General features: G+C 48.4%; 1 protein-coding gene across 1 annotated transcript; it reads right to left on the bottom strand.

Moving 5' to 3' along the window:
* Positions 1-14208: 14208 nt before the first annotated feature.
* Positions 14209-47639, bottom strand: DDRGK1 (DDRGK domain containing 1). Its single transcript, XM_040065324.1, has 9 exons — positions 47496-47639; positions 40759-40923; positions 31976-32082; positions 30321-30422; positions 23144-23266; positions 21102-21140; positions 18001-18057; positions 17281-17329; positions 14209-15745 (listed from the first exon to the last, which is right to left on the bottom strand). The coding sequence occupies exons 1-9, from the start codon at positions 47581-47583 to the stop codon at positions 15573-15575; spliced, it is 903 nt and encodes a 300-aa protein (XP_039921258.1). The 5' UTR covers positions 47584-47639; the 3' UTR covers positions 14209-15572.
* Between the last annotated feature and the right edge of the window lie 23298 nt (positions 47640-70937).

The following is a 70937-nucleotide window of genomic DNA, read 5'->3' as shown; positions in this document are numbered from 1 at the left end:
CGAGACACCAGAACGTGGAATCCCAGAGCGGTTTGGGCTGGAAGAAACCTCAAAGACCACCTCATCCCAACGCCCTCCATGGGCAGGGACACTGGAGGGAGGTTTCTCCCAGGCTGGAAATTGGAGAGAAGCATTGGGGTGGCCCAAGCAGCCCCACAGTGCCAGCAGGGTTCACGGAAGGCAGCCAGAACAACAGGCTCAACGTGTGCTGAGCCTGTCTCACACAGACCTGCTCCTGAGCCTGCCCTCCATGCTTCCTGCCTTTTAATTTTTTTTTTTTCTTCCCCCTGTGCTTCTATTTAAAAGATGAATTCCCAGCTGGAAAGTTTGTGCAAGCCCCGGTTGCGTCACGGCGCGGAGCAGCCAGGAAAACCCCGAGTTTTCCAGGTCACCCCCTCTGCAGGGACACCCAGGAGCAGAAGGACGGACAGAGGAGGGGGGAATTGTGTGGAAACCCAGGAAACACCTCTGGCTTCCTCCTGCAGAGTCCCTGCCCCGGGCTGTGAGCGCTGCGTCGCATGCACAGAGGGGTTAATTACAGTGAGAGGTGATAAATAGGAGATGAGATTTGTGGGTTTTTTTTTCTTGCCCTCTGGCCCACAAATCTTCCTTCCTAAAAGGGAAATGCAGGATCCCAGGACTTTCAGGAGGTCTGGCATCAAGGGATCAGGCTCCTCCTTTTATAGGAGGTGGAGAGCAGAGATCTGCTCAGCGGGGAGGCTGTGAGGACACGAGGGGAGGAAACGGAGTTTCTCTGCTCTGGAGGCAGGCTGAGAGAGCTTGGAGTGTTCATCCTGGAGTGGAGGAGGCTCCAGGGAAACCTTTCAGCACCTTCCGGTACCTGAAAGGGCTGTAAGAGAGCCAGAGAGAGACTTTGGATACGGGTCTGGAGTGATAGGACACAGGGAATGGTTTCCCACTGCCAGAGGGCAGGGATGGATGGGATATTGGGATTGGAATTCCAGATTGGAAGGAATTCCAGGCTGTGAGGTTGGAGAGCCCTGGCACAGGGTGCCCAGAGAAGATGTGGCTGCCCCTGGATCCCTGGAAGTGTCCAAGGCCAGGTTGGACGGGGTTTGGAGCAGCCTGGGATAGTGGGAAGGGGGTGGAATGAGATGGTCTTTGAGGACCCTTCCAACCCAAACCAATCTGTGACTCCATGATTCTAAAATCAATCGCAATGTTTTAGATGTAAGAGGTTGCCCGAATTCCTCCTTTGGGTTGTCCTGGGCAGGTGCCTCCACGTGTCACTGTAAGCCTCCGTCACATCCTGCTCCGTGCCTCAGTTTCCCCGCTCTGGAGCTGGGCAGAGTCACACACCGCGTGCGCCGCAAAATCTGCAAAAGCAGCTGGGGTGGAAACTGATGGAGTTTGCTCCAAAGGCAAACAAATCCTCGGGAGGAGATGTTTGCTTTCCACGCAGAGTTTCAGCCCGGCGTTAGAGCAGAGCCCAAAGCGCCTCTTTTGGACCAGGCCACGGGGAAAGATTCCCACTTCTCCAGCTGAACAGGAACGTCGGTGTCCTGCAGCTTCCTAAGAAATCCCGTCACTGCTGCGCTGCACTGCACCACGAGGATGTTTTCTTCTGTAAGGAAAAGGGCTCCACCTTCACCTTAGGACTTCTCAGGGAAAAACACTAAAAAATCTTCTTGGCTCTCCTGGCAGCAATCGGCTCAGTGCCAAGACAAAAACACTGATGGGTCCCTTTAGCTGTTCCTCAGAAGTCCAAATATTCCCCCTTGTGCTGCTTGCCAAAATCCCACCTAAGTCGTTCAACATTTAAGGGAGAGCTCGAGGCTTCTCAGCGCATTTTTGGGGTGTTGTAGCAGCTGTGTGGGACCTGTCCCTACACTGTGAGCAGCTTTGTTCTTTGGGATTTTTATTATTTTCTTCTTTAATTGAAACTTTTTTTCTTTTTCAAGGCACGCTCGACCACGCCATCTCACTAATAATTTCAAGACGTTTTCTGTGAGGTGCTGGACACGCTCAGAGGTATTGAACTCTCTCAGAGCTGGATAGATCTGGCTCTTCCAGAAATTCAATATTCCTGATATCCCTGTGAGGAGGGGACGCCTCAGGCCGCCCCTCTGCTTCCACCCAGCCGTGCCCAGGAGGTCAGGGAGAGCCTTGTCCCACCAGGAACCCCTGGAATTGTCCCTTCGCCATGGGACAAACACAGCAACGACACAACAACCCCCTGAGCGTGCCTGCAGAACGCCCAGGCCGATTCTGCTCTCCAGGGTCACTTTTCCTCCAGTGGCAGCTCCTGGTTGGTCCTTTCCAGCTCCCCAGATTCCACCCTTTGCTCTGCCTCGCCGCTGTTTCCTCCCCATGGAGAGGATGAGTTGTACCCACGCTGCTGTCACACCCACCCTCAGTTTTTCCCTTGAAGAGCTGTAAATGCCACCCTCATCCAACGCCACAAAACTCCTGACTGAGCCACTCCTTCCCATCCACTCCCAGGGCGCGCCACTTCCAGAAAAAATGGGATGATACTGTCAAAAAACGCCACTTTTGGGGAAGCATCAGCTCCATCCCATTGGAAAAGGGTGGATCTCTGTCCCACGGCTCCTTGGACATCCAGATTTGTCTCAATTTCCAAGCCAGCAGCTGCTTTGGAGTGTCCTGTGAGATGTGGTCTCATCCTTCACCCCCTTTTGCTGTTGCAGATCCCGTTTTCACCTTCTCCCAAATTCTGGATGCTCCCACCACTGAGGCCGAGTGGGAATGAGGCAAATTCCTCCTGCCTTTCGTCTCCTGGAGGGAGGAAGGACCAGGAGTGGGAATTGAGTCCCGTTTGGGGCAATCCCGCCCTGGTTTGAGTGGGGTACAAACGCAGCCCCCCCAAAAGGGGCTGCAGGGTGGTGGCAACTGGCTCCTGGATGGTGAGAGGAGACGGGGAGAGTCCAGGCAGGCAGGCGAATCCCATGGCTGGATTCATCCTTCCCAGAGCCTGTTGAGGAGGGATTTTGGGAATGCCAAGAGCAGTTTGGCTGCGTGCCCCAACACCTGGCCCGGGATGAAATCACCCTCCGGGCTGGGGGAGCTTTGTCACCGGCCCTAACCAGACACAGCGCCCGTGTTTGGGACAAAACATGGGAGGGGCTCCACAGAGAGGAAAGAACCCAGCGGGGCCAAATCCACCCCAAACGGGGCGGCTGATTTTGGGGAGCACGGGGTGAGGACTGTCACCTCTGCTGGGACGTCTGGCACTTCTCCTGGCCGCGCCTTTCGCATGCAGCCTCACCCACTGTAAAGGTTTCGGCTTCTTTTTTTTTTTTCTCTGCCAAGGTCAGGATGGAAAATACTGGGGAAACGCCAAGCTCAAGTTTGGATTTGGAATGTTTATTTTATCTTATCTATTTACAGTATTTACAGGCTCACGCACCGCGAGCTCTTAGGAAACAAAGGTAATATTGAGCGCTTCTGACTCTTCCTAAAGTTATTTAAGTGATAATCCCCCCCAAAATGAGATGACATTTATATTATTTATACTTTCAATCTAATAACGGCTATCTAAAGCTTACAATGCAAACTTTTTCACCTAATTGCAGTGAATTGTTCAAACCTACTAAAAAAAAAAAACGAAAAAAGAAAAAAAGGAAAAAAAAAGAAAAAAAGTAAAAAAAAAGAACTTAGACAACACCCCAAAATCCTCCATCTTAACTCATGTATGTTACTAAACCCCCAACTTCTAAGATTCCAGCAACCCATCTCCTTTTCTTCCCATCCCATCCCATCCCATCCCATCCCATCCCATCCCATCCCATCCCATCCCATCCCATTATCCCATCCTATCTCACTGCAGCCAGAAAGGATCCAAGGATTCATTTTTTTTCCCATGCCCTGGGTGTTGTTGGACCCTGATTCCTCACCACAAAGCTGAGCGATGTTTTTAGGGTCTGAAGGCAGACACTATTTTGGTTTTTCTTATTTCTAGCTCATTTCCAAGGTGTTGGAGTCCATGGAAGTGCTGGGTGCCCTGAGCACAGCCTTTCCCTGGGGTCTTGCCTAGGGATGAGGGATAGAAGCTGAGGTGCTGAGTGATGGGAGATTCCTGTCTCCCCACAGGCTCTGGCCTCGTCTTCCCAAGGATTCCCAGAACAACAACTCAGAATGAACCCTCACTGTTGTCATGAAAAAGCGTGGGAATGATGGAACGGCTTCAAGCTCCACTCAACATTCAAAAATCCAAACATTCCAGGGTTGGATGGGATATTGGGAAGAAATCCTTCCCTGTGAGGGTGGTGAGGCCCTGGCACAGGGAGCCCAGAGAAGCTGTGGCTGCCCCTGGATCCCTGGAAGTGTCCAAGGCCAGGTTGGAGCACCCTGGGATGGTGGAAGATGTCCCTGCGCATGGTAGGGGGTTGGGACAAGGTTTAAGGTCCTTTCCAGCACAAACCACTCCATGGTTCCCTGATTCCCTGGTTCTAGGATTCCATGGTTCTGTGGGATTTTGTCCAACAGCATCAACCCCACCCTGAAATTGACCCGAGTCAACACCCTCTGCAGCTTTATTAAAAACACCCCTAAATATCCTGATCTTGGGGATGGACAGAGGACGTGGATCCTGGTGGTTTTTAGGGATTTGTTTTTCCAAATGAGAGGCTTCCCGGCAATATCTGTCTGGCTCTGCTCACTCAAATCGCCACCAGCCCCCAGGACGTGCAGATGTGAACAATCCTGGGTTTGGGGGAGACGGGAATCGCCGCCTCCAGCTCGGCCAAGAGCACCTGGAGCTGGGAAACCCTCGTGGGGTATTTCCAGCCCTCCCTCACTTCCCACCGATCCCAGCAGCGTCTCCGGCTGGGAGCACATTCCCAGCCGCACGGGCTGCCCCACTGCCAGGCGTGCAGGGAAACCTCTGCTCCGAGCACCCCAGACCACAAATACCCGTGGCTGGAGGGAGCAGAGCATCAGGCAGGACACGGGGAGAGAAGGCAGACCGCCGGTTCCCGTGACAACCAGTTCAGGTGTCGCCGACGGAGGGATGCGGGCGGGGACGCTCCGGGGATGCTGCACTGCCCTGGATTTGCATCCAGCAGGGAACGGCAGCTGCGGGGCTGGAAATCTCCTCTGGCGAAGGTCAGGAGGAGCTGGGAAGGGCCTCATGCTGCGTGTTGTGCTTGGCTCGGCTCAGCCGGTGAGCTCACGTCTCCGCAGAGCCCAGGACGAGGCGGGAGAGCAGGAGGAGCTGCCTGGGCACGGGGGGTTTGTGCCGCTGGTGTCCTTCCCCCTGTTCCCCGCTGGGACCTGCTGGGCCTTTGGTGTCCTTTCCTTCTCCATGCCCGGTGTCGGCTCCAGCTCATCTTTCTTAATGGGGTCTTAATAAGGCTCCTGAACGTTGGCCAAAATGTTTTTCCAGGTGCTGGCACAGCCCAGGAAGGCGGAGAGGCAGGAAAAGTGAAGCAGAGCCATTTCAGCCTCCAGCACAGCCTCTGGATGCACCTGAGGCCTTCCGCTGTCCCCTCGGATCTGCCCCGCCACCCCCCTGTCAGGATCCGCTTCCAGAAATGTTGGAGAATCCCCCCTCTACCCAAGGGACCTCTTGGATTCTGTGGTGGGGCAGGCCATTCCCATCCTGATCCTGCCCTTTTTTATGTTAAAAAATACATTTTTATTTAAAGCTGTTGGCAGGGAAAACGCCATGGGAGCCCAGCTGCAACCACTCCACTCAGCGTAGGATTTTTCCTCGCTGAAGGTGTCTGGACATCTTAAGAACCTGCCAACTTCAATATCCAGAGGTGGAGAGGAGGGATGTGGTTCCTGACAGCCTGATTTGAGTCTTGCAGTGGAAGAAAGACTCCTTTTTATCCTTCTTTTTCCCTGGCCTGTGCTTAGAACAGGCTCCATCAAACTCAAGGTTCGATGTTCCCCGTTGAGCTCTGGTGGTTTGGGAGAGCAGCAGGAGTCCTGGCACGAGTGAAACCCTGTGGAGAGGATCCTTCTGGCCATGTTTCTGTCTGAGGTTGTTGTCTGGAGCAGACACAGGCCCTGGGCTGGGGAGGAAGGGTGGGGAAGTGCAGGTTGGTGGTGAAGCTCAGTCCCTGCGGTCTGCGAGGGACGGAGCCCCTGCTCCCCGCCACAGACCATCCCCGGGTGTGTGAAACGAGGGGTGACCCCACACCCTCACTGCAGAGCTCCATGAGGTTTTCAGGGGGGCGTTTTTGTGCTGGAATTTTCCTTTTTCTGCTCCTCCACACGGAGAGGAGCCCCACAGGCTGAGCGGATGTGCCGGGTCACTTCCAATGGCCACGGCTCCCTCGGGCCTGGCGTTGTTCCTTGGCTGGGTTTTAAGAACAGGACAAGTAGCTGGGCTGACCTGGGTCTTTGTGAAGCCCCTCAGAGATTAGAATCGAAGCTCAGGCTGCTCTGGACAGCGAGCTGGATGATTTTCCTGGCATAATCCACCTTCTAGCAGAGAATGCCGAGGTCCTTTGCAAACATCACCGGGTGCTTTGTGTGCCGTCTGCACAAGCAGTTTGCTTTGCGTTCTGGCTTTATTCCATTCCATTTCGGTTTACCCAAAATATCTCGGCGTGCTGGTGAGTGGCAGCTCTCTGGGATGAGTGTGCATGTGAATATACTTCTGCTAACTCAGTGTGAATGCTTTCTGCCAGTCAGGCAAATAATGACAGCAGGGAAAATCAGCAAGGGGAAAAAGAAGGCAAAGACATGCAGCATCTCTGGAGAACGACCAAACAGCCCAGGAGAGCTGCCCTGCGCCTTTCCCACTCTCCTTGACTGGATCCTGTGGAGCTGGGCACCACAGCTGAGGTTCCTGTCCTGCCCCTGTGCCCTCCTCCTCCTCTCCTGGCTCTCCAGACCTTGGGGACAGGGCTTGGGACGGCGCACCTCACCCACTGCTGAGCTGGCAAAAGCTGCAGCCCTTCAGAGCTGTTCGAATCTTAAAATGAAATCAGCCAGGATCCAATTATTCTAATTCCAAGTCTTCCAACGAAGATTCCAAAGAAAAACAGGTATAATCCTTCTAGGAAAGAAACCTGAAACTGGACAAGAGTAGGAGTCATCTGGCAGGTTCCTAAGGATCCCAAAGGCCTGATGATGATGATGGTGGTGATGATGATGATGTGTGTTTTTCTGTGGGGCCATATCTGCTGTGTCAGTCCATCTCTGGCACTTGAAACCGCAGCAGCTGGTCAGCAGGGCTGGAACAACAGCAGGGTTGTGCTGTGTCAGGTCCCAGCAGGGCGACACCGGCACCGTCAGCACCTCTGGCTGGAGCTGAATCCCAGAGGGAAAGGTCGAGCAGCTGGAGAGAGGCCCCGGGACAGACAGGATCTGTGTTGTTCCTGCTCTCTGCTGAGGGGGCAGGGACGAACCAGCTCCAGGGTTCGGGGAACAAATCGGGGTGCTGAGGGGAATAACACTGGGATTACAGAAGGGGTTGGATCAGAGGGGATCTTAAATCCCATCTTGTTCCACCCCTGCCATGGGCAGGGACCCCTTCCACCATCCCAGATTGCTCTGACCTGGCACTGGACACTTCCAGGGATGGAAGCATCAGCCTGAGCAGACAAATGTAATTTATTGACACAACAGAGCAGCCCTGAGGTTTGGTACAACCCCTTCCAAACATGGCCCTTGCCCTCCTTGAGCTGGGCCCTGACTCTGAGGAACGATGGCATGTTTGTGCTGGAAGTGGCTTCCCACGGCCAGAGGGCAGGGCTGGATGGGATTTTGGGAAGGAATTCCAGGCTGTGAGGGTGCTGAGCCCTGGCACAAGGTGCCCAGAGAAGCTGTGGCTGCCCCTGGATCCCTGGAAGTGTCCAAGGCCAGGTTGGATGGGGTTTGGGATGGTCAAGGCATCCTTGTCCATGGCAGGGGTGGAAGGAGATGATCTTTCAGGTCCCTTCCAACCCAAATTCCACGATTCTGTGGGAAACCCCTTCCCTGGAGCTGCATCCCACGGGTCAGCTCACGACCTGCCAGGGATTCCCCCGGCTGTGAGTGGCATTAGATGTGTCCCACAGATGGAGGGGACACGTCCCCGGCCACAACTCCGTGCTACATCGCGCCTCATTGCCAAAAATTTCTCCGTGCAAATCCCCGGGATGCTCTCGGCGCTGCCGGAGCTGAGCTCCGCTATCGAGGCAAATTAGCGAACGCTAATGAGCTCCCAGCGCTGCTCCTGCCGCCGGCCCGGCCCTGGATTACACCACAGGCTCTAAGCCGCTTACTCGGGCTGCAGGGCTGCGAGCAGGCAGCTTCCCAAACACTCCGGAGCCTCTGCTCTGGAGCGGCAGGATGGAAGCTCGCAAAGAATTCCCTGCCCCGGCTGCTCCCGGCCGATGGCCGCGACGCCCCGCTGATGCCGCAGAGCTTTTGCTGTCAACCCTGCCACTCCCAGCGCATCCAGGAGCTGCGGGATTTCTCCGCGCTGCTAAACGAAGTAAAACTCGGCAACCTTGGTTAATTTAACCCCAAGGCGCCGGTTTGACGCCTCGGTGCGGCAATGCTGGGTGCAGGCTTTGCCGAGTCCTGGGAACAGGGACGGGGGCTGTTTGTGGGATGTCACGGGGGTCCCCGACCTTGCGCTCGCCCTCCGAGCTCCGGAGGATGCTTCGCTCGCGTCGCCATGGAAATGCGGCGCGGGAGGGGGGATGCGAGATCTGCTGCTGCCATCTCCTGGAGGAGCCGGGATGGAGAAGAGGGGGTTTAGGAAGAGGAAGGAGATGTCCCGGGCAGAGCACAGCGCAAACCTGGGCGGGGATGTTGGTACAGAATGGTCCGGGCGCAGCAGAGCTCACCTGGGGCCACCGGATGCTGGCAGAAAGTCACCCTGAATCTGCGGGCTGTCCCTGAAAACATTAACAATTCCAATGGCTGTGACCCCGAACCATAAAGTCATTAAAGCTGGAAAAGCCCTCAAAGATCATCCTGTCTAATCATTTACCCAGCACTGCCAAGGCCACCACCGACCATGTCCCCAAGTGCCACATCCACACAGCTTTTAAATCCTTCAAGGGATGGCGACTCCAGCACTGCCCTGGGCAGCTGTGCCAGGGCTGGACAAACCTTTCCATGGAGAAATTTTCCCAATATCCAATTGTTGAGGGTTAAGTCTCCTGTAGAATTCCCCCCCCCCCCTCCCAAGTTGCTAGGAGACTAAATGCTGAGTACTTAACCTGGACAAAAAGAAGCTGATCACTTAGTTTGGGGGAGGGAAAAAAAGCTCCGGGAGAGAGAGCTGAGGATGGGGGTCGGGTGTCTCTGGTCTTCCGGGGAGCACAGATCAGGGGCTGCTGGCTGCTGGAGTCCACGGTTAACGAAGGAGTCTGGTCCTGGGAATTCTACCGTCTGTTGGAGTATCCAGGAATTCGGAGTTTCTTCGCTGTCCTGCTGGATTTTGGGTGAGCCCGGTCCCGCCGCTGCGGCTTCTCCGGCACTGCCACCTCTGCCTGCCGAGGACACCCCCTGCCTGCGGAGGACAATCCACCGCGCCCGGCTTCCAGCCATCAGCGCCGGAGCTTCCACCGTGTGCCCTCGGGGTTCTTGGTTCTGTTCTACTATTGTTATAATTGCTGTTGTTTTTTTGTCTGTCCTGTTATATTTACTAGTAAAGGACTGTTATTCCTTTTCCCCACAGCTCTGACGGAAAAGTTTTTTTTTTTTTTTTTTTTTCTTCCAAATTATAATAACACGGAGGGAAGGATTCAAATTCCTCATTTCCTAGAGAGGCCTGCCTCTCCATAGCAGACACCTGTCTTTTCAAAACCAAGACACCAATCTAAACCTCCCCTGGCGCAGGCTGAGGCTGTTCCCTCTCCTCCTGTCCCTGTTCCCTGGGAGCAGAGCCCAAATCCCCCCGGCTGTCCCCTCCTGTCAGGGAGTTGTGCAGAGCCACAAGGTTCCCCCTGAGCCTCCTTTTCTCCAGGCTGAGCCCCTTTCCAGCTCCCTCAGCTGCTCCTGGTGCTCCACACCCTTCCCCAATGTCCTTTCTGTCACCAGCAGCCCAGAAGTGCCCCAGCAGTGCCAGCACAGGGGACGGGCACTGCCCTGGCCCCGCTGCCACGCTCAGTACCGTGACAAACCAGGATCATGCCCAGAACTGTCCACCTTCTATTTTGGGAGCTTTGGACACATCCTGTGCCCGGCTGACCTCCCTGAGAGGAGCCTGTAGGGTTGGTGGGGTCATCCCCAGGATGGAGAGCGGCTGGGGGGTGGCTGCTCTGGGAAAGAGAGCTCCCCGAAGGGGTTAACCCCACCCTGAGCGCGCCGATGGAAGCGGCAGCGAGAAGGGAACAAAGGCGGCAGCGCAGGGCGCAGATGGGAGGGGATGGGTGTGAGGTTCCTGCGCTTCGCGTGGAGGCACCACCACGAGCGTGGGACGAGCTGGAGCTGCAGCTCAGCCTCGTTTCTCAGGGTTACGACCAAGAGCCGCAGCTTTGCTGCGCTTTCCCAATCCGTTCCCGTGCTCCCTGCCAGCAGGAGCTCACAGGGAGCCCAGCCCACAGGACGGAAAGCTCAGCTCCTGGCGGTGAAGGTGACACGGGCACGGAGGGGCAGGAGATGGGAGACACGGCCTGGGTTCCTGTGACTGACCGTTTTAGGGACAGGGTGACAGGGGCTGGAACATGGGATTGCTTGTGCTAAAGGCCAGAAACACCGAGGTATTGAATGATTTTAAATGAGGCAGCCTGACCCTGGGCTTGGTCGCCATCACCCAGTCCTCAGGAGCTGCCACGCTCCTGTGGGTCTCCTTGTCCCATCCTGGGTTTTTGGTTTGTTGTTTTGGTTTTTTTTTTTTTTTTTTTTCCTCCAATGTTCCTGCATTAGAGATGAGAGAAATCTGAATTCTTGCAAATTTCCTGCAGGGGTTGTCCCATCCCAGCCTTCTCCTTGCCGGACATCCTGGCCCCGCGATCCCGCTGATCCCCTGGGACACCTGAGGCCATCCCTCCCCAGAGAGCTCCTGCCAAGTGGGAGAAGTTCCCACACAGCATTCCAGAGGAGCCTTTTCCTAGCAGGACGGGGAAAAAACAAACCCACAGCGGTGTCCCCCAGCTTTTCTGGGTGTGGGAGATGGTGCAAAGGAACCAGCAGGACCAGGATATCCATGTCCTGCTCCGAGACTCCTGATCCCAGAGTCTCTCCTCTGCTCTTAATTCCATGCTGGCAGGAATTTTCCCCCGACACAAACCAGGAATCTGTGTCCTCTGCAGGGTCCCCAGCTCCACCAGGCCAGGAGGGGCTTTAGGGGGTGCCCATCCCTCCTACAGCTCACCTCTGAGCACACAGCGAGATCCCCACTGCAACCATCCCAACCCTGCTTTTAGGTCATCTCAGACAGATTTCAGGCCACTAAAAGGTCTGGAAAAGAGAAAAGCGAGGGGAATTGTTCCTCTCTGCTGCTGGACTGCATCCCACAGCGCAGGGCTGCACAGGACCTGTGGGGTTTAGGGATAACCAGCTCAGCTGGTTCACTTCACAAAGGGAAGGGCAGGTCTTTGACTCCAGAGGAGAAACAGACTGGGTGACTGGACAACGAATAAATCTGTTAATTTTTTCCTCAAATCTCATCCCAGTGGGAGAAGCCTTTCAAAGAATCTTTTTGGTTTGGGTTGGACCTTAAGCCTGTCTCATTCAGGGACACTTTCCACGCTCCCAGATCTCTCCAGGCCCTGTCCAGCCTGGCCTGGAACCAGGATGGGTGAGGAAAGCAAAACTAAACCTGGCCCAGGTGGGCTGGGAAGGGCTGGGGCAGTCCAGGTGTGGGATTTTATCCCAGGGCAGATGAGGAGCCTCCAAAACCAGGCCCAAGCAGCAGCTGATGTCACTCTTTGTTCCACCTTGTCCTCAGGGATAGAAAATGTCACATTTGATGTATCCAGAGAGATCATAAAATGTTCTTCTGTCTTTAGGGCAGGAAGGAGATATTTCCCCTCTCCTTTGTTTTACTTTTGTATCAAAGAAGATGAAAAGAATTAAAGTTTTGTGCTGTAGGCATAAGACTTCCCTTGGTATCAGCTTTTTTTTTTTTTTTTTTTTCAGGGATCCCTGCAGCCATAGATTGGAATTAATGATCTGGATTTGCTTTTGGGGTTAAAAAGAAAGAAATCTGTGAATGCAGAACGTGGCTGTTCCTGTGCAGAGGGGAATATTGCGGCTTTGTGATTCACTGCCATCTTGTGATATTTAACGTTTTCCTAAAATGATGAACATGCAACATGAATTAGAACAGAACCCCAAACAAGAAGAAAAAAACTCCAAATCTGTTCCTAGTATCCATAGTTACAGAGAAAACTCAGAGACCTTGAGGGTGATGGGTAGAAAAACTCCTATCAAATGAAAATAAATAAAATGAGAAGTTGTGGCATTTGTTGCTTTTAAGTTTATTTTTTAACCTGTAAACACTTTGCATAAACTCCATTCTTCCATCAGACAAGAGGCTGGAGTTTTCCTTGATGAGATCTCACCTTGTGTGTGTTCTGGAGGTTTTCAATCTTTTTTCTTTCACCCGTTGCCTTCGGGTGGAACGGTGAAATTAGGACAAGTTCGCTCCAATGAGCTCATAATTACTGTAATTATTATTCCTTCCGTGTACAGACAGAGTACCTGGGAGTCCTGTGCTACTTCAGGGGGAAAAATGCTGCATAATGCACGGCAAAGTTTTACAGAAAATAGGGAGTTTGTTGAAAGTCAGGTAATAGGGGAATGTTCCACCTTTTTTAACTGATGAGATTGGACAAAGCAGCAGCAGCAGACAAAATATCACCACAATCCTGTCTTTTGCAAAGAGGGGCAGCAGGAGGGGCTGCCCTTGCCCATGGCCAGTTTTGATGAGAGATTTGCACATGCATCATCCCAAAGTGAGGAGCCCAAAATCCACTGCCCAGAATTTTACTGCATTGACCATTTTACCGGTGTTCTAGTGCCCTGTATTCGGTGCTGGCTGTGCCAGACCGTCAGGGCTCAGCCCCAGCTGAGTGCCACAGAACCACAGGCTGAAAGTGCTAAAAGTGAGGAAAGTCATGGCTTGAGAGCACAGAATGATTTGGGAAGGGACCTTAAATCCCATCCAGGCCCACCTCCTGCCATGGGCAGGGACAACTCCCACTGTCCCAAGTGTCTCCAAGCCCCATCCAACCTGGCCTTGGACACTGCCAGGGATCCAGGAGCAGCCACAGCTTCTCTGGGCTCCCTGTGCCAGGGACTCATCACCCTCACAGGGAACAATTCCTTCCCAATATCCCATCTCTCCCTGCCCTCTGGCAGTTTGAAGCCATTCCCTGTGTCCTGTCCCTCCATCCCTTGTCCCAAATCCCTCTCCAGCTCTCCTGGAGCTTTAGGCACTGAAAGGCTGGAGGGAGATGAAGTTTAACCCCCAAACACTGGGGTTTACGAGGGATTAGGAGTGGACAGCATTCCAGTACCCCCAGATTGTTCCACCTCTCCCCAGCACCCTCAGCCACCCCAGGAGAGTGGGGACAAATCCCAGCTCAGCCAGGACACCCTGGGGTGCTCCCTATTTCAGTTCCAGCAGGGAGGGAACACCTCTCTTCCCAGCAGGTGTCTCTTTGGGATATATTAAATGCATGTTTGGAATTCAGCCAGTGAAGTAATTTTGGGGGCACAGCCCTGAATTTCTTCCCCCCTCCACTTCCACAGACACAGACTGAAACAGCAGTTTGGTTTTGAATTGCCTCATTTATAAACCATCCAAACAAATGGCCTGAAGCAATTGTGTTCCAGACTTTCAACTGCCTCCGGGGACTTTGGAAGTGAATTCCTAGAAAATACCAAAACACTCCTTGAATAGAAAGCGGAGCTGCAGTCGAAGAGTGGGGGGCTGTTCCCCAAGGCACAGGGTCAGAGCTCCAGCACCCACCTGTCCTCACGTCCTGCAGCCACTCAGGACACTCAGAGAAGTGCAACAATTCCTTCCAGGCAGAGCAGAGGTCATTCCACGGGAGTTTTCAGAGGAGCTGGAAGGCCACTCGTGTTTTTTGTTACCTACACGTTTTTCTCCTGGCTCATGTAAATCCCCAGCCCCACAATTCACATGCAGAAAAGCACCCCAAAATGAGAGGAAAATGGGGTTTCCTGAGTGCTGATGCAGCTGAGTGAAAAGAACAGGGATGGAAATGGTGGGAGAGGATCAGGAGAGCAGAGCAGCTGCTGGCAGTCACAGTCATGTCTTACCCCAACCACATCCCTGTCCATCTCCAACACAAACCTCTGCAATTCTTTCAATACTGTTGATTTTATTACAAGAGTAATTTTAGACAGAACAAAGAAAATAACGGCAAAGCCAAATATTTTTTACAAATTTAATCTGAAATCCCTAAGTAAGAGACTTTACAAGCCTCAAGTGTTAAATAACCTCTTTGCTGGCTGTGGTTGTACAGCACTCAGGATGTGCTGATCTTTCACACCAACACGTGGTGCTGGTGGAACTCCACTCTGCTGCACTCTCACATCCAGCAGCAGTGCAGAGATTAAAAGGAAATGTTTCCTTCCATTGTTTTATTGCTGTCTCATCCCACTGATAACGTGGCTTTTAGTCTGCTCGAGTTATCTCTAAGTTTGGCAGAGACAAAAACTTCTTGTCCTCCCCAATTACTGTTTATCCACATAAACCCTGCTGATTTCAGAGAGGAGAATGAATGAATGGTTTTAAAAATAAATATTCTTACGTAGGAAACACACTGACCCGTGCAATTAATACATTAAAAATCATTAACCTGGAACATTAATTGCATGACTCAGAGTGTCTGAAGGCCTCAGACAACCCCAGCCCGTGGCCTCTGTGTTCTGCAGGTTTGGGGGTTTTAAAATAAAAACTTCAGACACTCTGAGCTGGCTCTGACTTCAAAGGATGAATCACCAGGATCTGCTTGGTACCAGCAGAACTGGCCTGAACAATGAATGAGCCCAGTTAGCCCTTCCCTGGAGGGGTTTCTGTCTCTTGGCTACAGGGAAATGATGCAGCTTATCTGCAAGCAAACTTTTCGTATTACATAAACCAAGGAAAGCATATTTATACAGCAAAGGTTTCCTGAAATAGCCCCTGGAATTTTTAACAGGGCAAGCATTCATTCCAGAGTTGCAGGATATATTTCAGAAAGAACAAAGACACACGTCGAGTATTTTCTTTTTACTCTTTCCTTCCAGTGTGGGTACAGCAGCCAAAACCTACACACCTATGGCAGTGTCCATCACAAAGTTAAACAGCTCCACGGTGCAGAGCAAGCCTGGAGAATCCTGAATGCAATCAATCCCAAATCTCTTTGACACAGACAGCAGAATCCACAAACAATAAGAACTTTGTTTATAGCAACACGAGACCGGCTGCCAAGGGATAAATTACTGATCTTCCTGGGTTACAGGTGCAGCAGTGTTTGAGTTCCTGGCCAGTCTCCTGGACAATCAACTCAACCATTTAACACCAGCTCTAACAGAAGGAAAAAACCAAATTTCTGAGTTTGCAGCCGATGCTTCCAAAGAGCATCCTACCTTCAGGCACCACGAGCGGACTGGGGAGGTCCTCGTTTGCTTTTAATTGTGTGGTTTATTCATCAAGAGGTTAAACCCCTGCAGAGTCGCTCTCAGGCCAGCGTTGGAGCCACAGCTCTGCTGTCGGGCTGGAGGTTGATGAGGGAGTTGCTGGCCTGGGCCAGCTCTGCGATGGAGACTCGGCCTCGCTGCTTGATGTACTTGGCCACGGCTGCCATCTCCTCTGCGGTGATGTAGATGAACTTTCCCCTGTCATCAATCACGCCTGCAGTGCAAAGACAGGACCCTGCATCAGCACTGGGGCTCCCCAACAGGCAGCACTCTCTGCTTTGGGAAGGGATTTGGGAAGGGTTCCAGCTGCTGAGGCAGCTCTCCCTCTCTAGGCCAGGCGGGTTTTTATCTCCTGGCCACTGCTGGGTGCTGGAGCAGAGCTGTGCCAGCTGCCCAGGGCCCTGGGAACGCTCCTCTTGCTCAAAGAACATGTTCTGTGCACTGGGAACAGCTGGCTGGGAGCTCCACAGCAGCTGCTGCAGGTGCCTCGTTTTTATGGAATCACAGACTGTCCTGAGCTGGAAGGGACCCACCAGGATCATTGATCCAGCTCCTGATCCTGCACAGACACCCCAACAATCCCACCCTGTCCCTGGGAGCGTTGTCCAAACCCTCCCGGAGCTCTGGGAGCCTTGGGGCCGTGCCCATTCCCTGGGGAGTCTGGGGAATGCCCAGCACCCTTTGGGGGAAGTATTTTGCCTGAAATCCAACATAAATCCCCCTGGGACAGCTCCAGCCCTTCCATGGGTCCTGTCACTGTCACAGAGAGCAGAGATTACAGTTACCCCTGGGGAGGAAGTTGCACAGTCTGCTGAATCTCCCCTCAGCCTTTTCCAGGCTGACCAAGCTGAGTGTCCTCAGCTGCTTTTCACATGGATTCCTCTCCAGACCCTTCCCCATCCTGGTGGCCCTGCTTTTTCGGTGCTCATGTTCTCAGCTCAGGCAGCTGGTGGAGAAAAGCAGAGCAGGAGGCTCCAGGAGGGCACTGAGAGCCCTCCTGGGGCCCAGCTCAGCCCTTCCAGCTTCCCCTCTGAAAGGGAATGCAGCTCAGTTTCCAGATTTCTGTTGCTCCAACCAGGCTGAGAACAGAACTCTGTTTTTATGGAATTTACACCAAGGCAGAGCCTCCCTGGCTTTGGGCACAGCCAGCCAGGACAGCACACATCCTCCTCCCTGGATCCCAAGTGCTTTCAGGGCATTTACAAAGCTTCCACATGTGCTTGGCTGAGAGAGTTGTTCTCCAGCCACAAGCACAAGATCAGGTCAGTAAATGTTTGTGCTGGCACCTTCCCCTTGGAAAGAACGAGGCTGCCCAGCACTAAACCAGCCTTGCTCATGTTCCATCTCTGCTGCCATTCCAATTTGGACTGGCTGGGTACAGGGCTGGGAACAAGCACCGCACTGACTCCAGCATCCTGCAGCACTCCGGGATGTTTGCCTCTCCCACATGTCACACCCCGATCCTGGCTTTAACCACCAGGCTTGGAAACCACCCCAAATCATCCCAGTGATCCTCTCAAATGCACATTTCAGAAGGCCCCATCTGCAGGTGGCTGCTCAGTGACCCCAAAAGGCCTTCAGCAGATGGGTAAATAAATAAAATGTAAATATCTAGCTGTCAAGTCCTACTAGATCCTTAACACAGGAATGACACTGGAATTCTCTGTCTGCCACAGGGAAGGCGTTTTCTGCACCACCACCACCTCTTCAGCAGCTACAGAAAGATCCCCTTTGTGCTTTGGCTGTCACCTGTCAGGGTGCCATCTGCCATCAGGTCCTGGATTCTGTTAATCGCATCCTGTGCAGAAGAGAAAATGGAATTAACACACCGTTCAAAAGGGAAGCAAAAAACGTTTCACGTGTTCAGATAAACTGCAGAGGTTCACACTGAAATCCCTCGGGGTTAAGGAATTCAGTACTCCCACACAGGGAGATGCAATTGACCTTTTGGTCTTAGAGGGATGATTTTTTTGGCATTTTGGGATGTTCAAATTAATTACCCTATTCCTTAACAACTGATTTTTATTGCCGTTACTTGGCTGTTTCAAGGAGCAGGGGCTTATAGGAATCTTCCCATGGAAAGGCTGTGCAGTGCCATGGAGTTCCATGAAGCACACTGAGATCCTTCTCCAAGGTCCTTGCTCAAAAATTCCACGTTTTTTGATCTTTTTCTGCTCCTTTTTGGAGCAAACCTTTCCTACTAACCCAAATAAACAACTTGTTGAATTTATAGCTGGGTTTACTCTACAGTTACTCCAAGCATGCAGCCCCACTGCACCTTAAGAGTTGGTTCCTACAGTTCCACCTCTCTTTCTTGTTGCTATACAACTGCAGAAGGAAATTGTAATTTAGAATTTAACCAGATAAATCCCTTTAAGTAATCCACTGCACACTTAAATGGAGTTCTAGTTTAGAGGGAGGCAGGGGCCCAGCAAAAGTGAGTACTTCCACCCCAAAAGTGGTTCTTACCTGTGTCCTTAAACCCAGATGTGAAGCCAAATCCTCCAGCTGGATCACCTTTGTTTTCTGTGGAAACAAACAAGAGTTAAGCTGATGAATGAGAAAGTTGGGATTTTTTTTTTTTTTTTCCTCTCTGGTCAAATAAAAAATGCATTAACCAGACAAAGCAGAACCTGTGCCTGTAAGTAACTTTTCCTAGTAAGCACTTTCCTCTGATGAAAAGCTCTCAAGTTACCTAAAGCTCTGTGGAAAGACTGAGTGCTCTGACCCACTTAGGGCAAGACTCAAACACATCTGCCAGCGCTGATCCTGGACTTTTCCTTACATTAGGATGGGCACAAGGAACAGCCATGACTCTGTTCCCCCACCTCCTGAGTTTCTCAGCTGCTGCCTTTAATTTCCAGTGTGTTTTATCAAGATCCCTTTCCTCTTTGAGGGATGTTTGAAAGCACCTTTTAAAAAGATCACTGGTGTGTTATCAGCACTTACATAAAACCCAGGCAAGACTGGCAGAATTAAGTGCTTCAGTCTGTTTTACTGATGTCATGTGTAATAATGCCATAATAATCTTCCTAAGCAAGCCAACACCTTATTAAAATTGTCAGTGCTGGAACTGCAAAATTGTCATTTCTCTTTTGATGGATTCTTCCTGCAGCTTTTCTCAGTCAGGGCACAGCCACCACTGCTCACATCTGGTTTTGTGCTTCTCTGTAGCTCCAGAGAAAACACCTGCAGTGCTTGCCTGGAGCTACTTGGTTCCTGTTCTCTCCTCTGCCAACGTTTTAGGAACTCCTCTGTTTAGTTGCAAAAGGATGCAGTGTTTGTAAGGAGTTTGGAAGAGACAAAACTGTTGGAAAACTCAGTTAATATTCAGGACTACATTCCTAAAATCCATGAATGTACAGCCACAGGAGCTGCATCTCCATTAACAAACTAAATACTTCAAAGAATAAAGTCCTTTGTTTCTGGTCTTGAGAGCATACTGGCAGGCCACTGAAGAAATAAAAGAGAGGCTGAAATAGATTAATCTGTTTCATTAATAAAATCAGACCAAAAAGAAAGCCACAGTCAGATTTAGTAGTTGTGAAGTTCGATGCAGCCAAGCTAGAGAACTGAATACCATGGACTGAACACATGGAACTGGAACCAGTCCATGGAATTCAGTTCTCAGAGCTGGGAACTGCCAACATTCGTCACATCTTCTTTTAAAGGGACTGGGGGGGGTTGGTGAAAAGCCACATGAACAAGAAAAACCAGGACTTAAACCTTCACTTGAAGATATTCCCCCTCAATGACCGAGTTTAGTGGAAGCTTTCCAGGACAGATCCTGTTGGGAATGAGAGCCCGAGGGGGTGGGGTGGGATTAGGATGCAACCCCCACACTCTGGAATACAACACTCCCTGAGGTCCCAAGGGAATTAAAACACTTCTCCACGTGCATCATGTTCTAGAGACAGGCTTAACTTTCCTTCAGCAACACAAACACATCCACATTTTCCTGAATTAATTTCATTTTAGGGGTCCTCAGAGAGCAAGAGGCTGCATTTTGCTTCCAACACCCTTAAGAATGAAAGCACGGGGTGAGCTATCTCCAGTCAATAATACTAGAGTAAGAAATCATTCAACAGAAGGGCTAAATTCAATTTAATTCTTTAAAAAATGCCAATTACTCTTAATTTACACATTTCTTTCAGACAGCTACGAGCAGCTCAGCACTGCTTCCTGTCAATGGTTTCTGTGAACAGAGCAGAAGATGAGGGCAATACATAATCTATACATTAAGCACACATTCGAGATTAAAGAAAAATACTTAAAACTTGTGAAAGAAAGCGATGCCCCAGTTCTGCAGCTCAGCTCTGCAGAGGAAATCAGGTGTCAAATATTCAGACTTCGGTTTCCAGCCCAGGTTTAATTTCTCTGACGTCAAGATGAAGTGACTGATATAAAACTTAGTGCTGAAACACTGAACTGGGAGTTTGTGACTAATCTGGTCCAGCCACCACAACCCCTGGGGCAATGGGAAGAGTCTGCCCTGGCTGTGTCATCCCTTGGAAGCCTCCCAGTGTTTGTGGAAGGTCCCAAGGGAGACTGGAATCTCCTTTTTTACCTAGAGAGGCAAAAGAGAGGCAGAGAGCAGCCCAGTAGAGCTTTGGAGGGCTCTGCATTGAGCTCTTGTCCAGAAGTGCCTGGAAATCACTCCAAAGGACTCCCTGAGGAGAGTTATCCATGAGGCAAACCACAAAATCCAGGAGATAAATCTGCTCTAAGTGCAGGGTTTTGCTGGGATGTGCAAAACCAGCCCAAAGGGTGAGATTTTGGAATACAAAATGATTAGCAGCTCACTAAGTATCCAAGTGATTTGCTTGCTAGAGAAGCCTTTCACACACTTCACCCATCCTGAGAGTTCAGATTCCAGTAAAGGAAGAAAGGGATTCATTAGGATAAAAGATTTGCATGACAGTGTTGGAGTGAGAGGAGAAAAATTTGTCTGACCTTTGATACAGCCCCAGTGGAGGGCGTTTGCCCTCACAGCTCAAAAGCACAAACCCTCACGAGCACAGCCCAGGTTTAAACACAACGGGATGAAAGGGAGAATGACACACCCCGGTTAGAATGAGGGAGCACTGAGACAACACCGGAGGCTGCACGGATAGAGAAAGTGAGGGAAGCACAGGTAAAACCGGGATTGAGCTTTCCAGGCCCTAAAACACCCTCCTGGTACAGCTCTCCTTCCTGCTGAGCTCACAGGGAGAGACGGTTTTTAAATCAGTGGCTGATGTTCAGAAATAAAAAAGCCTGAATGTCCCAAATGCCAATCCACAGCAAACATTGCTTCCATAAACTCTGAGGGAGACCCACCAGGCGTGTCTTACACCACAGGGCAAGAGCCACATCCTGCCCCAAAAGCCAGGACCCAGCTGGAATGAAACAATTTTAGCAATGATGGATGTGCTGGTGCTGGTTCAGTAAATAACACTTATTGAAGGTATGAAGGTATCACTTTTGTTACTTGTTGAATATTTAAATAAATGAAAGAGGAAGGAAAGATGTCCCTCTTTGACAAAAGGTTATCTCACACCATCGAAGGAGAAAAACCAAAGGCACCTTACCTTAACATATTCCAGGAATTCCATAAGAAAGCTGCGAGACTGGAGACAGCGAGGAAAACAATTGTTATTTTAAATTCACGAGCATTAAATGCATCGAAAACTTGCTGAGTATAAACGCTATAAAAGTGTTTAGAATTGCATAATTCCTAAGTATTAACTACACACACTGAGAGATTGAACTGGGAAGAAAAATAATTTAGATTTCATCCTCACAAAGGATTTCTGACAGGTATTTTGTGAGACAGAATGTGGCTCAGGTACAATTGAAGTATTTCCTGAAAGGTTTTCATACAACTTTTTTCTTCTTCCTATCATAAATACCCTGAAATAACGACATCTGGGTGAGTTCAAGCATCACTAAGTCCCACACCAAGGACATTCTGTGCAGAGGAAAACCCAGTGACTCAGGACTTGCAGATGGCCAAGTGCAGCACAGCTGCACAGCACCCATGGAGGTTCAAGCATTTGAAAGCATTTCATGCACCTGAAATCCAGTGCATTAAAGTGAGCAGCTCCACTTAAGAGGCAAAGCAAACGGTGTGCATTGAAATAAAAAGGAGCTCAGGTTACCCTGCAACTCTGGAAATCAATCAGCCTTAATTACCTGGTGAGCTCTGGAGTCAGGAGCTTGATTTTCAGCACAAGCAGCCCCAACAACACAAGGCAGAGTCAGCTTCTCTAACAGGAGACTGAAGTGGTTCAGTACCTCAGCCACCACGAGGCCAGGGTGACTACTTAACTTCTTTCTCATTTCTGCTCTCTCCAAATAACTCTGTACCTGTTATTATTTCTGAATATGACTTTTAAATCGCCTGCAAGTCAAATTCTACCTCCCCACCCCTACCAAAGTTATCTCAGGTTGAGATCCAGGCATCATCAACTGCCTGCCAAGCTCTTTTAGGTGAGGAACACCCTTCTCTGCTCTGACATGGAGGGAGATTCATTTCTCCTTGACAGGCAGCTGTAGGAACATGGACAATCAACACAATCCAGCTTTAAAGGGTGCTTGAAGTGGAACACATCAACATTTAGGGATAATCTCATCTCCTAACAGGACAGGTACAGATTTTTGAAGGAACTGCCAATAAAGGTGTGCATTTTGCATGTTAGGGAATTCCCCATCACCAGACAGAACTTTTTTTGGTGTTAATCCTGGTCTGATGAAGGAATTTCTCTTGATGGGCAAGGGTCCATAGTGAGAACCTGTAACGAGTCAATGGTGCTTGACACAATCTGCTGTGCTCAAAGCCACTCTCAGTCACACTAAAGCAAATCCACTTAATTCCAGAGTCTCTTCAGCAGAGGAGCAAATGCACACATAGCTCTGAAATAAATCCCTTCCCAAGAAATGCGCTGGACAGCTCAAATTGGCAGCTACAACCCAAGAGCAATTCTAGGATGTGACAGGAAATAAATTGCGTCTAACAGGTTTTCACCAGACAAAACAAGAGCTCTGCCTCTCACAAAAGCAAAACTTTTTCAGGTTTGCTGTGATTTTATATCAAGTATCACTTTTCAACCACCATCCCCAGCAGCTCTGCAGGCAGCAGAGTGGGTTCGTCCTGAGGATTTCCTTATCAGAAGCCTTTTGAGGCAAGAGCTTGGTTTTTAATTTGATTTCACAGCAGCTCTCTTGATGTAGAAAATAAAGCCAAACCCAAGTAATTGTCCCCAAGGTCTGTGGGCACTTTCAAACTCCAAATTCAGCTTTACTGGCTCAGTCTCTGTGGGTAAGGCAGAGCTGCTGACAGTGAGAGATTACCTGAGTTCCAGAATGAGTTTTATTTCAGTTCTTAGACACAGGGAGGACAGAACTCATTTCCAGCAAGTTCCCTCACAACTCCAAAATAACCCGTAGGAGTCTGGTATGAGGAAGAGCAGCCTTCCCCAGGAAGAATCCAGGGTCAACCTGTGCCACAGACTTAATTTAGCTTTCACAAGCAAAAACCTTTGGCTGACTTCTACTTTCAATTCATTTTACACGAGGCAGAACGCAGCAAGTCTAACAAGAGAAGGGGAACTGCAGAACCAGCCCCACGTACCTGTTCCTCTGTCATTGATTCTTCAACCCCTTCCTCTTCAACTACGAAACTCTCCTTCAGCTTCAGGTACTCTTCATATTCTCTCTTCTCCTCTTCTTCCTTTGCCTTCCTTTTCTCCTCTTCCTGGACAGAAAAGATGACAAGTGGTCAGTCTGCTCTTTCCCAAGTCAGGTCTTAAGCGAAGCAGCATCTTCTTTCTCTGCACACAAAAAGTTTTTAAGATGAACCCAAGCTGTCCCTTGATGGCACCGGCAGTTTCAGAAGCCACCCCTGAGGCAGAGACCATCTCACACCCAGGGCTGGCTCCTACCAGAGCTGACAGAGGGCAGAAAACCACTCTTAAATAGCAACCTGCCTGCCCCATTTGCATGAATCTGCTGCTTCTGACAGGAAGTCCCTGCCCCTCCCTGCACTTTGATGCAACGTCCACATTTTTGGTTACACTGGCCCCAGTTCTGCTCTGCCACTACAGGACGCTGGGAGTGCTCACAAGGAACACTGGAGTTAAACTGGTGGAGAGAAAAAGCCAGTCTGTAAAAGTTTCGAGTGAAATCAAGTTTTCAAGGAAAATCTCTTTCCTATGAAAATTTTCTTCCAGTGAACTGTGCCTACATGGAATAGAAATTATTATTATATAAAGTATTTTAGGTACAGGAGGCAAGGCATGATTGGATTAACAAACGGGGGATTTTTACATGTTGTTTGTTAAAAGCTTCAGGCTTTTAGTTATCTGCAATAAAAAAACCTTCCATGGCCTACCCTGAAATAAATATTAAAGCCTTAAAGCCCACAATAAAGCTGACCCAGAAAACTCCAGTGACATGGTGATGCCTAGTTCTGTGGAATTCACACCTTCACAAATCAAAATGGTGATTGAAGGTTTGGGACTGTGACAGATTACTTAGAAAATGTTTCAGATGAGAACAGGTTTTTACTGGGAACTCCTAAATTTGCAGCTTGCCACTATTTTCATTTAAAATCTGGTTTGCTCTTCTCTGAGAGAAGGCTGGACTAACTTTGAAAGTTGGACTTGATGATCTCAGAGGCCTTTTCCGATCTAAAAGATTCCCTGGCTCACAGAGAAAGAAAGTGTTTCCCTACAGGGCAGTTTCTTCCACAGAGGAATCTATGTTTGTGCAGCACCTGGTACAAAGAGATTCCAAAAGGATCTGGCCTCTGCCTCCATCACATTCCAGGGGCTGATTAAAACAAACAGAGGAGTTCTTCAAATTTCAGTGACAATCCCAGGGCATTCCTCTCTCATTAGCAGAGGAATCAACCTTTGAAAGAACAACGGTATTGATTTCTAAATGCTTGTCATGACTTTTACATTAATATGGCAATTGCTCCCTTAAGTAGCTGGAATGTAAATATTTGTTCCATTAAAACAGGGAGAGACAGGAACAGGTCATTCAGTATATAGAAAATATATCCATATTTTAAAAAAGATGCCCTTTGATAGAAAACAAAGAGAATTTGGTCTCGTTTTTGTTTCATCAAATTCCCAGAAAGGCAGGAGAAAGAATCCTGCCAACATCCTAGAATGAGAAAAACAGGACTGAAAGCATCTTAGTGTATCTGCAAAGCCAAATTCATTTTTTAAACTGCTATCTCATGAAAAATCTACAGACCTGAGGAAGCTCTTGAGACAAAACAAGATCATTTTTGGGTCATTCATCACCACAACAATTAATCCAACAGCAGATTTTTTTTTTTCCTTATATGCACTCCAGATGCCAAGAACAACATAACCATATTTCATTTGGAAGCAACAGCAATTGTTCTTTTCCTGTAAGTGCATTAAATTTAATCTTGATCCTGGAAAGACAAGAATAACGTTCCTCCCCTGGTCTACTAGAGAGGTCGTAATTCAGCAGGATTTGAAATGAGGAAAAAAAAAGAAACAATCACAAAGCCTCAAAATTGCTTTTGGTAAATAATTTCTAGATGGTTCTGCAAAAAACGATCAGAAGACGGTGTCCCATTTTTAACTGAGAGCAACAATAACTAAAGCAGATTTTCCTGCTTCTGGAAGGTCTAACAAACGAGCAGGGCTTTTTCCTGTGGTCCTTCCTCACCTGACAAACAGCACCTTGCATTTTTTGCAAGTATCCCAGCACGTTGCTAACAGCACTTCCATTCCCAACACATGCAGGAAAGCAGCCCTGCTGTGAGACTGGCAAAGCACTCAGCTCCCAGCCCCTCTTTTGCCAACAGCAGTTTGCTTTCCAGATGCTGAATTTTGATCAGCAGAGCATTTCCAGGTGCTCTGAGCCACTGCTTTGGTAGCTAAAGTGTGTCAGCCCTCAAAGCTTCCTGAGGGTTGAAAGCTTCCTTTCTCCATAACACCAAGCGTTTCCAGCTGCTTTTTTCATCTAAAAATTAAAAATTCATGCAGAGCCTCACATGCTTTAAATTCACCTACGATTCAATCTGTAGGGGAAGAAAAAAGGGTTTATCCAATCTATCTGCATAGAGTGAGAGGAAAGTTGACTTTGCACAAGTTCAGAGTGGTTCAGAGTGAGAGGACAGATGACTTTGCACAAGTGCCCAGGGAGAAGCACCGTGGAGGCTGAGCAGGGGAGCCCTGGCACGGTCAGGATGCGTGGGAATATTTATTCCCAGCTTTTTTGTTCGACCATCTCTCTAACCCTCTTCTCTCTCATGGAGCAGCTGTGTGGGAAGCATCAGCATTCCCACAGAACTCGGTGTGTCCATATCAATAACCCAGGCATGGAAACACCCCCAGCCCCTGAGGGTCTCCTCACAAACTGAGCCCAGGAGTTGGTGCCAGCCCCACAGAGGGCTCAAACCCACCTTTCAAACCCCACAGCTTTGGCACCCAGCTTCCTCCTGAGCTCCTGGCTCAGAGCACAGAGTGGCTGGGCCACCCCCCAGCCAAGGGTGGGATGCTGGGGAAATCCCAGCAGATGGAAATTTGGTAACTTGCAGATGCTCATCTTCAGCTGCTTGACACTTTTTTTTTTTTTTTTTGGTGTGTGTGTGTTTTTTGGTGGTTTTTTTTTTTGGTTTTTTTTTTAAGCAGGTTGTCTCCTCACCCATCTAAATCTTACCCAGACTGAGGGCTCGAACAGTGTCAAGATTTCTTTTCGATTAGTTTATTCCACTGCATGCGAAGAACAAACTATCCCACTCTGACCCTATTTTTATTGACCAAATAAAACAAAAATGAATGAGTCACTCAAAATTTTGTCTTCTGCTCTTTTTCTCACCCAGTCCCCCCTGCCCACCAATGAAGTGCTGTGAGGCTTCTTTCAGATCATCACCCTCTGTTTGCTTCTTACCTTGATCCCAGGGATTATTCCCAAACACATTCCCTGTGCCAACTGCACAGGAGCCCAACTTTTTACCAGGTGGAACCCACAGCATCCCAAAAACTCTCCTAGGCTTCCAGCTGGAAGCACACCTGGATTTTTGGGATCACAGATTGCTCAGAAGCTCTGGGACGCCGCTTGGGTGGAGAAAATCTCACTGGTAGTGGGGAAGGCAGAGCTAACACTGGACACTCCTCAGTCACCACCTGCTCCTTGTCATTCCTTTATTTGTGGCTGCTTCCCTAATTTTTAGGATGAGGAACAGCATCCTGAATCTTTAGAGGGCCATGGACCAAAGAAACCCTCCTTGTACAGCAGCCAGTTTTTGCATTGTCAGGTTCTGCAGGAAGCCAAAAGGGACTTTGCAAAGAATAATTTGGGTCAGAGCAGATGGATCTGTAGGATTCCTCCCCCCTCACTGCTCAGACAGAATGAGTGTCCTTATCCTCTCAAAATCAGAGGAGAATGAGATTTTTTTATGAGGTTTTCAACTTGCATTCCCTTAGGAGAAATTAATTTTCAGGGAAGTATACACTCCTGGAAACTGATGCTTAAAATGAAATTATGGAGTGGTTCTCCATCAGCCTCCAGAAATGCACTGTTTATGCAGGAAAAATGGATATAAACATCAAACAGATAATGAAGAGCTCTGCTGAGACACACACAAATCTTGATGTTCACATAATAAAACAATTAAAATCTGGTGCCTCTTCTTACACGATCAAAGAGCCAAAACTTTAGGGTCAAACCTTTTAGGGGATCCTGGCTGATTGCATTTCCACAGCTCTGAAGATCCAGAACATTTTTATTTAGGCACTTAAAAGCAAATTTATTGAAATCTCCGTGCACAGGCAAAGGAAAAAGAGCTTTTTTATGTGAGCAAACCTGCCAGGTTTTGTCTGAAGGCTCTGTTTTGCAACATCAGAGGAAGTTCACTCTCATTGATAAGGTGTCAGCTGGTAAACCAGCTCACCACCAAAAAACTCCAAGAGTGAAAGGGAAATCCCCAGGGTAAAGCAGAGCTGAAGCAAATGACAATTATAAAGGAGCTTCCTCAGGCCTGTAGCCAATCAGCTCAGCAGAACACTGGAAAGGAAACCTGAATTTAAAAATATATGATCTGGTTTGCAACACTCAAGCCAAGGGGCAACCACATTTTATTTATAAGTGCATACAAATCTATTGAAATAGGAGCAGAGGGTTATTTTTTTCTCAAGATTAGGCAAGATTTTAGCCCCCATAACTCCCTCAAGGTACAGTTCCCACCTGTCAGCACAATTTTAGTAGCACTTCTTGGGAGAGAGACTAAAAAAAAAAGGTTCAAGTGGAATTTAGCTACCAAAGTTGGCTCTGCTCGTTTGGGGACCTGCCCCTGTCAGTGAACCTGCAGAAATATTCTGATGTACTGGGAAAGGAAGGGGAAAGTGAGGTGTCTGACAACTGCAACATTTCTCAGGCAAACTTCAGTGATAAAGTGATTTTTCTGTGCCTGGTGGGATTCTATAAACGACAGCAATATCAGTGACCAAAATGCATCTAAAAAAACCCAGCTCCCCCCTGGTTTTTATCTCCTGACTGTCAGTCACCGCTTGAGGTATCTTTTAGAATTTTGCCTTTCCACCTCCTAGTTTAGATCAGGGAATGCAATCATCACATGTGCAGTGCACAAGGCCTTACTGCTGACAAGACATTACTTGTGGCAATGAAGAATTCCTCCTCTAGAGGAAAAGAAATGCCATTTTATCCCACGTATCCCATAAATCCAATGATCCTCTCACTGCTCACAGAGGCTGTGCCTTTTCCATCACCTTCAGTCTGTAACAAGATTGGAAAGATGAGATGCTCTGAGCCTAAGGGCAGGCTCTCTTCAATTGTTCTCTTTCCTGTTACAGACTCCATGAAGATAGATTTAAAATTACTAGAAAACAGCTGAGCATGGACGTTAAATATTGTCAGACACATTTACTTTGATCCACGCTCCAAATGTTCAGCAACTACCGGATTATCAACTTAGACACAAGCAAAAAAACCACCCAAAAATACTGAAAGCACTTTCCTCTGAGAGGCAGAATAATGTTCCTGAAGTAGCCTGGTAGGTTGGCTCGCTGTCCTGATAAATACTGGGAAAACAGATAATTACACCAAACTAAAACAGCTTAAAATGACAGGATTTAAGTAGGTAGGTACTGGCTAAAGTGACCAAGATGGATTCAGACATTTGAGCAATTTTCCAAGTTCTTGGAAGTGCTCTCTGGATTGTTGCGCACAAAATTTTAAAACAAACAAACCAACAAACAAAATCAGAGTCTTAGCTTGTACTCCTTATTTTCCCTGAGCTTTGTGAAACAGAAGTGCTGTAGCAGTCTTTACTAGGAATACTGCAAATTAAACCAGAAACAAGTAAAAGTTTCCTCATTTAAAAATAAACTACACAGCCCTCAACTGAACAGAACCAAAACTAAAAGAAGGTAAATAAATATTTCTGCGTGAAGAGATGCCTGGTCGAAATTTCACCTTTATTTTCCACTCAACTTTTCAACTGTGCCTGAGTTAATCCAGCTAAATTGCTAAAGCTGGCTTCAAATCCCAGGAGAACAACTGAGTCCTGTGCTACTCGGAGCAAGCTGGTCCAGCTCAGGTGGAATTTGCTTAAAAATTCAGCTGCTGTGCTGTGCTGGCTGCTACCCTGCAAGGGACTGGAAATTCCAGTGTCCAGCCAGTGCGTCACAATTCCCCCAGAGCACCGGAGTCATTGCAACTCCTTATTCAGGGTTTCAGGAATATGAAATTCTCAGAACTTCAGGAAAATATTAAAGAACTAAATTTGTACATCTCTCTTGGAAGGGAAGCCGAGGAATTCTCGGTCATCTGGAGGTTTGGTCAAGCTGCTTTACAAAATCTCAGACTTTTCTACGTATCTTGATGTTGTAGTGCTGAGATTCTCCCTCTCCAATTCCTGAAACTCAAGATTTCTACAAATGGAAAGAAACTGAGAGTTCAGAAGGAAAAGTGGGGAATAACCCCAGAGCTAAATGGAGATTCACATAAAGATTTCATGGATACGGTATGTGTAATGTATGGATTATTTTTCTAAATTGTTTTATCCTGCCTTCATGTCCTCAACAGAGGAAAGGAAAAATCGTCTTTTCCTTTTTAAAATGTTATCAGCAACACACCCCACTTACACAACTTGCACTTGGAGCAAAGTGAAATAAATCTCCGCAAGGCAGAGACACAAATTTCAAAAAAATTAAATCACAATGTGAGCTAGGGGCTGCAATTTTTCATCTCAGAACTCTGCAGAACACCTCTGTCCTTTCCTCCAGAAAAGCCACCACACAACTTGCAGCAACACCATGAAGTTCTCAGCCAGCAGCACTGGTGGCCTGAGTACAAAAAGCAGCTCTGAAGCTTTCCTCCCTCACTAATGAAAAATATTCAACAAAAGCATTTCAACTGAGCTGTACCTGTTTTTCTGGGTCACTCCTGCTAACATATGCACAGCTCAGGAATCTTTAATTGGGAAGCACATGCAAATACATAAAATTAGAATGAAATCATGCAATTTCACACAACACTTGCAAAATCGGTTTGCTGCCGCTGCCTTTCACTTTCTGCCCTGCCGGCTCCAGCTGGCAGCTCAGAAGGGAACAGGGGAAGTTGTGAATTTCCATCCTTGGGAGACGCTCAGAGCTGGGCTGGTCAAAGTCCTGAGCTCCAAATCCTGGACATGGTCGGAGCAGGACAAACCCGGCAGGTCCCTGCTCACAGAACTTCCCCAGAAACAATCCCCAAAGCAAGCCTGGCTCAGTATTTCCAGAGATAAATACAATCATCCCCACCTGTCGTTCCTCCTCCAGACGAATTCTCTCCTCTTCTTTCCGCCTTTCCTCCTCTCTTTTTGACTCGAGCTTCCTCCGTTCTTCTCTCTCTGCTTCTTCAGCCTAAAATAAACATGATGCAAGCCAAGCCTTACTCTTTTTTAATCTACATTTTAAAATTCCCTGTTATGATGCCACGAGGGGGTTTCTTATCATCTTTTAGATGCCTGCTCAGAAAGAAACATCAAACAGATTAATAATTAAAAGCCATTATCATTTCGTTTCCCTTCAGCACACTCAACATTGTGGTAAATTCAGAAATAACCCTCCTCTCATTTGTCTTATCTGTATCTCAGTAACAGTTTAAGTTTTGAATGTGCTTATGAGCTTATTACAACAGTGATTTTAAGCAGTGTTGTGTCATGGAATTCCATTTCTCCTCACTCGAAGTTTAGTTAGAAATGGACCTTAAGGAATAATTAAAAAAAAAAAAAGGATTTGGAATACAAACTGTAAAAATAAGTTCATTCAAATGTATCATTAACCTGGGCACTATCTCTTACAGAAAAAGCTGCAATGGTCTCTCAAAATAATTTTATTTTTTTGTTGTTAAGACAAAGAGGTTGTTTAATGCATTTTTTAAGGATTTTTTTTTTTTCAGGCTCTTCAGGATACTTACATCTGAAAATATATTAAAGAGAACAAGCAGAAAATATTTCAGGGGAAGATTTGGCTTTGAGTGTTCCAGAGAAAAAGCCCCGTCCAAGGGATTTATCTGTCTACATGGGAAAATAAAAATCAGTGTGTTTTAAAATGAAACAGAAGATTCCTCGCTCCACCAACTGATTCTTATCCAACTTCACTTAACTTTGCTCAGATTTTCCACCAAAAAAAAAAAAAAAAAAAAAAAAAAAAAAAAAAATACAATGAGTATGGAAAGTAATAAAATGATTAAAACATTGAGTGAGAAAAGGTTCGTAATGGAAGTTTATATGTAACCAATAATTAAGTTTATTACCAACTGCTCCATCTACTACGCTGGATTTAAACCTCATGTGACACTAAAATTCCTGACTTGGGATTTCACAAAATGTTCATACAGAACAATACAGAGTCTGGAAAAAACAAAACAAAACAAATATATATAAAACAATTCCAAGGAAAATGCACAAACTGCTGCCTTCAGAAGGCTGAAAAGCTTCCCTGGAATTACCACCAAAATGCTTTTCATCTCCCTCAGCCTGTAAAAACAATATATATGGCTGAACAGAAATAAAATGGTTTGGGTTTTTTTTTTTTTTTTTTTGACCAAGTTTTTACCCTCTAAGAGCACCTGAACCACTGCTCACAACTGCCCAGGGTGTTACAACACCACCATGGGCCTTGGGGTGTATTTTTAAGGGGGGACAGTGCTGACATTCAGCTGGAAGACAGTGGAAACATCCAAGAAAGGGCATTCAAGAGTTTAGCTCCTCTCCTCCCCATGAGTCTGAACGGAAAGAAAATGAGACGCTGTTTTCCATGGCTCTCTTGGGCCAGCAAAAGCTGAATTTACATTTTTAAGATAAAACAACCATTTAGTGAAAACACTGTCTTTGCTCTTCTGGGCTGTGTCATCCCCCAGTTCTCTGCTGAGCTGTTCAGGCTCTGCTCAAGACGTGGCAGAAAATACTCACCTCTCTCTGGGCTTTCCTGGCTTGCTTCTCTTCTAATTTCCTCTGCTTCTTGGCTCCAATTTTCCCAGACACCTGAAATTCTGGCACCTCCTCAGCATCCTCTTCCTCTGCAACATGGCAGAAATGACAAATTTTAAATAATCTGTCCAAAGTCCCTTGGAGAAACCTCAGTGCTGCCTAGGAAAGCAGCAGCAGATGAAAAGGAGACACACACACTTCAGACAAGACCTTTTAGATGGAAAAAAGGAAAAAAATAAATCACACCAGACTGCCAAAGCCACAGAGCAGAAGTAACAAGGCAAACCCAGGCTCAAGTGAAGGCAGAAGTAAAAATTGCCTTGATCCTTTTAAAAGAAGGCTTTTCATAAATATTTCTTGCTCTCCACAATTAAAAGAGAGGCTTTCTCTGATACATAAATTGTGCTAATGGTTGGCATTACTGAACTGCTCAACACTGGCCTGCAGAGTCCTTCTTCCCAGTTATCCTCAGGCTTTGCACAACAGACATCCACGGAAAAAGTGGGATTCAGAGGCACCCCACTCATCCACTGCTTCTAGCCTGACAGAAATAACCTTTCAGACACGAGGGGAAAAAAATCCTTGAAATGCAAATCTTGGGTCTGCCTGCAAGAAAATGACATGTAAATATTTGCCTGCTGTATGACAAATGGTTGTTTACAGAGGTAATTTCTGCAGCGGTGAAATATGAAAGAGTTTTATGCTCAAAGGGTGTGCAAATGAGCATTTCTGCTCACTCAGGGGCTGAGGAAGAAGAGCTTTTCAAAGCAGCCACTTCCTCCCTGCCCGAAGCTCAGGGACATTTGGCCACTTTATTTGCTGGTCTGAGTCAGTCCTTGATCCCAGCAAAGTCCTGGGGACTGACCTCAACACTCCCAGAGAAATCCTCAGCTCACTGCACAAACACCACACAACATATTCACAGTCACGGCAGGCTCAAAATGCAAGCTCCTCACAGATGGAACCCCTTTTTGGGTAAAATAATTGGTGCTTTGAGCATCCCCAGTGGTGCTCTGCTCAATGCTGACTTCAGATCCAAACTGGAAGAGATTTGGCAGGGCTGGTGCCAGGATGGGTTTCTGGAGGGAGCTCTCTCAGAGCACCTGGTCTCCTTTTTTGGGAACCCAAAAAGCTGCTATGAAAGGAGCATATGGATGAATGACACTCCCCTTCTTTTTTTATGAAGAATTAGCTTGGAAACACTCTTGTTTTACTAATTCCAAGACACAGAATGGAACTATGGTTAAACCACCAAGACAGCATGAGAAATAAATGTATCTGAGAGCTGTGTAGGCGGCTCTCAAATAACAGCTGTTTTCGGGAGATGGAATTAATATGAGCCAGGTTGCTGAGCTGGGCTTGAGAGAATTACTGGAGTCTGATTATTGAGATGATCAAAAGGGTTCCCCCTTCCTGCACCACACAGAGCAAGGAGGGACACTCAGACCTGACACAGCTGCTTCTATAATTTTAATGATGCTTAAATTAGCTTTATTTATATTTTAAATACAGCATCGAAGGGAGTTCTGAGCACACCCAGCACTAGCAGTTATTACTCCAAAATTAACAGCTCAGTTCTGGTATTACTGTTGAGAAAATTATTTCTCACAAACACCATCTACGACACTATTCCACCTGAGGGCTTCTCTATATTAATCTATATTAAGATCACCTGAGCCAGACGTGAGGCAGAAATCCAAGGAAGGCTTGTTTTAAATCCTTTTTTGCCAGTCCTGGATCAAACATGCCTTTTGTTGTTTAGGAGGATTTCTTTCCTCCTGTTTGAAGCATCGGCTGTGACCCCTTCAGCACCACTTCCTCCAAGCTTCCTCCGGCTTGTGGAGTTACATCCAACAAGAGCCAGAGACGGGGATGCAGACACAGCACATGATTCAGCAGAGCTGGAAAGGTCACCAGGGCACTAAACCTGGCTGCAATTAATATCTACTAAATCAACCTCAACATACTGACAGCAACATAAACACACGGTCAAAGCATTGCCTGAATTTATTTGTTGTTACAGCAGAAGAGCTCCACCAAAAGCAGAGGCTGCTGCACGCAGCCAGCAATTCTTTATTTCATTTTAATGAAGGGCTGATGGTTTCAGCAGCTTTTAACCACCACTTTTCACACACTCATGGCTGTGATAACACTGGGAGACTCCGTGGGGGATAAGTCCATAGGAATTTGCACTCCATCTGTCCCTGAGCTTCGGGTGTGAGGCAGGAGGTTTGGCTCGTGGTGGTGAAAGCAGTTTAGCACCCCCCAAGTGCTGGGCTTGGGCAGCCTGGGCTTGTGCTCAGCTGGGAAAACCCACACGCTGACAGCATTAAAGCTGAAAGAAAGCAGCTTTAGATGGGATACTGGGAATGGATTTTTCACTGTGAGGGTGGGGAGGGCCTGGAATGGATTTCCCAGAGGAGCTGTGGCTGCCCCTGAATCCCTGGAAGTGTCCAAGGCCAGGCTGGACAGGGCTTGGAGCCACCTGGGAGAATGGAAGGTGTCCCTGCCCATGGCAGGGGTGGCACTGGATGAGCTTTAACACTCACTCCAACCCAAACCATTCTGTGATTTCAACAGTCCCACCAATTCCATCTCAAGAGTCAGAAAGCACAACCAGCGTGACATATTCTGCTTCACACAAACGTGGGGCTCTCAGCCGGCCAAGCTGAGAGGTGGCTCCAGGGAACCTTTGCTTTTCCTTGATAACAGGAAAGTTATCAGTCACACAGGCATCTGAATTTCTGGAAATTTACAGACTGCTTTTTAAAAATGCTTCCCAGTACCTTTAGAAAATGTGCTGGAGTGCTGATGTTATCTATCAGGGCAGAAATTTAGAAGAATTCTCTACTGTGTACAGAATAGACAAAAACTTCCAAAATAAAGAATCAGAAATATTTGAGTCATCCCAAAAATCACAGAATCGTTTGGATTGGAAAGGACCTTAAAGATCATCTCATTCCAACCCCACTGCCACTCCCACCATCCACTAGACTGAGTTTCTCCAAGCCCCATCCAACCTGGTCTAGTTGTCTTTGTCTTGCTTCCTTTTAAATTTTGGGTGAAGCCAATGGATTCCCATCCATGAAAAAGAATGAGAGCTGCACAGGTGGTTACTCACAAGAAGTCCTCTGGGCACAGCCAGCTGCTTTATTTATTATTTATGCAGCACCAAACAAAAGGAGTAAGAGAAAGGAGGGGGGGAAAGATGCCAGGCAAAAGCAGAAGATGTTATTAACAGCATGTAATTAATACCCTACAGATGTGTGACACCAGCCACTGGAAAGGTGTGGCCATTCCTCACTAACACAGTCCTGTGGTGGCATTAATTATAGTCTAATAACTAGTCTTAGTTTCTATAGTTTTTTTAAATTTTTAATTTCATTTGGTAGCTATCTGCTTTAGAGACGGAACAAGAAACTGGTTTATTAAAAAGCAGGCAATACTCAGGGCAGAGAAGTGCAGCAGACACAAAGGACAGCAGACCTTTAGAGCAGAATGTGAGGTTTATTCTCAGCTAAAACCATTTGGCAGAAGTGAGAAACCACAGATCTCCCCCTTCCACAGCCTGTCTGTGCCTGAACAGGATCAGGCACTCACTGGGGGCACTCTGACAACACCAAACTCACGGGATGAGTAGCAGCAAGGCAAAACTGACTTTTGATTCACTGGTTGGGATATTAGTCAAAGTTTAACTGTACCAGAAAGGTTTTCCTACTGATTAAGCATTAAAATAATTTCAACTACTACGCCAATTAACGCAGCTCCATTTCACAAGAACAGCGTGGGACCACATCACTGGTTCTAATTTTACACATTTTCCAGATCGTTCAGCGCTCAGAAAAAGTGCTTATTTTAAGAGATTTCAGCACAAACACATTCTTCTTGAACTTATGCACAATATCCATCACTCAATGGGGATGAAGAATTATTTTTGTATTATTTTCCCCCCAAAAAAGTAGCAGAAAACACTCATAGAAGGTTTTTTTAGCTGCATGATTTCAATGCTGAGCTTAGATGCCACACAAAGCAATAAAGAGCATTTTAAAATGCCCAATTATTATATTTTTAAAAACTTTATAAACCTTCTTTGTTTTTTGCTTTCTTTCCAAATAGTGATTAACACTTACAAAGAAAAAATGTGAGATTCTGATCTCTAAGCCTTGCCATGCAAAAGAAGAAAGGAACTTAGGATTTATGTTGCACTCATTAACTTCTCTTTATCATGTTTTATTTTACAAGCTCATGCACTATAAGACTGTCAAAAGCTGCTGCATTTATCATTACTGATGCTGTGGAAGTAAAATAATTTAACCAAATGTTCACTGCACTGGAGATTTCACCACCTGTGCTCAAATGCACAATGCTGAAAGCTCAGAGAAAAGCCATGCAGATTTTGGGATATTTAATATTTTGGAGTTTTATGTTGCTGCCAGAAGCAGAGAGCCCATAGATTGGGGTAAATAATAAAAGCAACCTGACAAAAGCAGATTATTTCTTTGAGGGAGTCCTTACTTTCTGTAAGAAAACCAAACCAAACCCACAATCCCCGCAAAGCTCCATTTTTTGGCAACACATTTTGCAAACAAGTCAGAGAGGTCATCTCGAAGATGTGAAAATGAAGTGTCTTTCAAAGTCAAACCCTTGAAAAATACTCCCTGGAAACGGACTGGGCTGCTGAGGCTCTTCTGGCACATCCTTCCCTTTTGCCTCTTTTTTCCACCCACACCCCCAGAAGCCCCAGAGCATTACCCAGTGGTCCCTGTTCTGTGGGACACTTTGGAAAGTGCTGGCATTTCTCAGAAAAGTCTGTTTCTTGCTCACACCACACCACGATTTAGGGCTGCTAGAATCATCAGTTTCTCTCTCCCTCACATCAACAGCAGCAAAGTTTTAGCCCGAGACACATCCCCAAGTGACAGAAAACCCTCGTCCTCATTATTTTCACCACAGCTGGGTCAAGACAACCCAACTGTACCTGTTCATTTTTTCATCCTCTCAAGTTTCTTGTCACTTGAGAGGAAATTACGTTTTTGGTGTAAATATCAGATGGATGGGTCACTTTCTGCTCCAAAATGCAGTCTCAAGAGAAGCACCTTGCAGTGTCCAAGGACAAGGAGCAGGTTTGGAGGGTCAAACTCAGCTTGAGAGCTGGACAGGTATTTTTTATGCACATGATCAGCAACCAACTAAAAACTCTCAAAACACCCTCATGTCCACCCAGAGGTGAGCAGAATCCAAGTGGATGCACTCAGAGCATCAGTCAGGCAAAAACAAGAGCCAAGCAGACCCTCCTTGGATGGTAAATAAAAGTAATTTGAAATTGGAAATGGGCAGTGCTATTTATTTACCACATGCCCCAAACAACCCTCAGTCCAACTCAAATTCATCCCCTTTTCCCACTGCTTAGCTTGGCCTCTCTTGTCCTAAATGATTAATGCCTGAAATCCTCACCCATTTGTGCCTTGCATCATTCCCATCTTGGCTGCAGCCAGTCCACAAAGCCACCTCTGTCTGGGTTCAATTTAAATTAAGACACACAGAGTTAATTAAGTCTGCTAGCTGGGATCTCAACCTAACCACATGAATACACAACTCTCCTTCCAGACTCCTTTTCCACAGGGAAAGGGGCAGGCACCCTGCTCCAGTGTGCAGAGCACAGAGGTTTTTAACAAGACTCCCAGGAAGGCAGGAGTGCTGTGGCTGGAATTAAATCGGGCAATTTAAGGCAATCAAAACCATTTTTCTCAAGCCAGCCTGAAAGTCACGCTGGTGGAACAGCTCAGGGGTCTCAGTCATTTTGAGAATTACTCTGTCACCAAGGAGAACCATCTCCCAGCAATCTTTGCTCATCAGAGGGTATTTGGAGGTGCTGATGTTCCCCTGACAGGTGACTCCTTGGAGCACTCAATTCCCACGGACAAACATCGCTGAGTGAACTGAGGCAGGGTGGGCACCTGTCCCACAGGGATCCTGGGAATCAGGAACCCAGCAGAGTTTTCCTTCTGGGAGGAAAGTCAAGGTATTTGGTGCTGCATTGTTGTCTGCCTGTGACAATCTGTAACTAATTTAGTTAGCTACCCCAGCAAGCCGAAGAATTACAACCTGGTTTAGCTCCACTGGCAATGGGTGTGGTTTTGAATATTGAAAATAATCATTTACTATCTCTGTATTAAATGACTCCTTATCCGGACCTGCAAGTAAGATTTAAGCTACAGAAGGGACAATTAAGTTTTCAAGGTTTTGATCTTAGTGGCCAAGGTTTGGGGTTGTTTCTCCTCCCCCATTCCTCTGTGAGAGATTTGAGTCCTGGCACAAACACAGCAGCTCAGCACAGGCAGCAGAAACCGTGGGCCACAACTTTACCCTCAAAGCTCCTTTCTCATTCTGGAATTGAAATCTGATTGTTAGATGGAAAACAGAAAACCCTCATGCTAACCACAACTCCAAAGTCTGCAAGTGCTGCTTTGGGGACATTTCCTAGAGTCAGCAGAACTGGTTCCCAACGGGCAGAACTCTTTGGTGGCAACAGCACTTCCTACCTGACTCCACTTTGTGACTCCTACAGGGACACAGGGATGGTCAGGGCAGACTCTCACCCTCCCTGAGCTCAGTACTCGGTTTCTTGCAGCCATGGGTTGGTGAAGAAATCACATCTTGGCAGAAGTCAGTGACACAGAGAAGGACCAGGCAGCTTTGCCCAAAGTTCAGCACAGGCCCAGAGTGGAAATTCCACACACGGAACAGAAATTTACCAGTAAAACATTGCAACAATTTCACACAAACAAACAAATCTACTTCAGTTGCAGATGTTCAGAAGTTTTCAGAGCATTTACAAGGCAAGAGTGGGGAAACCAGACTGGCTTGGGTTTGGTGTTTCTGTCTAAATTACCAAATAATTTTGCTCTTCAGCCCTGGTGCTGCACTGGGCTCTCTTTCCAAGGAGTCAACAAATTCTTTACCCCAATTCTTTACTCTACTCTCTGCTGGGGAGAGAACTTGCTATTCCAGCTGGTTCAAATGCACGCAGCAATTACGCAAAACTGTTCTATACTGCAGTGACACAGAGAAAATGCAAAAAAAAAAAGGATAAATCCAAGAGTGATTCCAGGCTTGTGCCACATGTCCACAGACAGAGCTTTAAAACATGGAACACGTCCTTTTGTAAGGGAGAACACCAAGCCCCACACTAAGACAGGTAGCTCAGGGCCAGGCTGAAGGATTTGCAGCACAGAGGGCGGCTAATCCCAATTAATAATGGCCACTGGTCACTGAGCACCTCAGCACTGGGGAATCAGGGACAGATGCTCCTCTCCACAGATCCTCTGCTCAAGTCTGTGCTCACTCTCCAAAGGCTTCTCTGTTCCTGCTGTGCACCTGTGCTCAGCCACTTGGAAAAAACCGTCCCAAAATATGAATAAATCTGCCCACAGAAGCAGCACAAAAAAGAAGCAAGGAGCAAGAAGCTGTTTTAATTTGGGTAAGAAATTAGAGAAAACAAATAGAAGAAGGCATGTCATTTCAAAGGGAACTTCATGCAAAAGCAGCAGCACTTGCATCTGATGTACAGAGAGCTGCAAAGGAATTATTTATAAAGCCCAATGACACAGATTCTTCTATTGCTAAAGTGACAAAATAAGATGAGATAAGATGAGCCATTTGCTTTGACAGCTTCACTGTCGGCCTTCAGCATTCAAACTTTTGATGTCTGGAGTTGAAAACCAAGTATTTTTAGATTCCATTTTCTTTCCAGGATGTTCTCACACAAGAAGAAATAACCAAAGTTGAAAAGTTCACACCTGTCCATTCTCCATCTGCGAAACTGCTGAACATAATTAGCTGGAAAAGCAGATTCACCTGCCAACGTGAGGCTTCCTGCAAACTGCAGGGCAAGAAAAGCTGAACAAAGTGCAAACAGTCCCTCATGAAGGCATCACAGAGGTGTTTGCTCAGTGCCTTCACCTCCTGCACACCACAAAGACCCCCTGATCTCCACTGCAAACTCCAGGGCAGCAAAGCCCGCTTGAGCAGAAAGCCTGAACACTTCACCCACGATCTGAAAGCAGAAAGAATCCAGGGGGGGGTGAATCATGGTGATCTCATCTCTCCAGCAATACAGAGAATAATGTGTGAAGCTTCACCAGAAAAGGGAATTATACTTACAGGGTGTAGAAAGATGTTACTTATCACCATGTTTTTGCCTACGGCCACACCACAGGAACGCAGGTGCGAACTGGAAATCCAGCACAGGATTGACACAACACATTGCCAACAACCTGCAGTCTGTGGTGACCTCCAGGTAATCCAATTGATCCTGACCACCACCTGCATGGCTCCTTGGAGAGAGAACTCCACATTTTGCAGAGATTTCATTAGGGAATTAATGCTTCCCACCATTTTAAAATTAATCGGTAATTTACAACAGTTTGTTATTCAATGCAAAGTGTGGATTCTGTTTTCCCAATGTTCATTTAATTCCCTGCATGGCTAAGCAGGAAATACAGAAGTTTTTAGGAAGGACGTGACGAGGCTGGCACCACAAATAGCCAGGATTCACCTCAGGAGGAGGCAGAGGTTAGGTTTAATGTAAGAGAATAGAGAAAAGGGATAAAGGAGGGAAAGAGAGATTATGGTCAAGCCGTAAATAATCCATCAGCAAAACTCAACAACTTCCTCCAGGAGGCAGCTGCACCCCTTCCTCAGCTTTAACACCTGCTGTGAAGGTTTGTTCCGATGCCTGCAAGGTGAGCTGAAGCCAGTGTTACCTTCCAGCCACTCCTCAGCCTGCTGGGCTCTCCTCTGGGCCATCAGCCTGTTCCCCATGTTCCTGCGGCGCCTGGGCATCCCCTCTGCTCGCTCCTCCCCGTGGGGCCGGGGCCTGGCTCCTGCTGCTGCTGCTGCTGCCACATTCTGCTGGTGCTCCTCGTCAGCTGCAAGAAGGAGAGAAAATATTCCTATTAAAGCTGATTTTCCCTGCTGCCTTCCATTTCTGAGTTACCGAGGACCCAACGGTGTGTTTTTCTTTCTAAAGCATTCGGGTTTTTTAAAATTTTAATTTGTACTCGTGTAACGTAGATTCATCTGATTGAAACCTCAGAGCCTGAATGTTTCAGAGAGGAACATGTAAATCATTACACGTGAAACAAAACCTGAAGAGCAAACAAGGATCACAAATTACAGCTGAAATAAACACAGCTATGGGGTAACTTCATTCCACCCTGCTGATTTAAACTCCCCAAAACACAGGACACTAAAGGGCACTGCAGCTCTCACTGCCATCCTCTCTGCATCTGCTGCAGTTACTAATTAAGATCTGGCAAATGAAGAATATCCTAACAGGAGCAGCTGGGAGGATGGAACTGACCAGTGGGTTTATTTCAGAAATCTTCCATAGAAAAACTCTCCAATTTTTATTTATTTTTTTTAGGCTTCCTGTTACTTTTAACTATGGCAGTAATGCAAAAAAAAAAAAAAAAAAATCAGATAATGGTAAAATATCATCACCCTTGATACCTGCTTTGCATATTCTAGCAAATATAAGCCTAACTGATATTTGTTACCTGCTCAGTCCTACAAGGTATTAACTTGTCTTAATTCAGACAAATATTCAAATGGTCTCATGGAAAAGTGCAGAACTACTCACTTACTCCAGCTCAGGACACATTTATTTTGTGATCTGACAGATTTTGTCGTGTCCCAGGTCTCCAGCACCCCCCCCTCCCCGATCCAAACAATGCCTTCCTAAAAAAACTCCTATTAGCATATCTCCCATCAGAAAATGGGATTGGTTGTGACTGAATCGATGCAGCACCAGAGGTGTGCCCGAAGCTCACCTCAGTTATCTCAGCCTTCAAAGCGCTGACTTTGGGGCTGATAAGGACACAGCTGCAGCCCCGAGCCCAGCAGAGCCTCCTGGGGCAGGCTTTGGCCAGCAGAGCCCTCGACAGCTGGGGCTGCTGCAGGAGATGTCACAGGGATGTGACAGGTCCCCACAAAGCCCAGCCCCAACACGCTGTGACACTTGGAACTGAGTCACTGCCCTGTCACACCGCTGTCGCCCTCCTGCTCCCATCCAGCTCTGCAGACAAAACAGGGCTCTGACTGCAGGCTCCAGGGATGCTGCTTCAGTCCTATCCACAGCTTATTTGGAATGCTGTAGGAAACATTTTCCCAAAGAAGCAGAGCAGCAGATCACTTCTTGGACACTGATAAATGCCAAAAATGCTCCACAAAAAGCTTTCTATACAAATGCAGCATTTCTCTTCCTAAGTTCTTGAGATATGCTGCAATTCAAACCTCAGCATCCTTTCACCTGCAAGCTTCAGTTCGCAACATGGTCCTGCCCAGCAGCTCAGCTGCGCAGTTCCAGCACTCATTCATTCTGGTTTTGGTTCCTGTTGTCCTGTGAAACAGAGACTGCTTTGCATTTTATGAAAGAGGAATCTATTTATAAGCCATGTATTTATTTCGAACCGAAGAGCTCAACCCTCACAGAGAAAAACACGTGAAACAAGCTCTCTGCTTTTCTCCATCTAATTCTCTACAGGAGACTCAGTAATTCCTCACGGTGACCAGTGTGGACTGGGTTCAGGATGTACCAAACCCCAAAAACCCTGACCCACACCACAGTCAAACACACAGGGCAGCTCTTGGGACAATACCTGTCACACCTCCAAAACGTGCACATTAATAGAAGACACCAATCCACTATGGATTGTCATTTAGTACGAAAAGAAACGTTTTAATGAAGCTTTTTTCTTCCTTCTAGGCCCTAAAATATTTCTCCTAACTGCAGATTCCTTTTCAGCAGCACACAGCTGGCTGAACACAAGCCAGTGGCACCTGGTTTGTGGCAGCAGGGCCAGGGCAGCGCCTGTCCCCTGTGCTGGCACTGCTGGGGCACCTCCAGGGCTGGGGGTGGATTTTGAGCCCCTCCCAAGACCTGGAAGGGCTGGAGAGAGTCCAGGGAAGGGGATGGGTCTGGAGCATCAGGAGGGGCTGAGGAAGCTGGGAAAGGGGTTCAGCCTGGTGAAAAGGAGGCTCAGGAGGGATCTTGTGGCTCTGCACAACTCCCTGACAGGAGGGGACAGCCGGGGGGATTTGGGCTCTGCTCCCAGGGAACAGGAGGAGAGGGAACGGCCTCAGGCTGCGCCAGGGGAAGTTAAGCTTGGATATTCAGGAAAATTTCTGCATGGAAACAGCTCTCCAGCCCTGGCACAGCTGCCCAGGGCAGGGTTGGAGTCGCCATCCCTGGAGGGATTTAAAATCCATGTGGATGTGGCACTTGGGGACAGAGGTCAGTGGTGGCCTTGGCAGCGCTGGGGGAACGGTTGGACTGGATGATCTCAGAGAGCTTTTCCAACCTTTTTGACTGAAGTGTTCTCCAGCTTCTGTTCGCCAGGCACTCAGCTGGGCAGGGATTTGGAAAAGATGAACGGCATTCACTGCATTTCTCCCTGTCCTTCACAGGAGGAGGAGAAAATCCTCATTTGCTCTGCTGTAACACACCTGCACCTGCTCCCTCAGGGGTCAGGGCAGTGACTCCAGACACAGCACTTGCTGCAGAATGCTGAAAGTTCAGCTGTGAGCTTCCCTGCCCCTAAGCTGTGTCACACACTGATGGCACACAGAGGGGAGGCTTCACAAAACAGGGGACACTCTCAAAAATCACTTTTCCTTTTACTTGGGACTGGACTGACCATCAGACCCGAGCTCAAGAATGATTTGCTCCAGGGTCTAGCCCTGCTGGGGTTTTTTTTTTCCACCTCCTGCAGCACAGGGTGGGGTTTGGCTGCTGCACTTATCTGAACACATCTCTTCATTTTCCTGGAGCTGCAGAAGCCTCAGCAGTGGCACCCCAGGCTAGTCAGATCATGCAGAGATTAGTCACACAAGCACTAATTAGCCTTGATCCAGAGCCTTCTGAGTGAAAATTAATGGCCAGCATTAAGGAGGTGAGACAAGCTTTGCAGAATGGCAGGCCAGACTGAATTAATGAGATAAACCCCTCAAATTAACAGGTAATACAAACAAAACACTCAACAGCTGTCTGGGAAATGGACAGGGGCTCAGTTTGTATTTGAAGCTGTGGTGTCCAGGGTCTGACTCAATCCTCAAAACACAAGAATATTTTTGTGCTGGGCATAGCAGCTCTGCCTCGGTGTTCAGGAAGCATCAGTGCAGGCAAGAGATTATTTCAGCTGACTTGTCAGCCAGGGCACAGCAGCAGCTCTGAGACTCTGGTACTGTCTCCTTCCTGAAGGGAGAGAGAGAACAGACCTGTGACCTGCAAGCAGAAATCTTTCCTGAACTGGATGTGAGGCACCACCGCAAAAACCACCATGGAATCATTCAGGGCCCCGATCAGGACCTCCTCTGACACTCTCCAGGTACAAATCTGCCCCTTCACGAAACTGCGCAAACTTTTGCTTACAGCAGAGGTGCTTTTCTAGGGAAGCAAGCCCTTGCCTACCACAGCACCTTCCTCTCAGTTCCATCAGATGAGCAGGTGACACCTGGGCTGCCTCAGGGACAGAGCTCCACCTGCTGCACCCTCACACGTGGTGGCACTTCCCACCACGCTGCTGCCACCATCCAGCACCTTCTGCCTCCATATGCAAAGCCTCTGAAATTCAGAAAGGGATTCAAAATTCAACAGCTGGAAGCTTCCAGGGAAGCTTATCACAAAGAGGGCAACCTCGTGTAAAATCGAGAAATGCCACTTTTTTTTTTTTTTTTTTTTTTTTTTTAAATTATTATTTTCAGTAGAACAAGTCCAGGCATGATCCTGCTGGAAACAAGGTGCTGCTCCAAGTGACCTTTCAAAGGAAATACAAAAGTACAGTGCTTACATCTCCTGATCCTTAGATCCCTAAAGCAGGCCAGTCTCGGACATTTTTAAAAGCCAATTTCCCTGAGATGACACAAAAGGAAGCTGCTGCCCAATCCCTGCAGGATAACAAGAAAAGCTGAGAGCTCCCAGCACTTCTTTAGCTCCAATGTCCCTGCTTTCAAGTCCTTTCCAGGTGGCAACACAGATTTATTGGAAGAATTGTGACAGCTTCCATTTCCCACCTAAGAAAATGGAATAGGAAACCAAATTCCTGCTTAAAATGGAATTCTGTGGCTGTTAAATGCGCCGCAGCCCTGGTGGTACTGAAAAATAATTTCTGTTGTGTACAGAGAACAAAGTCATCCCCAGCAGCTGAAATTCTCTGAAGGGCTTTATCATGACAGAAACCAATATATTAAAGTAAAAAATATCTTAAAACCACAGTTAAAAAAAGCATGACCAACTTGGAAGTGTCAAAAAATTACCACTAAAAAAGGCTTCAACATGATTAAATTCTCCTGAACATAAATTAACTTCAACCAACTTGCTCAAAATCAGTATTAAAGCTTTTTTTTTTTTTTTTTTTTTTTTTTTTTAAATAATTCACACTACTTAAAACAAATGCTTGGGCTTCAGTTTAGAACTTTAAATGCTTAAAGAGAAAATAAATCCTCCCAAGCCCCACAGCCCCTGATTTATCTAAATCATTACTGGAGTCAAGCTCAGGATTTATTCCTCCAGGACATGCATCCCTCACTTTTACCAAAAGTTCACCTCTTCATTCATAGGAATCCAATGAAATTACATCAATTTCCAAACCTTTCCAAGAGAAAGATTCAGACCAGGTCTGTGGAAGCAGAGATGTGTAGGAAAATTTAATTATTATCAGCAAAATCTGCTTTCAACACAGATCTCTTTACAGTATTGCACTGAGTGACTGTGTTTACACTAAAGGTGTGGTGGTTTTTCCTCTTAATTAAAAATTATTGAAGCAACTTCCCCAAAAGAACAATAATACAAATTCCAACCCCAAAACACCCCATATCCCCAGAGCTTATAGAGTTTGCCCTGGCTAAACATCTTAATTTGACACTTGGCAGCCAAACAACCTCGCTCCTTCCACTGTGAGAACATGACGAGGTCAGCGAGTTCACACCACACCTGACTCCTTCCCACAACACTCAATTCCCACCTACACAAGATCACTTCTCCCACAGTGGAACTGGCAGTGCTGGTGGTTATGGTTGGACTCAGTGATTTTAAAGGGTTTTTTTCCAGACCAGATGACTGTTTAACACTGCTCAGCGGTGACACAGGGCTGGAAGTGCTGCATCATCCACCTGCTTCCCACAACGCTGGGACTGCACTGGGTGAGGTGGAAAAGGAGCAGAAGTGGGACATGGCACAGGATTGAGGCTCTGGAATATCTGCAGTGAGGGAGACTCTGCACCCTCCCTCTCTGGGCAATCTTCTGCAGCTCTCTCAGTAAAGAAATTCTTGCTCATGTTCATGTGGAGCTTCAGTTCCTGCCTGTTCCTGTTGTGCCACTGTTGGGCCCGCAGAGCAGAGCCTGGGCCCTGCTCTGAGCTCTCCCTGCAGACACTGATGGACATGGATGAAGTCTCCTCTCAGTTTTCTCCAGGCTGAACAGCTCCAGCCCCTTCATCATCCTCACTGCCTCTGCTGGACCCACTGCAGGCCCCTCCTGTCCTGAGGAGCACAGAGCTGGACACAGCACCCTGGACGTGCCTCCCAGGGCTGAGCAGAGGGGCAGGATCACTTCCTGACCGGCTGGAAATGCTCTCATTCCAGGATCCCCTCGGCCTTTTTCAAACAAGGAACAATCTGGCTCAGGGACAGCTCGCTGTCCACCAGGACACCCAGGTCCTTCCCATGAAGTCAGACCCGGTGTCTGCCAGCGCTCAGGGTTGTTCCTCCCCACGTGCAGGACCCTGAACTGCACTGTGCCGAATTTCAGATTTTTCTCTGCCCCTCTCTCCTGCCTGTCGAAGTCCCTCTGAAGGGCAGCACATCCCTCTGAGACATCGGCTGTTCCTTGTTTTGTCTCATCAGAGAACTTGCTGAGGGAGCATCGACCCCTTTGTCCAAGCCACGGCTAAACAAGCTACAAACACGGAGTACAGAACCCTGGGGGACACCACTCGTGATAGGCCTCCACCTACACCCTGCGCCCCTAATCCCGAGCCTCCGAGATCTGTTCTCCATTCCCCCGTTATTTGCAGAAACCTCACGGTCATCTTCCCAGTCCCAAAGCCCCTGACAGAACCCCCGACAGGGAACTCACACTTCCAACCCGGCGTCCCTCACCATGGGGCCGCCTCAGGTCGGGAACCCCCAACAGCAGCGGAACTAGGCCTCAACGCCACCACCTCGGGGCAGCCCGGACGGGTTAAGACGCCGGGACACCCCCGGAACCCTCCCCAGGTCACCCCAAAACCCCACGGGACCCCCACAAAAACCCCGCTCCCCCCAATATGGCGGGTCCCCCTCAGGGGCCGCCCGAGGCGCGGCGCCCCCTGGCGGCTCGCGAGAAACGCGCCCCCCCCCCCCCGCCGGCGAAGACTCGGTTGAGAGCAGGGCCGCGTCCACCGGAACGGGCCGCGAGTGGGCCAGGGAGGCCCGGCCGGTCCGCTCGGCGCAGCGACCCACCTGCCCTGGCTTGGCCGCGGAGGCGGGTAGCGAAGAAGAGAAGGACGGCCAGCAGCACGGCTGCGGCGGCGAGAAGAACCACGTCCATCCCGCAGGAGCGGCCCCGCCCACATCACCCTTGGTACGCCCCGTCCCCTTCCCCGGCCGCAAGGCCCCCCGGGCGCGGGCTGCCCCGCGGGGTGCCTGTGGCGGCGCGGCGCGGCGGGCGCGCTGCGATCGGGCAGGCGCGGCGCGGGCAGTCCGCGGGAGGGGTCCTGCCTCGCCCCTGAGGCGGTCGCTGAGGGAGGGCGCGGAAAAAGGAATTAAAGTGGGAATTAAAGCAGGAGTTCAAGGAGAAATTAAAAACTATGAGGCAAAAACGGCTGTGAGCGCGGCGCTTGCGGGTCTGGCCGCCCGGTACGGCTGCTTGCTGGCGGCTGGTGACGCGTCCGTCCTCCACACACGGCGGGTGGGCCCAGGCTGGGGAGATCCTCAGCTGTGACCCCGCACCGGGTCCACCCTAGGCAGGCCCTGACAGCTGTTGGGGTGTCCCAGGAAATGGTGAAACTTAAGTTACACCTCCGAGTAATTTCTGTCTTCTGCCTTTAGGTCTCAGGAATTTGGGAATGGGATGAAGCTGAAGCTGCCCGGATCAGCAGCGTGTCAGGAGCAATGTTCTGACCTGGCCTGAACCCAACGTGCACAAAAAGATGCAGAAACTTGCAGTGGAGATGCAGAAGAAATTTCCCCCCTTTGCATGGTCACCCACTGTTAGATCTGAAACTGTTTGTCAGGCTCTGCCCCAGTCCTATGGGTGAAGAGAGAAGTGTTTTAAGCTTTACCCATTTTCACTTTGTGCTTGTGAAGTTCTGGCTGATCAAGCCCTTTCTTGCTTCAGAAATACTTCCAGTGTGACTGTTTAAAGCACTCTTGGAGGGAAGTGTTCTAATAAATTGAAAATGCAAATTAGAGGCTATGGAACATCTAAAGGTGATCAAAAGCACCGTTTTAGCTAATTAGTCATTGCTGTGGACTCCACAGCTCCCCGTTCCCTGTCACGAGCTCGAGATGAGTTCAGATCTGTCAGCACATGAAAAGCAGCTTCTGCTGAGGGATTTGCTGAATTTTAGCAATGCAGAACCAGCAGCACAGTGGGAAGCTCTCAAAAAAGAACTGAACTACAGGCTTGAATGTTTTATGGCAAAGTTTTATTTTCGTAATAGCCTTTCAAAAATCTTATTTTGGGAGTCATTCATAGAATAGTAGAATGGTTTGGGTTAGAAGAACCTTAAAGCTCATCTCATTCCATCCCCCTTGCCTTGTACAGGGACAACTTCCACTGTTCCAGGTGGCTCCAAGCCCCATCCAGCCTGGCCTTGGACACTTCCAGGGATCCAGGGGCAGCCACAGCTTCTCTGGACACCCTCACAGGGAAGAATTCCTTCCCAATATACCATCTAACGCTGCCCTCAGGCAGTGGGAAGCCATTCCCTGTGTCCTGTCCCTCCATCCCTCGTCTCCAGTCCCTATTCAGCTCTCCTGGAGCCCCTTTAGGCACTGGAAGGGGCTCTAAGATTTCCCTGGATCCTTCCCTTCTCCAGGGGAACATTCCCAGCTCTCCCAGCCTGGCTCCAGCCCTTGGAGCAGCTCCGTGGCCTGCTCTGGATTTGCTCCAGCAGCTCAGCATTCCCCTCATGTTGGATCCAGGGCTGGGGCAGCTCTGCAGGTGGAGCCTCACCTGAGCAGGGCACAGGGGCAGGATCCCCCCTTTCCTGCTGCCCACGCTGCGGGATCAGCCCAGGGCACAGAGGGCTCTGGCTGGGCCGTGTGGAGCTTCTCATCCCCCCCAACACCTCCTCACGTTCAGCTTTGGCTAAAGCAGATGTCGGGAAGCTGGAGGTTCCCAGACCCTGTTTGTCATCCAGCCCTGCAGGCAGCGCACACTTTTTGTCAGTGCCGAGTGTTTTATTTCCCTCCGTGTGAAGTTTCCCTACGGCCTTTCGTGAGGAGATGGTGTTAATGATGGCATGTCACCTGCTCCTCTCGGGGCTGCAGAGGGAGCAAAGGAGTTTTTCCTGTAGGTGTCACCAATATCCCGCGTAGAAACTGAGCTGAAACTCCCGAGGAAGGACCGAGCGTGGGATGCTGAGGTCGGTTTGATACAACACCAGACTCTTCTGAAATATTTGAGATCCCTTGGGTTGTGTTTCACAGAAGCCTTTTTGTATTTTCCTAATTTAAGTCTGGAAAAATCCCTCTGGTTTCTTCAATAACCATGTGAATTCCAGAGGATTTTGAGGCTGGCTTTCTACCAGGACACTGGGAGAATGTGTGAAGGCTGTGATGAGCTGTGGGTGGTGACTGAGTTTGGTTGCTGCTGCTGGAGCGTGATTTGTTCCACTCAGTCATGCAAATATTGCAAGAATATCATGGAATCATGGAATGATTTGGGTTGGAAGGAACCTTAGAGATCCTCTAGTTCCAACCCCTGCCATGGACAGGGACACCTTCCACTGTTCCAGGTTGCTCCAAGCCCCATCCAACCTTGGACACTTCCAGGGATCCAGGGGCAGCCACAGCTTCTCTGGACACCCTGTGGCAGGGCCTCCCCACCCTCACGGGGAAGAATTCCCTCCTTAATATTTAATCTAAATCTGCCCTCTTTTAGTTTAAAAATGTTTCCCCTTGTCCCAGCAGTTGTAAATCCTTAATCACAATAATCCAGTATTTGCAGACCTATGAAATTTTCTCACCCAGCGTGGGAGCAGTGCCTGATCCCAGCACAGGCTGTTTTGAAGGAAAATTGGGGTTTTTTTTTCAGTTTATTGTCGCAAAAGGATCAAATAGCACATTCCCCCTCAAACACCTCACTGAATTGCAGGATCATCAAGATTAGAAAGGCCCTCTTGCATCATCAAATCCAACTATTCCCCCACTACCAAAGCCACCACTAAACTGCCCCAAAGTTCCACCTCTACACTTAAAATCCCTTTAAATCAAAATCTTTGTGGAGCTGGAGGCGCATCCACGTTTGCGTGCTCATGGCTTTTTTGGAGCAGCCGGGAGAACTCTCCCAGCTGGCAGAGCAGCCCCGAGGCTTCGATTATCGATGGCCTGTAATGAGGCTCTAAGAAGAGGCAATTCCGTGCTAATAAACTAAAGTGCATCCAGGAACTCGGTGTATCCCGGGCCTTGGGGCCAACTGGCACAAAACACCCTCTCCCACACTTGTCATCTTGCCTCGCCTTCCAGGAGAGGGTGGCTGGATACAAACTGCCGGCTGGGAGCTGTTCCTGGACTGCTTTGAGCCGGGAATTATCGAGGAAAACGCAGCTTGGCACCCAGGTTTGTGCAAAGGGACCTTCTAACCATTTTCTTCCGTGGATGTCATTCCCAGTGCCTGGGCACGCCTTATTTTCCAGCAGGGATGCAACCTTCGTGCAGCAGGATTTATTTTCAGGGAGAAATGCTGCAAGTGCTGCCTTCCAGCTCCCGCCCACTTGGATATGGACCTCGGCTATTCTTCCAAATCCTCTGGAAATGTGCTGATGAAGGAGGGCGTTTCTGCCCCGCTCCTTTGTGCCAGTGGGACACAGCACCTTCCAGGAAGTGCTCTGGATTGCAGGATCATGCTCTGGGAAGGATCTCGATCAGGGTGCCAAAGAGCTGCAGGTTATTTTATAATTGCAGGGCAGTGAGGTGGTGACCCTAAATGTGAGGTGAGCTCCAGCCATCCAGGACCCCCCTGCACCATCTGGAGCTCAGCACCTCCCCAAAGCTTCTGAAGAAGCTTCTGGGACCTGTCTTGGTCTGTTCAGGCCCTGCTGCTTCCTTCTCACTTCACTACTCGTGTCATTTGTTTTAGGAGAAATAAAATGGTTTATTGTTGCTTGAGATAGCTTCCAAATCTGCCTTAAACAGCGAAATTTAAACACCAGTAGGGGCCATAACCAAAATAGAATCTTAGTTCTTGAAAACGACATTGCAAAATTAAAGAAATGCGTGAAAATCTGAAGGCTTGAAATCATTGTGAGGTGATTCCCTCTGTGTTGTGTTTTATAACAGCTCGTTTCTGCTCTGAAGGTTTGAGTGTCTGGTCTAGTTCAGCCACAGCTTTTTGTGGGCCAGGATGTCTGAGTGATGCAGGGAGTGACACTTGATCAGATAAAGGCCTTTTTTGCCTTAAAGCTGGGCAAGATTTGAAACAAATAATGCCAGTAAAGATATAAATCTGAAAGAAATCCAGCCAGGCTAAGGATTTCTTTGAGCAGGTCTTCAGAAATATTTGGAGATCAAGACTGTTGTGCTTACAGGGGATTAAATAAAAAAAATAGAAGTGAAGTGAAATCCCTACGAGTGAAATTCAGATGCTTTCCTTCCTGTGGCCACAAAACCAAAACCTTTCAAAGGCTCTTTGGTGAACAGTGAAGCCACAGGCGTGGTGGATTTGGATGTCGCCCTGACCACAGCGTTCAGCCGGTGTGGCTGTAACTGCATCTGTGGTTGTCTTTTCAGCAATTCATCTACAACCTTCTCTTCATCTCTTTTGGCTGTAAACTATCCCGGATGACTCTTAGCCAGTGTTTCTTGGGAACGGACACATTCCTAGAAAAGACCTGCTGTAGTCCCCATCTCTGGAGGCGTCCAAGGCATGACTGGAGGTGACACTGAGTGCTCCGGGCTGGTTGACAAGGTGGCAATGGGTCAAAAGTTGGGCTTGATCTTGGAGGTCTTTTCCAAGGCTTAGCTCCAGCTGCATTATCTGAGCATGGTCCCGGCACTGGGCTGGGAATTTGGTAGCTGAAAATCAAAGATAAAAATACCAGTTTTCTTCCCACAGTCAGTCCTGGGGAGGGCAACCAGCACAGAAACAGCGGCGGTGGAAACGTTCAGAGGAAACGTTCAGAGGTTGCTGCTCTTCTGGGCGTCTTTGTCATTCCGTGCTGCTCCTGCCGCAGGGCTCTCTCCTCTCATGCCCTTCGGGCTGTTTGTCTAGAGCCTTTATGAGTTCCCTGTATCTTTTCAAAATGTAAATTGTAACCAATTTACAAGTCGTTAGTTAAGAAGCCGGTCGCTGCAGCCCCGCTTTAATTTCACCTGTCCTTTCCCGTGTTTCCATTAAATCCCATTTAATTACAAATCCTATCTCGTTCTCGGGGCATCAGCTGCGTTTGTAATAAATGTCCCTCAAAGTCCGTGACTCAGCTGACAACACACGAGCGGTGACCAAGAGCTGGATGAACAGGATTTCCAGTACCAATTAACAAAGAAATGTTCTCCTGTCTCCAAAAATCCACCAGCACGAAGGGGAAAGAAAACCAGAGATGCCAGAATGGAATTTGGTTTCTTTGCTGCAGGTGAAGGAAAGGAGAGCAGTTGTGACCCAGCAGTACCTCCCTCCCTCCCTCAGGTTTTCCCCGGGGATCACGGGGACTTGCAGCTGTAATGGCTTTGCTGCCTGAGGAGAGAGAGGCTTTTAGCTGCAAAAATCCACCTTTCCAGCCAACTCCCATAAATCCAGAGCGTTTATTTGGATTGCAGACTCCGCTTAATGGGAACGTTGCTCACCATTTCACATCCTGGTTTTGGCATGAGCAGCTGGAGTCATGGCCTGCATTTCTCTTTCTGGGTGCAGCACAGAAGAAATAACTTTTATTTTGGCTTGGCTGGAGGCTGAGCTGTGGGGTGCTCGTTGTCTTTGGGGGAAAGCCTCCCCTCCCCTAAAGGCTTTTCCCCACTGCTCTCAGCATCCCTTTTCCTCTGCCTTCCCTCTGTGCTCGTGAACCCGTGGTGGAACGGGCCAGGGAATGGATCCTGCCTTCTGAAAACCTTTTTATCAGCCAAAGGTGTGTCTGTGGCACAACAGCATAACTGGTGTAACCCAAGGGTGGGTGTTCATCTGCCTGTGTTCATCTCCCCTCCAGACTTCCTCAGTGAGGCTGAACAAGCCCAAGTCCTCTTGCTCCCTGCCCTAGGGGTGCCAGACTTCACTTAATGTATCTGTCCATCTTTCTGTCTTGTATATAAACAGCTTGGCCAGTTGTGGTCTTGCCTTGTGAGATCTAATTTCTCTTTTCAGCTTCATAATTAAGATTATAGAGAAGGGAGAGCCTGACTCCCCTCAGAGGTGTGTGAGAAAAGGATGAGAAGCAACAGGCCAAGGCTGCAGCAAGGGCAATTCCATCAGGCAAGGGGCAATGTTTGCTCTGTGAGGATGGTGAAATGCTGGAGCACGAGCCCAGAGGGGTTGGAAATGTCCCACACTCAGCTGGACAAGGCATCTCCCAGCCTAAATTTTGACGCAATTCTGCAAATGCCCATGAACCGGAACAGAAGGAATTGCATGTCCAAGCAGAGATGAGTGTGGATGCAGCCTTGCAGTCTCCTTATCTGTCTTTGAAATACCACTGCTCTGTGCTACCGCTGTTCAGCAGCTCCCTGCTGACAGCAGGCCAAGAGCTGCATCAGCGCCCAGGAATATTCGCTTTTCTCCTCGGACTGCGTGGAGTACACAGATAACTCTGGGAGCAGCAAAGCGGCTTTCATCTTCCCGGAGCTAATCCAAACAGATCGCATTGCTGGGGGAAGTCAGGGGAGAGCAGGAGAAGACAGAGTATCTTTATTTAAAAAGAAATTAAAGAAATCCTAAAAATCAAAGCGCTTAGCAGGGGTTCAGCAGAATCAGGAGGCAGCAGTCCTTGCTGGTGCTGAATTTATTGCCTGTGTTCAATGTCTGGGCTGAATTGTCTCGTCTTCCCACAAATGCAGCTGCTCCTACCTCGTGTTGGTTGGGCAGTGGGGAAAAGGGAGCAGAGCTGTCTGTGCTGTCCCTGCTCTGTGGATAACAGAGGGAACACAGAATTGTGAGGACTGTCAGGCTGGATTAGGCTCGAGGAACATGTAATCCCGTTCCTTGCTTTCTTTGATGACCAGTACAGAGGTTTCCAGGAATCATTTTAAAAGCTGTACAGAACATTTCAGAGGAAAAACTATTTATTTTGTTCTCTTTTTCCCCCAAAACATTGCCTTGACTGCCATCCTTGCAAGGTCAGCTTTAAAAAATCAGGAAGATTTCCAAGAGCCTCCGGAAGAGTCTGGGTTGCTGCTGGTGGTGTAAACCCACAGTAGGTTGTAGGGACAGGTAATTGGGGTTGTCACAGCAGCCTGGGCTGTGGGAACAGTCTGAGGAAGGCAGCTGGGCTTTGCCGGAGGTACCAGGAGTCTTTTGCTGCCTCTGTGTATTTTGAATCATGAAACATGGAACCTTTAGGTGTTGGACTTGATGGTCCTTGTGGGTCCCTTCCAATTCAGGATGTCCCATGGTATTCTAAAGGAAAGGGCAGGGAAACTCGTGCAACAAATGTCCCTCAAAAGCAGCCAGGAAAACGCTTCTGCAGGGATCTGTCCCCAGCAGAGGCCATGATGCTCAGAAATTATCTTTGCTCTGTGTTACAGATCCTAAAGTGGCTAGACTGGATCCCCAGGAAAGCGATACAAAACCAGTAACCCCATGCACAAGATTCACTGGATTTCATCTGCCACTGGCAGCCAAATCATAGAATCACGGACTGGTTTAGGTTGGAAGGGACCTTAGAGATCATCCAGTCCCATCCCTGCCATGGCAGGACACCTTCCACAGTCCCAGGGTGCTCCAAGCCCCATCCAGCCTGGCCTTGGACACTTCCAGGGATCCAGGGGCAGCCACAGCTTCTCTGGGCACCCTGTGCCAGGGCTCAGCATGTTTACAGTGAAGAATGAAATAATTCTAATCAATCTAACTCCATTCTTCACTCACCTTGTGTTTGTGCTCAGGATTACCCCCACCCAAGGAATTTAGTGGAATGCCTCCTGTAAGTCAAGGGGAGGGTGTGGATACCTTGTGAATACCTATGGGACTCAGGAAAGTGGATTCCAGCCGGAGCTCCCAGGGCTCCTGTAGCCTTCTCCGTGCTCCTCAGGCACTTCCCATCCCACTGCTGGGCATTTTCCCAACTCTAAGCCGGGTGAAAAGCAGGGAGATGAGCTCAGTGTGGCTGCTGGAGGATTTCCTGGATATAGACGAGTACATCAGGGGGATGGGGACAGGTGCTGTCTTCAGTGCCATTAGTGCAGGGCTGGAGGATGAATCGACGGCCAGAGATGACTGCCCAGGTTACTTTGTCTCCTCTTTGATTTAAGCACTGTACAATTAGTCCAGAGCTTGAAAATTATGCTATTAAGCATTGTGCTGTCCTTTTTAAAGGATGGCTACTGGGAGAACTTGCTGGAAGATTTCCAGTACTCCTGTTTCCATAGGAAGTGTGCACAGGGACAAGGGCTGCCTGGGATCCCACCTATTCACCCCAAATCTGCATCCCCAATATTTGTCTGTCTGCTGGAAAGCCACGTGCCCTGTCCCACCTCCAAACCCTTCCAGTTCATCACTGTCCCTGTCACAGCAAGGGTTTCCTTTATTCCTGACCTAAATCTTTCTGCAGACAATATAAGCCCAAGATCATCCCCATCCCATAATGAATATTCATCATTTTCTGTAACATAACGAAGGTCAGTGTTCTTTAATAAGAGAGAAGAAAGGCACACAGGAGGTCCATTTAATAATCGAGGTGACTGGTACAGAGAGCAGGGAGATATTATAATTAATATCATGAGGGTGGGAATGTGCTCAGGAAAATCCTGGCAACCAGGAGGAAGGGATGCCATGAAGTTTCAGCTTCGAGAAGTTAAAAAAAGCTTTGACTGAAGTTAATGGAAATTCTGCCCGCATAAGAAACACAGGTGGAAGGGAAAATCGGCTTATTTTAATCAAAGCGAGAGGGAAATAAAACACAACCCAACCCTAATTTAAATCAGTCCAAGTGATTGCAGACTTAATTCTCTCCCCTTATTAGACTCTTCAATCCCAACCCTACAGCCCTAAGAGATCTCTTTACACTGGGGGCATGGGGATTCGATTTGTATGCATGCCGACCTCGAAGTGATAGAGTGAATCCATCCTCTGTCAGTGGGGCGGATTCCCAATTAAATCTGCTGGGAAAGATGATTGCATGACCCCATCCTTGTCTGGAAGTGGGATGGGTGGGGAGGTTCAGCTCTGTCAGTGCTCTCAGGTCTGAGGTGCTGGATAATTGCTATGGATGAAAAAAGGAGGAGGAGGCGCTTTGCTCCTGCTCTGAGCTGAAGGGAAGGGAGGGATGAAGCATCTGTCCCGTGAGGAAAAGCTGGGAGAATTGGGATTGCTCAGCCTGGAGAAGAGAAGTCTTTGGGGTGACCTAATTGCAGCCTTCCAGTACCTGAAGGGGCCCCAGAAGAAGTGGAGAGGGACTTTGGATGAGGGATGGAGGGACAGGACAAGGAGGAATGGCTTCAAATGGAAAGAGAGTAGGTTTGGACTGGTTATCGGGAAGAAACTCTTCCCTGTGAGGTTGGTAAGCCCTGGCACAGGCTGCTCAGAGAAGCTGTGGCTGCCCCTGGATCCCTGGAAGTGTCCAAGGCCAGGTTGGATGGGGCTTGGAGCAACCTGGAACAGTGGAAGGTGTCCCTGCCCATGGCAGGGGGTGGAACGAGATGGTCTTTAAGGTCCCTTCCAACCCAAATTCTCTGATTCCATGATGAAGTTTAAAAAGGAGGGTGGGGAAGGTCAATCAGGACATGTGTACGTCATTAAAAAAAAAAACAAACCCAAAATGTCATTATTAAAAAAAAAAAACAAAACCAAAAACCTCACATTTTAGTTTTCTTTTCCTCCCTCCTGCGATTTTTATCTGCTCTGATAAAAGAGAGAAGCACAGAAAGGGATGTCAGGTGGGTGCTACTTTAGAAAGCCCTGATCAAAACCCCTGAATTACCTTGGTTTTAATGGGGTTCAGCCAAAATTCTTACCAGGACATAAATTTTGAACTCATTCCTTTCCTTCCCATTTCAGTGTTTTTTGTTTTTTTTTTTTCCCCATCCCAGAAATGACACAGGCGGAGAGGTTGGAAGCAGCCAACTCCCATGAATAAGTGTAAGTGGAGGAGAGACCCCATTTCATCCTGGCAGCCATTCCGGAAACGGGGCCAATTCATTAGGCAGAGATCTCCTCATCCCTGAGCAGAACAGCCTGTTCTGCCTGCCCCGAGTGCCTTCTGCTCTCCCAGCATCCACAGAGGTTGCTGCTTGGAGAGGGACAGCCTTGGAATCCTACCCTGAGATATTCACATGGATTTGTGTGGGGGGAGAGAAGAGAGAAAAAAAAAAAAAAAAAAGCTCATTTTGTTGCAAAATTAATATTTTTAATTTTTCACCGCTCCCATCCACCTTCTTCTCCATACAAAGAAAGCATCCAACCCGGGAGGATTCATCGAAAAAGAATGGTGTGTTTTGCAGTTATATTGTGTTGTTGTTGTTTTTTCCCTTCTTTGTGTTTGTTTTGGTTTTTTGGTTTTTTTTTTAGGGATTGCTTTTCAATGGAAAAGCAAAAGTACCCCTGAGAAAAAAAATCATTTAACCTCCCCTCATCCCTGTCCCTTTGCAGCCTCGGGTTGGGCTCTGCACTGCCGGCCCCAGCCCTGCTGTGTCCTGGTGCCAGCAGTGGTACCCAGCCAAGAAGGACTGGGAAAAGCCGGCTTGGGACTTCCCCAGGGACAGATTTTGCTGCCATCCCCTGGTTACCGCCTTTTGAAGCCACTGGACTGATCTCAAGGCAGGGGCTTGATGGTCTGGCAGTGACTCCCCCAAAATAGGAGCGGGACAAATTCCCTCCGGGCCAGCAGAGAGTGGTGAAGGCCAAGAGAAAGGGACAGGGATTTCTCCTCCCATCTCCTGCTGAAACACAAGGACAAGTCACGAAGGGGCAGGTGCTGAAAAGGTGCTTAATCCCCTTTAAGCATAACAATGCCCTTGGGATCCTACTTCCATCTGCATGTATCCCAAATTTTTTAAAGAATTACAGCCCCATGGAATCTCCTGAGATGGGAGGAACCCACAGGCATCATCCAGTCCAACCCCCGGCCATGCACAGGGCACCCCAACAATCCCACCCTGTGCATCCCTGAGAGCACTGTCCTTCCAGGGTCCTGTCAGTGCTGGAATTGTGCTCATCCGTGTCTCCCACGGCACTCCCAAGTCTCTCACCCTTTCCTGACCTTTCCTTTGCCTGAAGAGAGAGGAAAAACATCCTGGGTTTAATTTTAGCCCTTCCCAACAAGAAGGACTTTGAGGGGCTGGAGCATGTCCAGGGCAGGGAATGGAGCTGGGGAAGGGTCTGGAGCATCAGGAGCAGCTGAGGGAGCTGGAAAGGTTCTCAGCCTGGAGAAAAGGAGGCTCAGGAGGGACCTTGTGGCTCTGCACAACTCCCTGACAGGAGGGGACAGCCGGGGGGATTTGGGCTCTGCTCACAGGGAACAGGGACAGGAGGAGAGGGAACGGCCTCAGGCTGGGCCAGGGGAGGTTTAGATTGGATATTAGGGATAATTTCTTTATGGAAAGGAGTGTCCAGCCCTGGCACAGCTGCCCAGGGCAGTGGCAGAGTCACTATCCTTGAAAGTGTTCAAAAACCCTGTGGATGTGACATTTGGGGGTGGTTTAGTGGCGGCCTTGGCAGTGCTGGAGGAATGGTTGGATTTGCTGATCTTAGAGGGCTTTTCCAACCTTAGCAATTCTGGGATGCTGCAGTTCTGGGATTCTGTGCTTCTGTCTGCCTGCCTGCTCCTTGCTGTAATGCATCAGGTCTTTGGTATGAACCAAGCTGAACCTTTATCTCCCCAGCACATTCTGGACCAGAGAGAAGCAAAAAGTGCAGCAGGACCTGCAGCCACTGCCTCCTCCTGGCTCATGGGGTGACTTAAACAGCTCCGTGGTTTTGGTCCAGGTCCCTTCAGTGAGCTCTTGGCTTTATCCCAGCACGGACCAGGAGCTCTCACACCCAGCAGCCTTGTGAGGGATTTCTGGGTCCTAACTATCAGTGAACTATCCAAGGCTTGTTCTTTTCCTCGAGTCCAGGTGACCCTTCCTCATGTTCATTTCGACGCCCTGAACCCCTAAATCAGGCTCAAACATCCCGGGGGATCTGATTCCCTGGCTCCAGCACTGCCACTGAAGTGTCTTGGCCATCATTTTCCAGTCAGTGCTTGAGTGGCTGGTGTGGATTTAGTGTGTCAGAGCAGAGACTCTGCAAAAAGCAACATTTCCTGCATGCAGCACCATATTTCAGCATCGAGGATAATTCTGTATTCCCATCTGCTTTATTTTAAGCAGCCCCAGGGATGGAAAGAGCCACCTTAAGAAAATACAGCCAGCGCTATCCTGCTCCAGCCGCCCACGGGCTGACAGATTAAATCTCATTTGCTTGTGCCAGAGTCTTGCTCACTTGTTTGTCATTATCTGGAGTTTTGTTAGGCTGTGTTAAAAAAAAAAAAAAAAAAAAAAAACCAACAAAATCAGCAAAACAAAACTTTTTCACCTTTTTTTTTTTTTTTTTATAAAAATAGGAGCTGTGTCAGAGATGGAGAAGAGTGCAGGCGCACTCTTGGAGAGCAGCAGAGCAGCAGTGATCTGATCCTGCCAAGGATGTGTGGATGGGAAGCTCTGGAAGACTGACAGGGGGAACTTCTGGCCATGCCTCACCTTGGATAATCACCCATCCCCACAGCCTGGCTCCAGGGCTTGTGTGGCCACCTCCACTTCTAATGGCATTTTTAAAAATCCTTTCCAAAATTTGCTGTTATCTTTGGAGCTCTCTTATCATGCACATCTTCTTCCACCCACGCTGGACACCAGAACGACGATATCACAGGGAATTACATCCTTCTCCATTCAAATTCAAGTGGAAGAAATCCAGTGAAGAGCTGAGCAGACACATTTTGCCGCCCTACATCAGCTTTCCGTGCTGAATTCACATCTCCCTTTCTTCCCCCTTTTTCTCCTCCCTTTCTGTTTTGTTTTTTTTTTTTTCTTTTTGCTGCTCATCCTGATCCAGAGAAAAAATCACCTGCGCTGAACTTCGTAAATTGGGAAGCCATCATTTCCCAGACCATGGAATCAGAGAATCCTGGAATGGTTTGGGTTGGAAGGGACCTTAAAGATCATCCAATTCCAATCCTCTGCCATGGGCAGGGACACCTTCCACTGTCCCAGGTTGTTCCAATCCCCGTCCAGCCTGGCCTTGGACACTTCCAGGGATCCAGGGGCAGCCACAGCTTCTCTGGACACCCCGTGCCAGGCCCTCCCCACCCTCTCAGGGAAGAATTTCTTCCCAGTATCCAAACTAAATCTCCCTTCTTTCAGTGTGAAATACCAGCTTTTCATAACCTCACCATTTGCTGCAATATTTTTGACAATTCCAAAAATATTCAGGCCAGAAGAGCCCGAATGTTCCTGCGGCTGGTGCAGACCAGCCTGGACCCAACCCTCTGTGATCTGTGGGGTCATCTGAGTGCCCGTGGGAAGCACAGCCCTCAGTGTCCCCTCTGTAGCTGCAGGAGAGGTGACAAACTGGTAGAGGAAAGGTGAAGGTCTAAGGGGGATCCAAATTGTGTCTACAACCCCTAAAGGAAGGTTCTGGAGAAGATGGACTCTTGGAAGTGTGCAGGGAAAGGCAGGAGGTGACAAATCCAGTGAGAGGCCAAGAGAAATCCAAGAAAAAAGTTTCCACTGTGAGAGGGGTCAAACATAGGAAAAGGGGGATCAAAGAGGCTGTGGATTCTCCATCCTTGGAGATACTCAAAATCCTGCTGAACGTAACCAAGGGTGATAAAATGGTGTTAGATGAGGACTCATCTTTGATCCAAAAGTTGAACTGGAGGCATCGAAAACCCTCCTCCCACCTCAATTATTCTGCGGTATTGACACATGGAACAGATGGAGGCACGTGAAATTATTCACATCAAATTGCTTGCAAAGCAAGACAGGAAAAGGGTTGTCCAGGCTGCCCGAGGCAGTGGTGGAGTCACCATCCCTGGAGGTCTTCCAAAAAACACGTGGATACGGCACTGGAGGATGTGGATTAGTGGTGAAGGTGGTGGTGGTGCTGGGTGACTTGGTGATCTTAGAGATCTTTACCAGCTGAGATGTTTCTGTCATTCTGTGCCTCCGTGGTGAGTTTTCCCACCCAAATCTAAGCCTGGGTGACCTTCTCAGAGGCATGGGGAGAGTTTCTGGCAGGGCTGGACTCAGAATCCAGGCATCTGAATTCCAGAGGGCTGAAATTCCACCTGCATGTGCTGTAGGATAGACAATTTAGATCAAGAGCAAGGCCGGTTTTAGGACCCTGTAACTGCCCGTGGTACATAAACCTCTGTGGCACAATTTTTAAAACATCCTTTTTTACTGAAGGGAAGCAGAAATCCACAAGTAAAATCAACTTTTCCCCTTTTCACTCCTCCCAAATAAACTGACGAAAACGACAGTGAACAACCCGCACACCATTTAAGAGATGGAGCTCTACTCATCTCTGGTTTTGTGGGTGAAACGTGAGCAAATAACTTGGAGGACCTGGGAGAGTTACACTTTTATCACCAGGGGTGGAAGGGACAAGGGACAAACGCAGCCTCTGGAAAGACTCAAGCTCGGAACATCTTGTTTTGTCTTCAGGGCCCGTTGCAGCGTCACTGCATCGACTCAAATAAATTGCCCAACAATCAGGACGTGCCTCCTCTTGACCTCTGGGGACCAAAGACAATGAAACCTCCAGTGCTTGAACCGGGCTGTAATGAGAAGATTGATGTTTTTGGGAAGACTTGCTGACTGCAGCTTGGACCACTCCACCAGGAGCTGGGTTTGGGAGCTGGGGGTTGCCAGAGCTGCTCCTCTCCAAATGGTTTTCCCATGGAGAGGCTTTGCTGGGAGCAAACGCCTTCCAGCATCCTCCTGCTCTGGGCTGGAGCAATTCCACTTGCAATAACCTCCTTGGCTGTGCTGCTGTGGGTGAAGAGAGATTTATTTTCATGCATAAGAATGCTGGAGGAAACTGCCAGAAAACAACTTTGATTTTTTTTTTTTTTTTAATTTGTTTCCTTTTAAAAATTATTTTTATAAATTTTGTCAACGCAGACTTGTGGTTCCGGTTATACCAACAGTAAATCCTTGACTTTATGGAAGTCATTTAGGTTGGAAAAGCCCTCCAAGATCGACTGCAACCATTAACCCAGCACTGCCGAGGCCACCACTTGAATGCATCTCTAGATATAAAAATAAGGGGTGCTTCCACTTTGCCCATATAAAGTATTTTTAGTGCAATTCCATTAAATCTGTGTCTGCAGTGATTTCACCTGATTTGCCCCTTTCTCCGTTGTCATAAACGTCATTTTCCCACCCTGTCCCAGGCTGTTGTGCCCGATGGATGTGTGACCGTGGCTCCCACACCAAGGGTGGGTATTCACATCCCAGCTGCAGCCAAACCTGGGTGTCCCAAACCTCCCTCACTGCCGAAAATGTTCATCCCAAGACTCTGGGCCACCAGCTCTGACCTTCGAAGTTGACCCAAAGGGTTGAACTAAAGACCTCAGAGGTCCCTCCCAACCTCAGTCCTTCAATAGTTTGTGAAGGCGACCTTGAAAATGGCAGAACACCACTGAGTCAAGGACAGGAAGGAAGAAACTCCACACAGACTTGCATTTAAATCCCTTTGAACTCCTCCAAGATCAGCCACAAGCTCTGATTTGATTTGATTTTACTTCTTTTTTTCTCACTTTACAGCCTTCGCTTGAACTGAACTAAAACCCGTGGAACTGTTAATTGAAAACTGAGTGTCAACAGCAGTTCAGCGCAGAAAGAGTTTCAATTAAAAGCAATCTCTTCTTGCCATCCAAAGTAATATTTTCCCTCCTGGCTAAATTTTAAGTGAAGCACAAAGTGGTTGCTTGTCAATGCTTTAATGGGATCTGAGCTATTGTGTGGGAAAACTTCCTTTCACTCAGAGGCCAAGGAGCTTTTCATTTTTCGGGGCTGAAAGCAGAGGAATGGGAGAGGTTTTTTTGGTGTGATGTGGCTGATTTGCTTTTCTCTTCTGGGCTCTGTGGGTGCGGAGTGGGGTGTGCTGAAGAGCATTATCCAAAAATCAGGGCTGGGTGGGAATCAGTGTTTCTCACTCCCTACCCCTCCTGGACCTCCATCCGCCCTTCTCCAGGCTGGTGCTCAGCCTGGCTCTGGTATTTATCCAGAATGGTTGAGCTGAGTGGGGGTAACGTGTCCAGCAGGTCCCCAGGTGCCCTCAGGAAGGTTCAGCTGGGTTTTTGGCCAGTTGGTGCTGCCTGAGCCACGTGGGTGGGACACCCAGGGACTTGAATTCTGGAGGATTCCCAGAAAACGGTGCCGAGAGGGGAGCTGGCTCTGGGGGCGTGGGAAAAGCTGCCATCAAACCTAGTGGCATTTCCTGGGAAAGGGGAAGGTTTGGGATCATTTTCCCTGATGCAATCCAAGATGGAGACCACGTCGGAGTAAGTTGCATTCGGGATGAGAAGAAACAGCCTCAAATTGTGCCAGGGCAGGTTTAAGTTGGATAGCAGGGAAAAATTCTTTGCAGAAATCGTTGTACAGCCCTGGCACAGGGTGCCCAGGGCAGTGGTGCGGCAGAGTCTGTAATTAAATCATCCCCACAGCTTTCAAAGGTCTGGCCTTGCGTCCTGCTCCCTCCAGAGCCAGCCTGGGTGTCCTTGCATCAATCCCTTCTCCTCTTGGTCCCCAGACACAGCGAGGATGTAACAGGGTGTCACCTTCCCCCTCAGGGTGTAAACCTCTAATGAAGCATGCAGGGGTTTAAGAGCATTCCCAGATCTCTTTTCCTGAAAAAGGTGTCTAAAACACCCTAAAAGGATGTGGCGAAAAGTGACAGCTGATGAATAAACTGCTCCTCATCAGTGGAAAATGGAGAAAATGCTCTGCCTGCTGTTTTGGGGCTTCCACGTAAAAAGCATTTGGGAGAAAGTTGTGGGGGCTGCGCCTCTGTGAGGTGCTCAGGAACAGGAGATCATTTTAGGAACAAACCCACTGAGTGCTTCTTTGTGCACCAGCTCCACTACCTGCTTTGTTTTCTGATCAGCACCGAAATGCTCCTTTACATGAAATTAAGGATGTGAGGTTCGTATCAGCGCTGCTCCCGGGCAAGCAGAAGGGATTTGAAGGCGCTCTCGGTCGTGTTAGGAACTCCTTTTTCATGTTTTAATTAATTTTATTTAACCATTAACTGTGTGCATGCTGTGGCTGCTCTGCTCCGTATATTCTGGTCAGATGTGCTCAGCATGCACAGATCTGCTGTGTCTCTGGGCTTCCAGTCTTGTGTTTGTGTGGGGACCACCCCAAACACAGGGAATAATCAGGATACCTGAGGCTACACCAGTTCTGGGGGCACCAGTATTGGCCAGAAGAGCTGCTTGTCATCGTGGGAACATTTCTGTTGGATCATTTTCTGGGGAAAAGTCAGAGTTGCCATGTTCTAAATCTGTGATCTGGTAATTTTTCTCCCCCTTTTAAGTGAAAGGAAATCGCTTGGGATTGGGAAGATGTGGGAGCTTGAGCTGAAACTTGCACCCAGTGCACAGTCCTGCTGCTTTTTGTTCTGCGGAGTGAAGGAATTTTTAATACCGGGGAAATGTGGCAAGCAAACATTATTATCTGGCACTTCCAACTATTTATTTTTGTATGTGTTTATTTATTTATTCAAATCCATTAACCCTTTCATAAGCAAGTGGGAACAGCATTTCCCATCTCTCTGTTTGCTCAACTCTAAAATGAGGTGATGGCACCTACAGGTTCCCTCAGAGTCTTGAGATCCTGCAGAGGATGGGTTACCCCAAGAATCCCCCCTTTTTCTGAGCTGGTCTCTGCTTTAGTTTTACATTTGGATTCTTTTTCTCCTTTATTTCAAAGGTGTTCAGGAGATGAGCCAGGCGTAACTGGCTGGGATTTATCTGTGCATGCATTCAGCAACACCCATAAATCACTCCTGAGGTAGGTAAAGCACTAAGAAGAGGATCATTTCCATTTTATTTTGCTACAAAGCCTCCTGGAAGAGTCGTGGCAGGTTGCCTTTGTGCTGAAAGATGCAGTGAAGTTAATAAAGAAATTCCACGAAGAGCTGATGTCGAGAGAAAATCTTTGCGAGACAGATGGGGCTTGGAGCACCGAATGTTGATCAGTGACACCAGCAAAGTTCAAAAGCAGCCCCAACAGTTGCTGCTTTTCCTGTGGCTCGTAAAGAGGATGATGATTGCTCTGGATGGTGCCCCTGAGTCGTGTTTGTCACGGCAGAGGTCAGGCTGGTGTTTGGCGCTTTGGTCTGGGCAGGAAATGACGGGGAATTGGGCAGCTGTCTCCTGCTCCTTGGTGTTGATCTAACCTGGGCCCCTCTGTGGGCAGGATTTACAGGGCTCTGCCTTTAAATCAGAGGAGATATTTCTGCCTGTTGTTTTGGGCAAGATTCAGCAGGTTTATGTCCATCTGTCCAGTATTATCCTGGCATGGCCCATCCAGCACGTTCAGACACAGGTCTAGGAGCGGCGCAGCACAAGAGAGAGACAGACTTTGTGCAGCAGACTTGGGATTTCCAGGCCTTTGAGTCTGCACAGAGCAAAGGATTCTCCCTGCCAAAGCAGGGAGGCAATTCCCTCCATTCCCGGTAACTTCTCATCAACTTGCAGCACCCTCTGTGTTTTGGTTTGCAGACAGGTTTGTTAACCAAGGGATGTGGGAGACCTTTCCCTGTGAAATCCTTGCTAAGTGTCCCTGCAAGTGTCCAAGGCCGGGCAGGGCAGGGCTTGGAGCAGCCTGGGATAGTGGAAGGTGCACTGGGTGGTCTTTAATGTCCCTTCCAACCCAAAACATTCCAACATTCTGTGCGTGTGAAATTAAATAGTGCAACACTTGTTCAGGAAAAACAAGCCAAGAACCAACCCAAACCTTCTCATTTTTATGTTTTGCAGGATCCTCACTTCCTTACAACCTTGGCAGGACAGCAAGATATGATCCAGCTGATGAATCACAGCTCTCTGGTGCTCCCAGCACAGCAGTTCTGTCACTGGACCAGGGTCACAGAGGAGTCATAAAATCAGTGATCCCTTTGACTGAGCTGCTGTTGGTCCTTCCAACACCTAAAGGGACTCCAAGAGAGCTGGAGAGGGACTTTGGGCAAGGACATGGAGTGACAGGAAAAGGGGGAATGGCTTCACTCTGACAGAGGGAAGATTTAAATCAGGTATTGGGAAGAAGAAAAAAACCCTCGGTGTCTAAATCCAGTTCACCTGCTAGAACCACCCCGGGACCTGCTGTGAGCAGGGCTCCTCACCAGCCTTCCTCGGGGACATTCAGGAGCCCAAAGGACAGGACAAGAAATGGGCTGAGAGAGCTCTGCCCTGGCAGCTCCAGTGAGTGGCCACAGTGGTGTGTCCTGGGGAAGACTCCTTGACACTGTCCCAAAATTTGCTGCTCTTACCTGGTCCCGAAGCCACCCACTGTGGGCTACTGTCCAGCCTGGGTTTATACAGACCTTTGCTTGCACTGGGGAGGTTTAGGCTGGATATTAGGAAGAATTTCTTCACTGCAAAGGTGCAGACTGTCCAGAGCAGTGGTGGAGTGCCCATCCCTGGAGGGATTTAAAAGCTGTGTGCATGTGGCTCTTGGTGACATGGTTCAGTGGTGGCCTCGGCGGTGCTGGTTGGACTGGATGAGCTTAGGGGGCCTTTCCAGCCTGAAGGATTCTCTGATTCTGTTGTCCGGAGTCACCTGTGGTGGATCAGCTCTCGCCAGAGGCGTGCAGAGCTCACAACAGCCCTGCCCACCTCCTGTCTCCGAGCACGCACACGAGGCAGACCAAACGTGGTCATCCTCTCCTGGAAAACTCCCCAGCCGATATCCCAGACACCTTCCAGCCCTGTTTTCTTTCATGCATTCATGAGCCTTTCAGTCACAGTGATATGCCATCAAACTTTGATGTCTAACGAAGGAACAATCATCTCCTCACCTCCCTTTTAGAGCAGCTGAGACTTTCAGTAACGTTATCCTGCCGAGTTTTGACATCTGGCTTGTCAGCAAGAACATTATCTACCCCAATATGTTTTTTTTCCAGGAGCTAATCTTTGACATCAATTCCCTGTCAGGCTGGAGAGATCCTGCTGCATGCAACACCTCCTGCTCCCAAATAGTAAACACACTCCCGGACACAGGGTTTGGAGCCTCTGTGCTATTCCCAGACAAACCAAGAGGAGAAATCTTGCACCAAGTGACTGCCCTTGGACTGTGCCATAAATCCCAGGAATCTTGCCGGTCCCTCTTTGGTGCAGGGTGATTTCCTTCAGTGTAACCACCACCACCATCATCACCGGAGTGGGGTTTTGCCAAAGACACCCACAGCAGCGTCCGCAGTGCAGGGCCGTGGTTTGGTGGCCTGATCATTGTGCCAGAAGCCACCTGAGGTGCCCTCAGGAATTTTGGAGGCTGTGAGGTGTGACACATGTGGGAAAGGTGGGGTTTCCAGCTCTGACTGCACATCCAAGCCTTGCTGTTGGCCAGTTTTTATTGAGTGATTTTCGACCTCTGTGGATGCGTGTTAAGGTTTTGGCTTCTTTTCTTCCCTGCCAAGGTCAGGATGAGCAAAACTCGGGAAACGCCGAGCTTTGAGTTTGGACTTGGAATGTTCATTATATCTTACCTATTTACAGTATTTACAGGCTCACGAGCCATGAGCTCCTGGAAAACGAGGTAAAATAGAGTGCTTCTAACTCTTTCTGAAGTTATTTAAGTGATAACCCCCCAATAATGAGATGACACCTATATTATTTATATTTTTGACCCAATAATGACCACCCAAGGCCTGCAATGCGAACCTTTTTCACCCAATTACAGAAAACCATCCAAACCCAAGAAGAAGAAGGAAGAAGAAGGTGAAGAAGAAGGACTTAGACAACACCCAAAATCCTCCATCTTGACTTACATGTACCACTATACACCAAAACCCCAAATTCCAAGTTTCCAGGATTCCAACAGATGCAGGTGTGCGTGCCTGGGATATTTCCCACCCCGGAATGGGCCACCAGGAGAAGACCAGCTTACCCATCACTTACCTTTCCACCTACCTTTCCATAAAATCATCCAGGAACGGTGTGTAGCACCTCAACATCTTCCCAACTCATCATCTTCCTGCCACGGTGGCATTTCTGGGACTCGCAGCCATCTGCCTTCCCCCTGCCAGCAGCGCTGCTGCCAGGAAGGATTTAACATCTCCGGTGACTTCCACGGACTCCCGGAGCACTCCTGGCCCCCTTCCACCCCTCTCTGCACCTTGGGCCAAGTGCAGCTGAGTTGGCATCTTTGGCCTGTTGCCACTTTATCCTGGAAGGCCTCGGCAGTGCTGGGATTTGCCAAGAACAGGGATCTCAGGAGCGTCTCTGCCAAGCCCAGATGGCATTTCTGCTTCCCTTCTCCTCCAGGCTCCTCTCCTCGCCCTGGCCAGCACACGGAGTGGGTGTCTCCAAATCCCAGTTCGAAGATTACTGTGGATTCAGGATAAACCTGCACATTGTTCTGCCCAAAGGCCAGCGGGGGTTTGAGCTGTGCTCAGCCCTGTCCCATGGCAATCCTGTCCCCTTTTCCATCAGTCTGGGCATTTACCCCATGTCTGACCGCTGGAGGAAGCTCTCTCCCACCTGGGACTGCAAATACTTAGGGGAGAATTTCAGGGCCATCCCTCAGAATCCCAGAGTGGTTTGGGGTGGAAGGGCCATTGAAGATCATCCCATCACCTGAATTTAAGGACGATGAGGCCCTGGCACAAGGTGCCCAGAGAAGCTGTGGCTGCCCCTGGATCCCAAGGCCAGGTTGGACAAGGCTTGGAGCAGCCTGGGATAGTGGAAGGTGTCCCTGCCCATGGGAGGGGTGGAACGGGATGTTCTCTAAGGTCCTTCCTACCAAACCCATTCCATGACTCCAAGACACCCATAGGGGACCAGGACACATGGGGCCAGCTGTGTGTCCCACCCCTGTGTCTTGTTGCCCTCAGCATTCCCAGCCAGGGATATTTTGTTCTGTCTGAAGCTTCTCCCACTCACCAGCCCGGAGTGTTTTCTCCTCCTAACGAGATGTGAAGGCAGGCAGGCCCTTTGCTGGTGCACACAGATATTTTTGGCTGCAGGAGGACTGACTGTAGCTCCTTCTAATTGCATAAGCATTTGTATAATTCATTGGCGCTGGATTTCCTCACTGGGAGCCCGGGCACACGGAATGCAAAAGGACTCGTGCGTTTCCTCTCCGTCCTTTCTTTCCTCTCCAGCGACTGTTCCGCAGGCACTGGGTTTAGTGCCAGGTCAAATCCCCTCTGCTGGCAGGAAACGCTCTGTTTCATCCCTTTCCCAGTTTCTTGAGGAGTTCAGGGCAAACCCAGGAGGATCTGAGAAAGTATTTCCTCCCACGGATCGCAGAGCACATGCCTGGGAGTGGCGGATCGGGAGCTGGAAGCCAAGCAGCCGAACAAACTCCCAGGGAAGAGCTGCTGAAATGGCACGGGTGGGTTTGGTGCTGGGAATGACTCACGCATCCGAAGCTTTGGGATCTCCAAACAGCGCTGAGAAACGAACCTGGGGCCGCCCCTCCTTCCTTGGTGGCACAGGCTGGGGACACGTGGTGCCCACGGTGGCTCCGGGGAGATCTTCTTGTGGCCTTTCAACACTTACAGGGTGCTCCCAGGAGAGATGGGGACAGACTTTGAGTCGGGTCTGTAGCAACAGGACGAGGGTTGATGGTTTTAAACTAAAAAGAGGGGAGATTTAGATGAGATATTAGGATGAAATTTTTTACTCTGGTGGCAGCTGCGCAGGGAAGTTATCTGGGAACTTTCAAGGGTTGGATGAGGCTTGGAGTAACCTGGGATAGTGGAAGGTCCCCTGCCCATGGATGGGGGGGTGGAACAAGATGAGCTTTAAAGCCTCTTCCAATGTTCCATGAGTCTGTGATTTTATGCTCCTGTGACTCTGTGACTGCTGGGGAGGCTTTTGAAGAGGAAAATGTAAATCTTCGCCCGGGGAACGCTGGGAACATGAACGCTCTTCACAACCTCGAGTCTGGCTCACCATGATCATCCCCTGTGAGTGGTGATGCCTGGAAGGGCTCTCATCTCCTCGGGATCATCCCTTTGCTGGGTATTTTCACTCCATTCCACTGCAAACCGGTCAACAGGTGGCAAAGATAAAAGCAGAGGAGTGAGGTGAGCAGGAGGGGAGTGACACAGACAGCTCTCCTTCCCTTAGGAGCCTGGGGGAATAAAAAAAAATAGATTAAATGATAATAAACCAGAGATTAGTGATCATTAGCCCTGCTGTCAGCACCCAGCAGGAGAGCACCCAGTGTGGGCTGGAGGCTCACCCAGAGCTAAAACGAGCTCTGCAGCTGCTGCCACAGGGCTATTTTGGGTGGCAAGCAGAGGCTGCGAGTGCATCGAGATGTGGCATTTCATTAACGCAGGGGGCTCCGCTCTGCAAAGCCAAGGTTAACAAAAACTCGGAT

Source organism: Hirundo rustica, chromosome 5, assembly GCF_015227805.2.
Source record: "Hirundo rustica isolate bHirRus1 chromosome 5, bHirRus1.pri.v3, whole genome shotgun sequence".
Taxonomy (NCBI): domain Eukaryota; kingdom Metazoa; phylum Chordata; class Aves; order Passeriformes; family Hirundinidae; genus Hirundo; species Hirundo rustica.
The sequence above is the reverse complement of the archived record's forward strand: the minus strand, read 5'-3'. Positions and strand labels throughout refer to the sequence as shown.

Bases quoted from the DNA above. Each gene is read 5' to 3' on its own strand.
- DDRGK1 (XM_040065324.1), bottom strand. From the start codon at position 47,583: ATGGACGTGGTTCTTCTCGCCGCCGCAGCCGTGCTGCTGGCCGTCCTT. The intron at 32,083-40,758 runs GTAACACTGGCT...GCCATGTTGCAG, and splicing joins GGCTGAGGAGTGGCTGGAAG to AGGAAGAGGATGCTGAGGAG. The intron at 23,267-30,320 runs GTGGGGATGATT...TTTTCTGTCCAG, and splicing joins GTCTGGAGGAGGAACGACAG to GAAGAGGAGAAAAGGAAGGC.